The sequence below is a fragment of the Arachis ipaensis genome, chromosome B7 (genome assembly GCF_059453495.1).
Source record: "Arachis ipaensis isolate K30076 ecotype BB chromosome B7, ASM5945349v1, whole genome shotgun sequence".
Taxonomy (NCBI): Eukaryota; Viridiplantae; Streptophyta; class Magnoliopsida; order Fabales; family Fabaceae; genus Arachis; species Arachis ipaensis.
In genome coordinates, this window is record NC_142442.1 from 3967162 (window position 1) to 4028109 (window position 60948).

At 30.6% G+C, this 60948-nt stretch overlaps 4 protein-coding genes across 7 annotated transcripts; 2 read left to right on the top strand and 2 right to left on the bottom strand.

The window, feature by feature from the left end:
- Positions 1 to 10292: 10292 nt before the first annotated feature.
- On the bottom strand, positions 10293 to 15773 carry LOC107609117 (mitogen-activated protein kinase 20). Of its 2 annotated transcripts, none has more exons than XM_016310954.3 (10): positions 15131 to 15773; positions 13627 to 14035; positions 13283 to 13410; positions 13082 to 13141; positions 12654 to 12803; positions 12401 to 12556; positions 12008 to 12219; positions 11797 to 11898; positions 11148 to 11260; positions 10293 to 10999 (listed from the first exon to the last, which is right to left on the bottom strand). In XM_016310954.3, the coding sequence occupies exons 1-10, from the start codon at positions 15152 to 15154 to the stop codon at positions 10533 to 10535; spliced, it is 1821 nt and encodes a 606-aa protein (XP_016166440.2). In that variant the 5' UTR covers positions 15155 to 15773; the 3' UTR covers positions 10293 to 10532. The 2 variants fall into 2 exon arrangements, with proteins under 2 accessions (XP_016166440.2, XP_020962682.1); XM_021107023.2 differs by lacking the exon at positions 15131 to 15773 and adding an exon at positions 14519 to 14735.
- A 27725-nt stretch (positions 15774 to 43498) lies between these two features.
- LOC107609341 (large ribosomal subunit protein uL4-like) lies at positions 43499 to 45353 on the top strand. Of its 2 annotated transcripts, none has more exons than XR_015892445.1 (2): positions 43499 to 44780; positions 44865 to 45187. XR_015892445.1 is itself a non-coding variant. In XM_016311267.3 (2 exons), exons 1-2 carry the CDS (start codon positions 43595 to 43597, stop codon positions 45061 to 45063), a joined length of 1224 nt encoding a protein of 407 aa, XP_016166753.1. In that variant the 5' UTR covers positions 43510 to 43594; the 3' UTR covers positions 45064 to 45353. The 2 variants fall into 2 exon arrangements, 1 of the variants encoding a protein (XP_016166753.1); XM_016311267.3 differs by having other exon boundaries at positions 43510 to 44704; positions 44950 to 45353.
- A 5463-nt stretch (positions 45354 to 50816) lies between these two features.
- Positions 50817 to 56618, top strand: LOC107609023 (protein MEI2-like 2). Of its 2 annotated transcripts, none has more exons than XM_016310841.3 (13): positions 50817 to 51183; positions 51815 to 51876; positions 51982 to 52125; positions 52220 to 52692; positions 52822 to 52980; positions 53061 to 53177; positions 53350 to 53501; positions 53628 to 53719; positions 53832 to 54780; positions 54892 to 54976; positions 55063 to 55131; positions 55565 to 55744; positions 55843 to 56618. In XM_016310841.3, exons 2-13 carry the CDS (start codon positions 51831 to 51833, stop codon positions 55945 to 55947), a joined length of 2571 nt encoding a protein of 856 aa, XP_016166327.1. In that variant the 5' UTR covers positions 50817 to 51183; positions 51815 to 51830; the 3' UTR covers positions 55948 to 56618. The 2 variants fall into 2 exon arrangements, with proteins under 2 accessions (XP_016166327.1, XP_088348777.1); XM_088492651.1 differs by having other exon boundaries at positions 50928 to 51183; positions 51819 to 51876.
- Positions 56619 to 57375: 757 nt separating this feature from the next.
- On the bottom strand, positions 57376 to 59786 carry LOC107609500 (ribose-phosphate pyrophosphokinase 4). Its single transcript, XM_016311492.3, has 7 exons — positions 59496 to 59786; positions 58906 to 59221; positions 58455 to 58550; positions 58251 to 58319; positions 58044 to 58172; positions 57790 to 57886; positions 57376 to 57699 (listed from the first exon to the last, which is right to left on the bottom strand). The coding sequence occupies exons 1-7, from the start codon at positions 59639 to 59641 to the stop codon at positions 57566 to 57568; spliced, it is 987 nt and encodes a 328-aa protein (XP_016166978.1). The 5' UTR covers positions 59642 to 59786; the 3' UTR covers positions 57376 to 57565.
- Positions 59787 to 60948: the final 1162 nt, after the last annotated feature.

Sequence of the window (60948 nt, forward strand, 5' to 3'; positions counted from 1 at the left end):
ACCTGTAAGACTGAGAAATATGGGAAATAACAAAAAATGATGATGATATGATACCACAAAAATGTTTAAAACAAGACTAAGAGAAATAAAACAAGTAAGAATAATTAATCAGTAGAACAAAACCTACTACAATAATAGCAGTTAATATTAGTAATAAAAATTCAGTACACAAATAAAGAAAGTAGGGATGAGGATTTTAATTTGAAGCAGTTTAATTAATCTCTTAATTAATGATGAGCACATGAACTCACTCAGACTTTAATCTGTGAGGTCCCGCTGTCTGCAGTTTGCAGCAATGGTGCTTCCATTGCATATGAAGTAAATGCCAAAATGTATCCACATTCAAATAACTCTTTCATTTTTATTTTATTTTATTTTTAATTTATTTTGTTTGACATTCTTTAATCTGTTTTCTGCTGAAAAAAGGGTATGTATAGTTTTCAAAAATCAATGCAAATAAAATTTTCATATAATTGTGAAGGGTCTGTCTAGTGTACAGATGTTGATGTACAGATTTTTTATTTTTTGTGGTTGTTAAAAGCGTATCACTAAAAGTGTTGCTTAAGGAGAAAGTGTTACCCTTAATCGTTAACTTGGCTCTGATACCAATTTTTAAAATCGTCTTTTCTTTTAATTTCTTTTTTCGAAATTTCTATTAACTTTTCGAATAAATTTATATTTTGTATAGATTTGATTGGTGGTGCTTTATTTAAATGATTTGCCAAATCATAAACAAAAGTTTTGACAATTTCTACTATTACTAGTATTTATAATTCTGATTTCATTTTTATAATTTTTTCAATCTTGTTTTTGTTTATAATATTCTTTTTTGCATGGATTATTGTATATAAAATCTTTTATCTGTTTGTCTTTTTCTTTAATATAATTTCTCAAATCTTCAAAAAACTCTTTTATTTCTACACTTTCTGTTGTTTCTAAATATCTTTTTAATTTTTCAACTTCATTCTCCATTTTTTCTTTTAACAGCTTTAATTCTTTTAAATCATAATATGATTTTTCAGGCATTTATAAATTTTTTAAGTTTAACTCTAACTTGTTTATATTTATTCTTATTTCTATCCTTTTTATTATAAGGTCATTAATTTCGATCTGAAGATTATTTAATTCCCTTTTATATTCCTTTATTTTGTTTTTTTAATTCTTTCGCCCTTTTTCTTTTTATTTTATTTTCTGGTCTTTCAATCTTTGTATGCCTCATTATTTATTTTAGAATTTCTGCAAATTCTATCATCGATTCATCACTATTTTCTAGAGATTCTATCATTTTTTTCTAGCTCTTCAACTTCTCTTTTCAACTTGTCATAGATTATTTTTAGTGCTTCAAATGCTCTTTGATTTATTTCAGAAAACTGTAAATAATTAAACCGATTTTCTCTTTCAAAGAGCTCTTGTTTCTTGTCTTGATAAGTTACATATATTTTTTCTTTATTTATTGTCATAATTTAGTGTTTAGGGTTTCGTTTAATTTTTCGACCTTTTTTGTTAATTCTTTTATTTCAGAATTTTCTTCTTTAATCTTTAACTTAGATAAACTTAAAGGGCTATTAATTTTAGATTCTCTTATTTGAAAATTCGATGAAACTAATTTTCCTGGTGGTTCTTTTAATAATAGAACTGGGTTTTCAATAGCTTTATATTTTGGTATTTCTGTTTTTACAATTTTCTAAAATAATTCATCGACATAAATTCTTTCTCTGTTTTTAAATATTATACTATGATGGCTATTTGTTAAAGCATAATTTATTGCATATGTAATTGAGAATGGTTCATCGTCTTGTTCCATTAGATTCTTTCTGTGAAATTTATAAGCCAAACTTATAGATCTTCCAAGATTTTCAGTTGATAAAGGTATAGCATAACCAAGATGGGCATTGAATTTAACATTTACGTTTGCCAAGTTTTCATGAACAATTCCAATTATTTGATCTATTGGGTCATCAGTAATTCTTTTGTCACAGATTGCTAAGCTTATTGGTGAATTAATTCCTTTCATATATGTAGATTTGATTAAGACTTGTATAGTACTAATATGAATCCATCCAATTTTAGATCTTTTTTGTTAATCCTTAATTTTCTCAATTTGTTTACTCAATTCTTCATCATTTATCAAAGTTATTTCAAGTTCTCCATTGGCGAATTTTATCTTTATAGGGGCTTCAAGTTGGATTTTTCCATAGTATATTATATTTTTTCTATTAAAAACTTCTTTTAAAAGATTTTGTTTATTAAAATTTTCATTTGATTTGAGATTTAATTCTGTTTTTAGAACAGCCTGTTTTTCATTATCTAATAAAGCAGTTAATCTATAATAATCAGATTCTTCTGTTAATTCTAAACTTTCTAAATAATTCATAATTGAAAAACTAGGATGAAGATGTACCTTTCTGAAGAAAAACTTCATTTATTTAGTATATTTTACATAAGGTGTTTTTATCTCCAGAGGGAAGATTGTAGATGCTAACTCCAGATGGGAGTTTAGAATTATTTTTCCCTAAGGGAATTCTTCCTCAGACTATAGAATCGCCTTGGCAGCTTCCTCCTTACTCTCCTAGCATATGAGTACTCTTAGCCTCCTGCTTTCTATTATCTGATGCTTCTACAATTGCCTAAGCAACCAATTTATAATAGTTGGGTTTGATGGACAATTCCCATCCTTACCCTTCTTATGACGTCATTGCTTACGTCATTGTTTGTTCTCTTGTACCAGCTACATTGTTGGTGCTCTATGACCTAAGTGCTTATGTCACTATGCAATAATATTGAGAGATGCTTCAGATGCACTGTCCTCCTCTTTTATCATGTGACCCTCAGATGCATTGTCCTCTTCCTTCATCATGTGAGTTGATTCCGTTTCATTATTGCTTTTTTCAGATATCTCTGAGGCACATAGCTGGCACTTGTGGTCTTCTCTGTCTTTTATCAAATAGCAGAGATTCCTCTTTATCCCTTCAGGGAGCTTTTCTAAAAGTCCAGATAAGTTGTAGAATGCTGATTCAAATTCCACCAAGAGTCTCATCTCTCTTTCTTCAATTTCATTTCTTTTACTGGATACAAGCAGAGTATTTCTACTTTTATAATTAATCCTTGTGTGAGATTCCTTCGTTATTTTTTGAGTTCTTTCAAAGACCCTTACTAATGTGCTGACTAGCCTTCCTTCATGACTGTAAATTGTTAAATCTTGAATCTGATCAATTGGTTGAAAGTTTTCTGGGAAGACGGACATGAATATTACTTGGTGTGCTGGAACCAAGCATTCTTCTTCTTCATTAAAAATAGGTTGACTGTTTGTAAATTTTAGAGATATATCCCTTGGATTTACATTGTCAATCATATTTTTAAATCTCTTTACTGCATCAACGAATCCTGCAGGAAACTCACTAATAATTTTTAGATCATTAAAAATTAAAATTGTATCAATTAATCCATACTGAAAAAACTGATAGGTGTCAGATGGGGAAGCATCTGAAAATATAACCAGCTTTGTTAACTGTTCTTTGGCAATAGGATAATATCCCAAAATTGCCCTTTTTTCTTCAGTCCAATTTAGGACTATGTTAAGGGTTTCTCTGAGATTAGATCTACAGACCCTTTTCTTTTCCTTGATTTCAGCCCTTGTAGGAATGTTTCTCATTATCCCTGTTCTCTGGGTTTGAATTGGAGCTTTATCTGCTCTTTTTAGGATTTGCTCTGGATGGAGAGCTTCATATTCCCTGAAGGATTCCTTTGCCTCTTCCAGTGTTAGAAACCCTCCTTTATGAATTATCCTTGATTGATGTGTGAATGGTGCTGCTTTTTCCCAGGTATCATATACTCCTTTCATGGGGCTATTATAAAGTACATAATATTTTTTTATCTTGGGTGGATTTTTTAATGATTTCAGCAATTGTTTTATTTTCTAAAATTTTTTTTCACCTGGTTTGTCCACCATGCTTAGCTGGCTGAACTCTGATGGTTTTGCTTGTTGTGTTGATTTCATTGCTTCAATGGCCTTCTTGAGGGATTGGATCTGTGTCCTTATTTGCTGACAATGCTTGCATTTTTCGAGTTCTTGCTCATGTTTTTGAATTTCTTGATCTAATGCGTTGTAGACGAACTCCATTCTCTTGTTAATGTATCTGCAATAACATTTTTGTCACCCTTAATATATTCAATTTTTATTGGATATTGTAACAAAAATAATTGCCATCTTACCAATCGTCCATGATTATAATCAACTTTTAAATTATATCGTATGAAACCTGTTAGGTAACTTGAATCTGTCCTTAATGTAAATTCTCTGGGTAGTAAATCAATTTTCCATTTCTTAAGAGATTTAATTGCTGCTAGAGTTTTCTTTTCATGAGTAGTATATCTCTGTTTTATTGGAGTAAAAGTCCCTGAAATATACCTGCAAAGTAATTTCTTTGGGGAATATTTAGAATCTAGTGATTCTTTTTCTTGTTCCAAACTTTTTATAGCTTTTTTAGCTTTTAGACATCCTGACCAGGTTATGTCTGAAGCATCTGTTTCTACTATTAAGTAGTCATTTTCTTCTGGAATATAAAGTTCTGGAAGTTTTTCACATAATTCTTTAATTCTTTGAATTTGCATACTATCTTTTTCATCCCATTTCCATTCTTTTTTAGTACTTATTTTTGGAAATAAGCTTTTAGTGTATTATGTTATATTCTTTAAAAATCCTTGATCAGAAATATAATTTATACATCCTAAAAATCTTTGTAATTGTTTTCTATCTTCTATTTTATTAGGAAATAAATTTACCTTTTCTAGAACATTTGGTTGAAGTTTTAGCTTTCCTTGAGCGGATAGAATTAATCCAAAAAACTCTATTTCTTGTTTTGCTATTCTTGCTTTCTTTTTGCTAAGAACTAATCCTTTTTCTTTACATCTTTCTAAAACTATTAATAATTTTTGAAGATGATCTTCTTTATCCTGTTTTGTAAAAATTAGTATATCATCAATGTATACTAAAATAAATTCATTTAACTCTTTTAAATTTTCTTCCATAAATCTTTGATAAATACCTGGGGCTTGTTTTAATCCGAATGGTAATACATTCCATTCATAGAGCAACACACTTGTTGATTCTTTTGTTGGGCAAGTAAAAGCAGTTAATTTCTTTGTTTCTTCGTCTAAACGAAGTTGCCAATATCTTGATTTTGCATCAAGAGATGAAAACCAAGTTGCTCCTTTGATTTTTTCTAAAATAGAATCTTTTCTTGGAAGTTTATGAGCATCACCAATAGTTGCTTCATTCATCTTCTTATAGTTAATAACCATTCTTCGTTTTCCCCTTTTAATTTCATTATTGTTTTCGACATAAAAGGCTGGAGCCGCATGAGGACTTTTACTTAATCTTATAATTCCTTTTTCCAAAAGATCTCTACATTCTAATGAGAACTCTTCTCTATCTCTTGCGGAATAAGAAATTTTATTTGGAACATTTATCTCTTTTGTAGGATCTTTTAATTTAATGCTTACTAATTCGTTATTTGTATTTTTAATATCTAAAGGATTTTCAGCACAAATTTCATCCAAAAGTTCTTCTATTTTTATTTCAAGATTATTTTTTGGAATGTTTATCTGAAAGTATAAATTTAAATAACATGTCTCTAATATAGAAAATATTTTAAATTTTAAGATCTTATCTATAGTAGTAGTTGGTATTTTTATACGTTTTAATTTTTGATTTATTGAAAAATCGTGTGGAGCTTTTAAAACTATATATGTTAATTCTTGAATGAATAGATGATATAGCTTTAAAAAGTTATTTCCTATGATAAAATCCATTCCAGAATCTAACATATATATAGATGGAACAATGAACCTATAATTTTGAATAAAAATTTCAGCCATCTCTGCTTTTTGGTCAATTTTATGTATTGATTTGTGAGCTATTCTAACTCTTAATGGTTTCTTTAATTTTTTCCAATCAAGTTTTATATTTGAATTAGCGAAGCATTGTGTTGCTCCAGAATCTATAAAAGCATTTATAAATTTTTCTGTTATTTTTATAGTAATAAATGTGGTATTATTACTCAGTCTCTGAGTCTGTTTCTGAGACATATTCAAAAATATAGTCTAAGTTATCATCAGATTCCTCTAAAGGTTCCATGAAACAAGACTTAGCAATTTCTATTTGTTTAGTAAGATCCTTTTTATCCTTCTTTTTCGGACATTCATTTGCATAGTGTCCTTCTTCTTGGCAATACCAACACTTACAATTTTCTTTTTTATTCGGGCAATAGTCACTTTTTTGTCTTTTGTTTTTATTGTTATTTCTTTTTCTAAAATACCTCTTTTTTCTCCAGTTTGGATAGTATTTTCTTTTTCTAAATTGGTATTTTCTTTTTCTTTGAAAATTTTTATTAAGCCCATATTTTTGGGGTATCTCTTCATTATCCTGACAGCAAATTCTAATTATATTTGCAAATCTTTTTTGAGTTGCTTCTTGCATACAACGTTCTTTTATTTCCTCTCTTATTGCAGAGGTTGCTCCACCAAAATTATTTTCAATTGTCCCTCTATTTATTTCTCTTATAAATCTTCCCATTATAAATTCATTAGCAGGATATGGAAGTTTTGTTATATACATACTAAGATAATAATTTTTATCTTCTTCTTTTAATTTGTAATAATGTATTCTATATTCACATATATAAGACTCCACATTACATAGATCATATATCTGAATATTAGCTAAATGGTTTTTTGCTTCTTGATATTCTTTATTATAAACTTCTTGTCTATGATCTATAATATTTTTTCCAAAAAATTCTTTATATAGAATCATCATTATATATAATATCTTATCATAAGCTGTTGTTTTTGTTGCTAATTCTTCTATTATTTGGTTTTCTATTGATGTCATATAATCTCTTATAGTTCCTTTAGTATGAAATCCTATGTAGTTTCAAATATCTCTTCCAGACAATTCACTAAGTTTTGGATTAGTAAAGGCTTCTAATAAAAAGGAATTCAACCAATTTTCGAAAATTTATTTTTCATTCTTTTTACAGTCTAAGTCAGGCATTCTTTCTCCTTCCATTTCCTGGATTTTAGGAACGTATTTTGATAGTATTTTTGTATATTTTGAATCTTTATTTATAAATCCTTTTTTAAAAGCATAATTATCAAAACCTGTTTCCATTTAAATTGAGATTGATTATCCTTAGATGTTCCAGCTTCATTTTTTACTTGTATTGGAATTACTGGTTCTTCGTCACTTGAATAATCTAGGATGTGTTCTTCATTTTCTATATTTTCAGAATTTACTAATTCTTCTTTTATTTTAAATCCATGTTCCATAATATTATTTTCTTGAGCCATTTTTAATTGTTTAAAAAGCATTGTAACTTCTTCTAATTTTTCTTCAATATTCATAGTTTTAATGGTGGTTTTACTTTTAAATCTGTTATGTTGATTATATTTTGACATTTTTCTTCTTTGAGATTCTCTTTTTTCTTATTTCTTTGAAATTTTATGGATACTAATATTTCTTCAAGCATATCTACTATAGAATTTAATTGTGGGTTAAAAGTATGATAAAGGTGTGGAGAATCATTTCCATGGTAACATTTTTTAGAAATTTCGTGTGAAAAATAAGTTTTTTCAGGTTTTTGAAGTCCTTCAATAAAACTTATAGTAAAATAAAGATTTTGAGAAAAATCATTTTGTATTGATTTTAAGAATTCGGTGTCATTACAATTAACATTGGTTAAAATCATTAATTTTTGATCTATTAATTTTGATAACTTAATTATTTCTTCTCTTAAATCTTCTAATTTACTTTTTTCCATAAGGTGACGCTTTTCTTTGTAAAGAGTTACGGTTTTAAGTGAAAAGTGTGGCTTTAGAATGTGTGGTTTGAGTTTTGCCACGTAAGCACATCTTTAAATTTTGCTCTGTACCCTATAATTCACCAATTGTGAATTATGATCAAATATCAGCTATGTATGCACTGAACAACGAGTTGAAACCTATTTTGGTCCCTGAAATTTTTGACCGGCCTTAATTTCGATCCCCAAATTTATAATTACCCAATTAACACCCTCAAATATTAGATTGTGTGCCAAGTTTGTCCCTGTGGCTATCTCTGTTAACGGAGATTTGATGTGGCACGTTAAGTTGACAAAGTGTGTATCTACGTGGCACTCAACTTGCTAGAATGGATGTGTGATGAGTGAATGACGTGGCAAAAGTTGAATGAACTCAATTTCTCTGGCAAAGTCTCGAACATATTGGGAAAAGAGGGTTTGCAAATTGAGTTTATTCAACTTTTGCCACATCATTCACTCATCACACATCCATTTTAGCGAGTTGGGTGCCACGTGGATACATGCTCTGTCAACTTAACGTGACATATCAGATCTCCGTTAACAGAAATAGCTACGAGGGCAAGCGTAGGGCACAATCCAATATTTGGAAGTATTAATTAAGTAACTATAAATTTGGGGATCGAAATTGAAGCCGGTAAAAAATTTTAGGAGCCAAAATGAGTTTCAACTCACTTAACAACTATAAGTAAAATAACATCGTTTATTATTATTATTATTATTATGTTTGGCCTTAAAAAATTAAATAAGGATCTATGAACAATTTACAATGTGACATTTTTTACTATAACTTTTTTTTTTTTTTATAAAAAATGAAGTCTTAAATTACGAATGAAAGAAAGAAGATGAATTTCTTACCCTTTTTAAAAAAATAAATAAATAATGCTCATGTTTTGCATATATTGATATATTGCTAGTGGATCTTATGAATGGGATGCTGTATAACTAGATAGATCTTCCAAAAGGACACCTCAGATCAGAAACTTCCTCCACACATATTTAATCAAAGGTTTAATTATTATGTGAATCTCTATCATTTTACTAAATCAGATTTTTTAATTAAATCTCTACCGTGATAAAAATGTTAGAATTTATAGAATATTTTGTTTAACTATACAGAATATTTAATTAAATATTAGTTGATTCATTTTATTTAATAGAATATTTTATTAATTTTAACATTTTTGTCATGTCAAAAACTTAATTACAAAATCTAATATAATTTAAGGACTCAATCGAAAAAAAAATATAAACATCTAATTAAAAATTCAATAAAACTATAAAAACCGACAAAATAATTAAACCTTAATCAAATTCTCATCAACAACGATGGAAGAGATGCAATGATGTCGTAGTCAAATGGTTGCATTATTATTTGAAGTTTTTTATTCAATTAAAATATTTATTTTATTACGAGCAACATAGTTAATAAATATTATTATTTTTGACCAACAATAATTTGTATTTATATTTATAGACATTTTGCATATAAAAAATATATAATTTATATTTATATTTATCAAAATTTTACACACATTAATCAATACAATTTACACCCATATTTTTTAAAATTTACACATATAAATTAATAAAATTTATTTATTAAAAATAATTTAGTGTTTATACTGATCAAATAATAAAAAAAATACTAAAAATTACTGTCCTAAAAAATTTCTCTTTTATATTATTATTATTATTATTATTATTATTATTAAAGGCAGTGTTGCATAAGCATATACCAAACCAGTTTCAAGGATAAATATATTTATAGGTAAGTGAGAAAATTTTGTATAATTTGAGCCATTTTAAAAAATAATAATAGTAAATTAAAATTCATTTATTATTAGAGATTTTGTTTTGAAATGTACATGGTTTATTGGTTTTAGTAGGCATCTACTTTGTTTTAATAATGTTATTCAATTTCTATTTAGTTTTATTAGAAAAATGGTACATTTTTCAACTCATTTGGAGATAGCTGACTTTTCTTATCAGCCACAAGATCCAAATATCCCAACAAAAACAAAACATGTCAAGTCTAGGCAACAAAAAAAAAAAGTGTATCAAGAATTTTCCTTATGCCATGATGAAAAGAATAAATTTTCCTGTGTTGACTTCACACTCAAGCTTATTTTGTCCATTTTTCTAAGAAAAAACTAACACTTCCAGAATCATTCACAATCACCATTTTTAATATATAATAAAAATTTAATTTTGATGCACTAACAGTATAAAACGCTTTACACAGTCGTACAATTACAACCGTCTTTTTGGATGACCATTCACATGGTCAATATGAAAAATAATTATTTTTGCTAATATGACGTTTTGTGATTGGATGCAAGTGTAAAACAATTTTACACTGACAGTGCATCAAAATTAAATTCTATATAATAATACTTCAAAAATACACATAAGAAACAAATTAGGTCATTAATATTCCCAAAGAACACATTAGATGTTTATTCATATTGTTGTAACCAAAGTTTACATCATTTTTTGGGAAGAAAAAAAGCTTTGCTTTCTAGGGAAGGCACTAACTCATGTCATTTTTTACACAGAAAGAAAGAAGCAAGAAAGGAAAAAACACCACCAAATATTATAGTTACTACATTAACAAGAAACCTTCTTCTTTTCTCTACACAAAGAGCCACAATATTCACAACACAAACCTTTCTTTTAGAACATCCTTGTCATGCCATACTGAACAGGTCCAACCTTTCTATGAGCAGTGGCACCGGTTGTGGCCGTGGCCGCAGCACCAATGCCGCCATATTGATGAGCTTTTGATTGAAGCAAGTTTGTGTCAATGGCTATTCTATGGTTATTATTATTATCATCTTGTTCTATCTTGTTCACTCCTATTGCCCTTGTCATGAAAAAAGGGTTAGTATCAATGTTGATGGCTATGTCTGGTGCTATTTTCGCATTCACTCCACATTGCTGAGGGCCATGTTTTGGTTTCAAAGGCACCCCCTTTTCGGCGTCTTGGTGTCCGGTGGTTGATCTTTGGTAATAGTACGTGGCAGGAACGGTTTGAGAAGGAACAAAAGAACCTCTGATGAATGTCCTCGGATCGAAAGAGTCCTTGACGATACTACCATACTCATACGGGACAACGGGACCAACTACTTTCCCGGGTTTTGCTGAAGATAAAAGCGTCGAGAATAGTGATTATATTACTGATGGTTTCGCCGTCACTTTTGGTATATCCTCGGATCAATGTATCTCTGGATATATATATAGTGAGAGGGACGGAGAAAGTTATAAACTATGATGATAGCAATCACATACCTGGTGGAATTCTTTGATTGTTATTATATTCCTCGGCCGGTTGCCGGTTTTTGCTCGAAGCATTGTTTGATTGCTCTTTTTGGGCTACCATATTCGAATGAACAACCGTTGACCTATCAATGGTAAAATCAAATGAAGTCACCTAAGTATGAACAAGTAACTATCAAATTATGATCCTTATGAATTGAATGAGAACAGTTATCATGAGACGGCATTAAGAGAATGAGGGATAATTTAGGTCCTCCTATGAATGATATTGTCCGTCCATACCATGTATAAAACCTAGCTTCTTAAACAAACATTGGCAGACAGGGAACATGCACAACTATCGCATGTCACAACTCGCTCGCTCACCAAGGTTGTCATTTTGTATTTACTTAATCTTAGAAAAGTGCATCAACATCTACATAGAAAAAATAGCAATGTCCCATAAGGTATAAACAATACTATGACACTATGTATTGCTATGTAACAGCATCCGGATTCGATTGAATTAGAGCTAAATTGCATAGTTAGAATGAGATGCTCTAGACTGGTTTCCTGTTGCATATGCACAAGAATTTAATCTGTCATCTTAAAATTTATCACAGTAGATACTGCTCAACTAAAGTAACCTTGTGTTGACAATTAATTGTTGCAAACAAATCACCTTGGAAGCGATACATGTTTTCGTTCAAGTGGCATAACTGGACTACTTTTGCCACCATTTTCCTCAAGATGAGCAAACTGCTTTTTGAATTGATCAACAGCACTGTAGGATATATTATACCAAATGAAGGTTAACGAGAAAATATTCGGGAAGGAAGTATCAAATATGAATACCAAATTACCAATGAAAAATGGTAACATAACAAACTAACCTTGGATAAAGGAAATTAGCCCTCTCCGTTCCATTTATGTAGTCTTTCAAAAGTTGGGGATGGTACTCTAAAATCTCACGAAAAATTAGCTCTCGGATTTCTTCCTTTGTGACTCTTCGCCTTTCAAATTCAAACTCCATTTTCGTGATAGGATGACAGGATGGTTCCCTCTCCACCTTTGCTAATCCCTTGAAGTAAGGATCAGCTAATGCCTGAAAAAACCAAAAAACTTTAAATATCTTAAGCAAGCAAGTCAACATAATTCTATGAATGTGGATGCTCTACATCACTCTTATAACTTCTAGAGTTTCAAAAGAAAATCATGAAGCAGTCGATTATCAAACTAAATTCGTTTTCAACATACACAAAGAAATGGAGCACAATATAACAAACCTCTTGAGCAGTAGGCCTGTCTTTCGGGTCAAAGGCAAGTAATCTTTCAAGTAGTCGTAATGCTAAAGGATCTGCATTAGGAAACTTCTGTGCAAATGGCACAGGCTGCTTCTTCCGCATACTAGTTAGGTATCTCCTAGCCTTATCATTGCGTACCTACATCCAACAGAATCACGAGCAGAACAATAGTTAGTGGAAACAAATAAGCAATACGATTAGAAATTCAGAGGTCCGTTTATGGAGGGAGAATTACTCGGGATATAGTATCCAGCGAAGGAGTTCCAAGCAGATCGGTCATCAGATCCAACTGATGGACAACATTTTTTCCAGGGAAAAGTGGCTTTCCTAATAATACTTCTGCGAAGATGCAACCTATACTCCATATGTCGATTGCTGGAGTATACTGCACGCAATATGTTAGCTCATTATGCGATAGAAAACTAACAGAAACAGATAGAGCTAGTAGATTATCCATTAATAATAGATTGATCTCAGGGCTTACATTTAGCTAATGATGGAAAAGAAGACAACAGAAAGCATGAATCATGGGTTGATAAGCAATTGCAATTTCTACACACAAAGCTAATGAGTATGAATGCCGGCATAACGAAACAAGACTACACATATGTACTTTCTCTCCGACTTATACACAATCAAAAAGGATCTTTGAGAAAGTCATACCTTTGAGTAAAACGATCCACAAAGCTCCGGTGCTCTATACCACCTTGTCGCAACGTAATCCTATAGATGTGAATTAAGTTAGAAAATATCATCCATACTTCCCCAGGATTTTTATATGGAAAATGAAAAAAATTTCTCCAACAAGGTATAGGTACAAAGAAAGGTAGAAAGTGAACAGAGATCATGTGGAAAGTGCAATACCGTCCAAAATACTGTTGTTGGTGTGTCGGTGAAAGCGACTCTTGCTAACCCAAAATCACAGATTTTAAGTTTACAGTTTGCATTGGCCAGTATATTCTTTGGCTTCAAGTCTCGATGATAGACATTTGCTGCATTGAGTAGACAAGTGTTAGATGAGCAATTTTGACATCAGGCAGAAACTTGTAGAAAAAGCAAAGCATCATCAACCACAGATAGAAACCATATTTTGCACATTCCTAACATCTTTCTTAAGACAAGTGCCTGAGCAATGATACATTAACAACACGATGTGCATTTAGATAAGATCAGTCATGAAGAAGTAACTATTAGATATTAAAATATACCGGTGTGAATATACTTCAATGCTCGAAGTAACTGGTAAAGGAAAAATTGATAGTGCTCCTTTGTCAAGTCATCATTGGCTTTAATGACTTGATGTAGATCCGACTCCATGAGCTCGAAAACAACATAAATGTCCTTAAATTCCCTCCTAGAAGGAGGCATCATGACATGTTTGATTTCAACAATATCAGGATGTCGAAGAAGTCTAAGCAACTTTATCTCCCGGAGAATGCGTGCAGCATCGGATATATGCTCAAATATATCATGAATCTTTTTTATTGCAACTTTTTCACCGGTATGAGTGTCAATAGCTGAACATACAACACCATAACTTCCTTTCCCGATGACTTCTTGAATTTTGTACCGGCTGGCATCCCCATAATCAGAGAAAAACTCCATCTCCATTGAACTCTGTAGCAAAGATAATCAAGTTCTTCCACAAATCAAAATCAGGCAAATCCAAAATTGATTCCAATCAAGCTAAGGCCACAAAGCGATTGCAAATTTTCATAAGTGATGAATAGAAATTAAAACCAAAACTGCAAGTATTCTTGGCTGTGTAGAAAATTTATATGGGAGATATCTCAGGACTCACCATTAAAGTTAATAGACATAATACAAATATGTACGTTTGTTAAAATTTACATAAAGGAACTTCCACAGCATTACATAATCATAGACAGAAAAAGAGGATAGATTACATATGCAGGAACATGATCATGTCAAGCATAGAATGATAGAATTGAATAACTTAAACAAACTAATAAACATAGAGAGAAAAATTGTCTCAATACAACAACTCACTCCAATGTACTATATTAACATAACAACCCATAGAAGAAGCAAAAACTTTAGCATATAGAATATTAGAACCACTAAATATATATCACAAACCAATCTTTAACTTCAAAAAGCCAAAAGCTTTTTCTCTTTCTACAATCAACCGGTTCTTCTCATTTCACTCATTCTACAATCTGATTTTTGGAGAGTCAACCATGTATGATGAATTGATGATGATGATGATAATGCAGCTCAAGCGTGTACAGCACATAAGTGCATAACACAAGACGTAGAAAAAAAGAAAAGCAAAAGGGGTAGATAGATTGAAGTTGAAAGAACAACCTCCTATGAACACCACATATAGATGGTAATTTCTAACAAAAATAACGATGGTGAAATATAAGATTTGCCAAACATGCCGTTATCCTACTACAGTAACAAACACTTTGGGGACAGAAAAATTACATCACGTGTTGTATGTACTTAAACTTAATATCAGAAAAAAAGAGATAACATGGCCCCTACATTGAACCAGCTCAGCATATATAGAAACATGTTCCTAAACCTCAACCACATACTTCAGAGTACTTAAAATTCACATCAAACACAATCACAAACAAATAATTCATCATCCTCTAAATAATTCAACTAATCAAAACAATAAAAAGCTGTCTTCATTGTTCATCATTCACTCAAATATGTAATAAAAACTTGTAAAAAACCCACCTTTTTTCTTTGATCTTGCTGCATTCTTATATGGCAAGTGGCAACACCTACAAAAGCTTCCAATTCCAAAAAAAGGATGACCCTATTGAACGAAAAACACAAAGCTTCTGAAAAAAATTGTTGTTTCCTCAGAGAGAATTCAGCCACATTTGCCCCACCTACCCCTACTTCGAATCACAAGACCACAATCCGAACTCACTATTCTCTTCCCCAAATCCCTCAACGAACATAGAACCCAAATGAGACCCCACATGCACTCCAATTCCGGCACAAAGCTCACAAAATAGCGGAACGAATAGCCACCACAACAACCCTTGATCATGAAGCAATGAAGCTCCAACCTTGCAACAAAAAAGCTCTCATTTTTGGAAAACTTTCACACACCCCAGAAAAGGATCGAAGCTCTGGAACACCAAAACCACAACAAGAACACGTTTTGAGGTTGTTGAGAGGTGAAAGAGGGAAACTTGAGACACAGTACTAAGAGAGGATTATAATATAAGCGTGCGTTGATCCTGCACACCGACACAGAGAGAAAGGTGAAAATTTTGGAGAGGTTTTTGAAGGTTAAAGCGAGCTTAAAGCTAAAGGGGTTGGTGCTTGGCTTGTGTTTGTTGTGTTGCGTTGTTTCCTTATCCAAAAACGTACGAGATACGGAGCATAATGTACTAAGTGGCGTATAAGTGTAATTTTCAGAGGGTATTGAGGGTATTATTGTAATTTCATTTTGTGGGAGACAAGTGTCAGATACTAGTACTGTTACTCTGTAACATGTTGTATTGTACTCTTCACTGTGTTGGCAGGTTATGTTTCTGACACGTGGCAAGGTTGGCAGGTTATTTTCTTTTTCTAAAAAAAGAAGGAAGGAAATAATGGACTAAAAACTTTTATTATGAAAGATAAATGTGTGTAATTTAATTTTGTTGGTGGTGCACTGGTGTATGTATTTTTATTTTGATATGGGAATCAGTAATTGATAGGTTCAATTACTTTGTAAGTTAATTTTTAAAATTTTTTTAATATCAAATCCCTCCGATTTGTTTGTTACGATTTTAAAAAAAAAATAATTCATAAAAAGGAAGGTCCAATTTTGGTTCTTAACAAATTAGATGGTCTGATTTTTTTCTGATTTTCACATTTTAAATAAAAAAGTTTTACATTTAAAAATAATACCTTTATAATCCATAATCCTAAAAAATATAATTTTCACCCCAATATCAAAAATAATTTGTGGAAATAATGTCATTAATTTTGATATTTTTTTAAATATAATTTAATTTTGATACATTAAAATTATAAAATAATTTTATACATATATCTAATTATATAATGTCACATCAATAAAAATAATTATTTTTTATATTAATTATATAAATAATCATAAAAAATAAATATGATTATATGATTATATAAAATTTATTTTATACTGTTAGTGCATCAAAATTAAATTCTTTTAAACAGACATAAAAATTTAAGCAAAGTTGACATGTGACATATTTGATAAGTAAAAAATCGATTTTTCTTTTCTAAAAAAAGGTAGTAAATTATTCCATTGCTGAATATATAAAGTAAGTGTAATATAAACTAAAATTTATTTTTTATATGATATGAATTTCTTCTACTCGTGTAATTTTCTACTATTTTTATTTTTAAGATATTGTTTTTTCTTTTATTTTATTTTTGTTTTGGAATATATATTATAAAACAGAGAGAATATATATATTTTTGTATGCATTTTCTTCTAATAGAATTTGATTTGAATTATGTAAACTAGTGCATTATAGGAATTAATACGTTATTAATTTATTTTTTATAAATTAAATATGAATAATAATAAATTTAATATTAGTTAAGATGATAAATATGTTATATTAAAACTAAAATATTATGAATTTTTACTAATGAAATTAGAAAAATAATTTTTTTTACAAGGGTATTTTTAAAAAATGACTGTACACTAATTTTGTTTATATTCTCAAGTGGGTATAGCGATAACAAAACACAATATATAGGTAGGAATGAATAATGTAAAAAGTTTCATATAATTATTTAATTATATTTTTTGTTTTTATTTTTATTAACATAACATTACATCATTAAATACAAATATAAAATTATAGAGTAAATAATATTTTTTATTATTGAAATTTGGTAAAAATTTTAAAAATATTCTTAAGTTTTATTTTGTATTAATTTTGTTCGAAAAATTTTTGATTTGCATCAAATATATTCATATGGCTAATTTTTTAAAAAATTTAAGACCAATTTAACAACAATAATTTTATAATAACAATTCTCAACACAAACAAATAAAACATAATTTTCATATATTATTGTTAGATTAATCTTAAATTTTTTAAAAATTTAACTGTCAAAAATATATTTAATACAAATAAAAATCTTTAGAACAAAATTAAAATAAAATAAAATAAAATTTAAAAATATTTTTAACATTTTTGATAATTTCAAAAACAAAAAAATATACTACTCATAACTATATTTATAGTTTTTATACTGACATTGACTTAGAAAGCTTTTTTTCAATAACTAGCTATATGCATGTAAACATATAATTTACTAGATATATGTGCCTCATATTTCACTTTCAATTTTAAATTCTCTGACCACATACTCCATAATGGTGCCATTTTCAGTCATTTTAATGAATCAATGAAAAAGTTTATATGATGTTGAAGAAAACTTGTAGGTTACCACAATCGTGGCCATCAAAATATGAAAAGAACAATAAATTAATAAATGGGGAGTTTTAGGAAAAGAAATGTCCATATATATATAATCTGAATGCAAATAATAATCTCTTCATAATATTGTAATTTTTTTAATTGTGAAATTTAAATTAAAATGAGTATTCGAACACTTCTTATAATTCAATCAATTAATTCATCAGAGAAAACTTTATTTAAAAGCCTTCTATTCTCCATTAGAGTTTAGTTAACATATTTCTGTAAGACACATAATAAATTTATTATTAATAAAACATTTTAATTTTTTAATAAATACAGAATAAATATATTATAAATTTAATTTTTTATATTTTTAATATAAGCTTTTTAATTTATAAATTTAGAGCATAAAATAGATAAATTTTATCTATTATCTATTATATGTTATTAAAATTAGATTTTTTTTCAATTAATAATATAGTTAACGTAGTATATTTTTAAAAGTATTTCTTGATTTATTTTATTTGATTCATTTAAATATATTTTAATTAATTGATTGATTGATTGATTTAATTGAGATAAGTACTAAATTATTGAATATTTTGTTTGATTTCAATAACTAAACTATAAAACTGTGTTTAGAAGAGAAATTAGAAGACAGAAATTAAAACACAGAGACTAAACTAAATCTTTGTATTGTATCTAGTATAAAGTATATAGAATTGAATTGTGTCTCAATATCTTATTGAAAAAAGAAAAGTAGAATTAGATTTAGAATTTGAAAAATTGAATGTAGTTAATTTTGAAAATAAATATTACTAAAGATTCACTTTCTATCTCTAAAAATTTCAGTTGCATGTATTCTCATTTTTTAGAAGTAGTGAAGGGATTGAAATTTTGTATCCTGAGATTAAAATTTTAGTTATTATCTCTAACTAACAAACACAATATTGAGTTATAATCCCCAATTTCTGTTTCCAAACGTTACCTAATTAATTAATTATTTGATTTGACTAAAATAAATAAATTAATTTTGTTTTTAATTTACATTAATTTTTTTATCTTATGTATTTTAATTAATGATTTTTAAAAGTGTAATAAATAATTATTTATTTGATTTATTTGAAATAAATATTAAATTATTTAATATTTTATTTGACTATATTAACCATAACTAATTAATTATATTAATTATTTAATTTAACTGAAATAAATAAATAAATTTTATTTTAATTATATTATTTTTTTGTTTTATGTATTTTAATTAATATTTTTTAAAAGTGTTATAATTTTTACTATTTATAAGATATGTTTTATTTATTTAATTTATTTTATTGAGCCAAATAATTATATTTAATTTGTAAAAATGTTATTTATACATTAAAATTAGCCATTAAAATCAGTCACTATGTATGTATACATAAATACATATGTTGTTTAATAAATTTTTAATGTGTATTTTATATTTCAACATGTATTTTAAATTAGTGACTGATTCTGATTGTGACTGTGTTAACCAATAGAGTGACACTGATGATGAGGATTATGTTAAAAGATGAAAGAACAAGAAAAAGAAGTTATTTTTTACCCCTTACTCTTTTAAAAGACCTGAGCCTCTTGATGATGATAGAGCAGCTCCAATGGCCAAAAAGAGACCCATGCTCAAGAAAACAAGATTGTCCAGAAAAAAGCTCTATTGTTTATTTATTATATCAATTATTTAATTTAATTCATTCAAAAATATATTATTTGATTTAATTTAATTTATTGTCACATTAATGTTTGGGTAAAAAATTTCTCTTCATTTTTTCTTGATTTTAAATATTTTTATTTTAAATTTTAAATTTTTATTCATTGTTTATTCTTTTATATCAAATATAATATTTTGATTAATATTTTTTTATAATTTATTGTCTAATAATTATATGTCTACCATCAATTATATGATTATAAATATTTTTTAATTTATAAAAAATATAATTTCATTCCTTCATTTTCTGTTTTACCTATCTTTGTATTTCATAACTTATTTACTGTAAAAAATTATACATGTTAAAAAAGAATCTTATTTTTTTACCAATTATTCGTCTATTCGATAATATTTTCAATTCTTCTCTTGTATTATGCATTATTTCTACTCATTGATTTTAATTTTTTTAAGTTTAATTAATCTGTTGGTCGCTATAATTTTACCAAATTTATAATTAGGTATATATATATATATATATATATATATATATATATATATATTTCAATTGGAGAAACCTGGCGAAAGCTAGTGCACTCTAGGCAAAGTAGGGAGTGCAGCACTCTTTAAAAGTTAACCTGCTATCAAAAGTAATTAGGTAAATTAAATTTATTTATTATTATTTTTTTTGTCATGGGCTGAACAAACAAACAGCCACTAACAAAAAAAAACTAATTCGCTCGTTTAACACAGAACTATCTTTATACCAGAAGAGTACTCAGAAAAATTTGATCGATTTCCTCGGTTATTCTGTTATTGTTGATGTGATGTCTTCAAGCATTTTCATGGTTTTGTTTGCTAGCAGGTGCTTCCACTATTGTTCTGTCTAGCCACATATTTTGACGCTCTTGAATCCACCCCATTCCACATCTACCATAAATGGACATTCAAAGCCCGAAAAATTGCTGCCATAGAAAAGGAAGAAGCTGTCTGTCGCCGCTGCTGGTTGGCTAACTCCAAACGTAAAACTGATTCTGTAGAAGAACCGGTCTCCATAAAGGCACCATAATTCTCAGATGACAACGCAATCAAAGCACAAAATACATGACAGTTACAACAAGTCCATTATCTTTTATTTCAAATTATCCTCAACGTATACGTAATAGAATGAAAAATTAAAATACAATTATATTTAAACAATTATTTGTATTATTTGTATTAATTTATTCAAAAAATAACTAAATTTTGAAGCTAATTGGTATAAAATATTACGTATATAAAACTAAGAAAAATTTTTATTTGTATAAGAATGAGCCTAATAAATAATTATTTTATTTAATATATAATTAAGAGTATTTCTTTCTTTGCCAACGAGTTATAGTTCAAATGACATAGTCTCTATATTCACCTAAGAGTTAGTAAAAAAAAAATACTTTTTTTTATTAACTTTTTTAAATATTAATTATTTATTTTACATACAATATAAAAATAAATGAATATAATATTTATTGAGTAGACGCAGTTACGTAAAAAAAATTTATTGTCATAGTATTTGAACCAAAGAAAAAAAATATTATTTTAAGAAAAGCTAATAATATATTTTTAATAATATTCTTAATACAAAATAATAAATTTTAAATATTTTTTTAAATAATATATATTAACTAAAATAATATAATTATCCCAAATAATATATTATAAATATAGTAAAATGACATATTTCAATAAAAAAATTATTAATAAAAACTTATATGAATTTTTGTTTCGCACAAAATAAAATTATTATATGTTTGTTTGCTTTTTACGTTGTATATATATATTTTTAATTAAATTAGTATAATACAAAATCTTTTATCATTCTTTTCATATTTAATTTTTTAATTTTGTTTCTCACAAAATAAAATTATATATATATAACACAAAATTTTTTATCATTATGTTTATATTTAATATTATATATATATATATATATATATATATATATATATATATATATATATATATAACACAAAATTTTTTAGCATTGTGTTTATATTTAATATTATAATTTTATTTCACACAAAATAAAATTTATTTAAATTTTAATATTATATACATAATATATATTTAATATTATTTTTTTTAAGATTTTAATATATCTTTTTTTCTAGATTTAGTACATGAATTTTCAACTTATTTTTTATGTATTATTTATTTTAATTCTAAAGTCCAATAATTTTTTTTACAGACATGTTGTTTTTAATATTTATATACTATTTTTTTTATTTTGAACTTCAGCCCAATACCTGACACTTACAAAAAAAATCTAAAACTTATCAAAAATGATTAACCTGATTAACAGGTTACCTTTTTAAATCCAGACCATTCAAATAAAATATAATAAATGAAGAGTTCAGATTTACGAATTCACAAGGTGTGCAGCACTCCATACTTAGCAAGGAGCGTTTAAGGATGAGCCGGAAACCTATCATTTAATGGACAAATTACATAAATAAATAAGGTGTTGACCAAAACTACCCTATTACAATATTTTTAAAATGGTTATATTTCGATCATGTACTTATTCTATATAAATCATTACAGGATGTAGAGGATTTAAATTTTATATATAAACCTCTATAGGGTATGTAGAGGTTTATGTGAAAATTAACTAAGGTCGTAGTCACTAAAAACAATAGCAGATTATGAAAAAAACAACTTTAACACATAAAACACCATATGTTATAACGGTTTACGAAAATATTTAAATTTTATATCCAAATCTACTAAATACATACATAAATTAAATAAATAATTTAAAGTATTAAAATATAAATATTATAAAAATCTATTTAAATTTTAAAAATATAACATTTTAAATCAAAATGTAAACAATACCTAATTTTATTTATTATCAAATTTTATTTAATTGATTGATACTGGCTTACAAAAAATTGTAATCTTTCTTATTTCACTCTAAACTAATTGAACTTTAATTAATTACACTTTAATTTAAAATTTTATATTTTAAAAATATTTTTACATTTTTCTAATTTTGAGATTTTAATTATTTTGTATAAAATTAGGGTTATAATATAACTCCTTGCAAATCTATAAACTCTTAAAATATATCAATAAATAGTTCTTTAAGTTTGTAAGAATTATAAGGAGTTATATTATTGTCAAATTTGTATTCTAAAAAAAATTATAATTAATGTTTATCAATGACACTATAAATATATAATACTATATTCATATACACAAAAAATAAGATTCCCCTAATCACTTCACCATGCATGTCAATTTGCACAAAACGTTATATAATTTTTTCAAGATTAATATAATTTTAGATAAAAATAAAATTTAATATTTTAAACATTCTGAAAGTTACATATATATAATTGTTTATTTTTTAACCGAATAATAATATTTATTTCTTAAATTTTTGTAAATTTTTGTACATAAATCACATATATAATTTTTTTTAAGTCAATGTTAATCAATTGAATAAAGTGAGATAAGAAAAAAAAATATTAGATATTATTACACTTTAATTTAAAGATTACATTTTTAAAATTTAAATAGATTTTTTTTAATATGTATTTAGATTTTAATATTTAACATTATTTATCAAATTTATATATACATTTAGTAGATTTGGATATAAAATTTAAATATTTTCGTAAATTATTATAACCCGGCAGGATTTATGTATTGAACTTATTTTTTCATAAATCGTTACGCCTTCTAACGATTTATAACCTTAGTCAATTTTTATATAAATATCTACATTCTATAACGGTAGTTTATGTATAAATTTAAAATTCGTACATTTTGTAGTTATTTATATAGAATAAGTATAAAATCAAAATGTTAATTATTTTAGTAATGTTATAATTAAGTAATTTTGACTTATACTTTATTTATTTATTTATATAATTTGTCATAATTTAACAGTTGATAACAATTAGCAGTGAAATGCGTTGTAGTCCATATAGTAATTGTATTGCATCCCTACTTTCAAGTTTCAAATATTTAAATAATATTTATATTTTAGTAATTTTAGTTATTAATTTTAATTATATATTATATATAAAGTTTATGGTTGAAATTAATGACTAAAATTATTAAGATATTCCATATTTTTGAAATACCTAAAAACTTTTCTATACTTTACTGTAACAAAGAATTAAAGGCATATGGGAGGAGTATGAGGTAGGAGTAGTGTACTTTGCACTCAAAGCACAAACTTACGCGACATGCCACGTGCATCATAAATTCATAATAATTAATTATATTCATATTCAAACCGTGTTTCACGTTTACGTTTTCTCACACCTCCCCTTGCATTTTTACAAGCTTTCACACTATTAAGCATTAACTACTTTGAGGGTCTATCCTTTTCCGGTGTTTTATTTTTGGAAAAGTAGAGGTAAATTAAACAATGTAAATAATAGATATATCGGATGTTCATTTTATTAATGTACGGATAGTTATTTTAATATAAAATTTAGAGGATTAATTTGAAAGTGTAATGTATTTTTATTTGATTGGTAGTTATTCATATTGTTCAACAAAATCATTGTCCCCCTAGCATTCTTCTTTGTTTTTCTTTCTTTAGGATTGATTTAGGTCAAAAATATTATTTATACATTAAAATTAGTCATTAAAATCAATTATTAATATATTTATATATATTAATATATTTATAATTTAATTTATTTTTAATATATATATTTTATATTGATTATTAACTTTAATAACTATTTTAAAGTACACAGTATAATCAGATTTAGATATAGTGATACAGATTTATCAAATTTAAAATAAAGATATATTAAGGTTTGTTTCTTTTGTCATGGAAATATTTTCACATTATTAGAGAAGGGGATAGATTTAAGTGGGGAGGAAAAATGGATATAATAGTTTTTGCGTAGATTTAGAACGAAATTGGTGAATATTATCCGATCCTCTTTAAATTAGAGGGTAAGTTAATTATTCTTTGTAATATATTTTTTTATTATTAAGTGAAATAAAATTAACTGACTTATTATAATTAACTTTAATGTTAATCTAACTTAAATTTTGTTAATTTAATTAATTAATAATGATGTAACTTTTTTTGCAAATAATAACAATTATTCAAAATTTTAACTTTTTTTTTCAATTTATACACTTATTAATCAATTTCAATGGCAAAAATAAAAAATAAAAAAACAAAGAACAAATAAAAAAATTCAAGAGGCACAAAAAAATTAATTTTTTTAAAATTTTATCTCTCTTGATTTCTTAAATTTTTTGAAAAAAATAATAAAATATAAAATAGAACTTCTATAATAATTTTATAATTTGTAAAAAGTTATATCATAGTTAATTGATTAGGTTAACAAAATTTAGGTTAGATTAAGAAGAGTTATATCATAGTTAAAAATTATTAGAAAAAAATTATTTATATTTTATTATTATTTTTTTAAATTAAGAAAAACAAAAGAGAGAACATTTTAAAAATTTTAAATTTTGTGTGCCTCTTGAATTTATTTATTTATTTTTTTCTTTCGAAATTTTTTATATTTTGTGATTGAAATTGATTAATTATATATATAATTTGAGAAAAAAATTATAAAATTAAACTTTTTTAAATAATTTTTATAGTTTGCAAAAAAAGTTATATCATGATGAATTAATTAAATTAACAATATTTAGGTTAGATTAAAAGTTAAAATTAACAATGATAAGTTAATTTATTTTATTTCATTTAATAATAAAAAAGGGTAAATGACATATATAAACCAATGAGAAACAAAAAATTCACCAATCAGCCAAAACGAAAAATGGTTCATGAATCAACCAGAGACACTTTTTTATGAAGTTCGAATTAGAGCAATTCGAATTACTAACACACGCACACAAGCACTAATTCGAATCAACCTGCTTCGAATTACACAAACACTAATTCGAATCAGGGTGATTCGAATTACACACACACGTTATCCATAGTAATTCGAATTGACCAGTTTCGAATTACTCATTTTTCGTTCTCATAGTAATTCGAATTGGGATGTTTCGAATTACTCATTGTTTGGCTATAAAAGGAGTTCAAACCAACCTCATTCGAACCACTGTTCCAAAAGCATACCCCACCAAATCCTAGAGAAAACGACTCAAAAACGACTCCAAGAAAGGGTTGAGCAGAGTATTTAGCCGATGGAGAATAATCCGGACAGACTTTATCGGTTGGATGGAGTAGCCCATATAGCTGGTGTCATCAACGAATAGGTAAGTACGAACTCCTTTTTTTAAAAGTAGGATTGAGTAACTTATTTGTTTGTTTTTTATGTTATTTTAGTGGTTTTGATAGTGAATGACGTTGGTGACATTGTATGTGAATGAGTTTATAGTTTTTGTTAGTGATTTTGTATGTGGTTTGGTAAGCGGTTTTGCTAGCGATTTTGTAATCGGTTTTGGTAGTGGTTATGTTAGTCATTTTGCTGGTGGTTTTATTACTGGTTTAGTTATTGGTTGTGCTAGTGGTTTGTCTAGTGACTTTTTTAGTGGTTTCGTTAGCGGTTTTTTTATTAGTGGTTTTGTTACTAGTTTTGGTGGTGGTATTGTTAGTGGTTTTGTTGGTGGTTTTGTTAGTGATTTTGTTAGTGGTTTTGTAGTGGTTTTGCTAGTGGTTTTGTTAGTGGATTTCCTGAGTGGTTTTGTTGGTTGTTTTGGTGGTGGTTTTGTTGGTGGTTTTGTTAGTGGTTTTTGTGGTGGTTTTGTTAGTGGTTTAGGGTGTTGTATTGTTAACGGTTTTGTTAGTCGTTTTTCCTGGTGGTTTTGTTGGTGGCTTTGTTAGTGATTTTGTTGGTGATTTTGGTGGTGGTTTTGTTAGTGGTCTTCTTAGTGAATCAGCATTTATAGTGAATGATTAAATTTGTTTTTAATCATCTGGTACATTATATGTGCAGCCCCAGCGATGCATCTTGAGCATGTGACGGCAGCAGGGCATGTGTAAACCCCGGTTAAATTAGTAGATAATTAGTTAATAAATTAGTTTTTAATAAGTAGGATTAGAAATGTGAATATTATATTAAATTAGGGTAGAGCTCATTGAAACGAAAATTTTGACACTAATTTCGAAGAAAAGGGTCCAAAATTTGACCAAAAGAATCGAACCAGTTGAACTGGACCCGAACCGGGCTATCGGTCCAACCGGACCAGCCCTTTTAAATGAGCCCGAAAGCCCTTTCTTCCTCATTTCACCAGCAATCAGCGTGAAATGCTTCCAGGGAGGAGAAAACGTTCCTAACCCTTACGCCACTTTTCAAAATCCCGTAACTCCTCCTTTCGAGCTCCGATCGCCATATCGTTTGCGGCCACGCGTTCACCGCGTTGAGCTCTACATTTCTATCGGAACAATTTCATAGGTAACTTGCTATTTCACTTCAGCCTCTTATTTCCCACAATTTTCAAAATTTTAATGGGAATGTTGAATTTCTTTGATTTATGATGTTTTAGGATCCAATTAGCTTGGGAAAAACGTTCACTCTTACTTATGTGAAGCTTGGGTAAGGTGAGGATATGATAATTCTATTTTATTTTCATTGAATTTGAGCTTTGAGTATTAAATTGGATATATATGTGTTATGAATGTGTATTGGGTTGTGAATAAATAATTGGAGTTTGAAATTGTGAATACTGGAACTTGGAGGAAGCGGATTAGTTGAGGTTTTGAAGGCTGTGTTCTTTTAGGAAAATTGTCTTGGAATAATACTTGGGAATCGGCTAAGGTATGGTTTAGGTTTCTTGCATTTAATATATAATGTTCTGTGAAAACTTAGGCTAGATGACCATAGGATAAGTTGGAATGCACGTGTATGTTTAATGTTTAGTAATTTGTCGATGAATATATTTGGTTGAAGTTTATTGGATAATTAGTTATTAATTTTGGATGGTGAATGTTGTTATGTTAATTTGGAGAGAATTATGGTTGAATGTTATTATTGATGAACATGGTTGGTTTGATGCTTGTTGATTAACTAATGATTTGGTGAATTATTGATTTGAAGTATTTTGTGTTAGAAGCCTGGGATTAGTGAACTATGATCCTTAGTTGAATTTTGGTTGTTGGATTTAAATATTGTATGGGAATAATTGTTGATCTGAAGTAGATTTATTGTGGTGATTGTTATGATGATGAGGAAGGGTATGTTGAATTGAAAAGAAAGCAGGTTTGGACCCGAAAAAGGGTGGCAAAGTCCGAGTTTTAGAGGAGATGCTGCCGAAATTTTATAAAAATTAGAGATTTTATTTATATGATTATTTAAAAAGATTTAGATTCAAAGGTTATATAGTTTGATTTTGAGTTATTAAGAAAATGAGCATGTTTTAAGTTTGATTCATTTAGAAAAGAATGAATTATGTTTTGAATTGGAACTATTGATGGACGGAATGGGAGGTGTAATAATGAAGGATAAGGATTGAATATGATTGATGTATGATGATGAATGAAATGCGATTGAGAATGATGTGGATGTTGATGAATTATAATTGAATTATTTAAATGGCTTATGAATTTGAATAATCTGAGATACGAGATTCCCTGGATTAAGTGCCGTGGCTTGCCACCACGTGTACCAGGTTGAAAACTCGATACTCTGTTGACCCTACGACGTAAGTGTGACCGGGCACTATATAAATTCCCGGGAATGTTACCCCCATTGAGCAATATTGACTATATGAAAAAAAAAAAAAAAGCTATGCATTGACTCTTGGGGATGCACGTCGGGGGACCGTCTAAGGACAATTCATACTTGTCGGGTTGGCTGGATAACCGACAGATGAGCCTCATCAGCCATAGAACAGGCATACATCATATGCATATTACTTGAATTACTTGCTTGTGCTTTAATTGGGTGTGCCTATCTGTATTTGCCATGCTAAATGTGTATTTGTTACCTGCAGTAGTTGTAACCTTCTTGTGTTTGCCTTATCTGTCTATTTGTCTGTGAAAATGCATGAAGGGGTTGGAGGTATGGAGGAATGGCAGTATGGGATTTAGACTTAAGGTTAAGTTAAGTTAGGATTAAATATTTTTAGAGAACCACCTTTTATGGCTTCTGTTTAATACTTTAAGCTCTACAATCTGAGTGTCGGCGTTCTAGGATTGCCTCTGGTATTCCCAGGACCTTATATATTATGTGTGTGGCACCTTTACCATACTGAGAACCTCCGGTTCTCATTCCATACTATGTTGTTGTTTTTCAGATGCAAGTCGAGAGGCATCTCGTTAGGCGTCTGGACTCTTGAAGCGAAGTGGTTACATGATTATTTTGTTATGCTATGATGTATATATATATATATATATGTGTACTTGGTTTTCTCTCCGCATAACTTGTTATTTTGAGCCTCTTAGAGGTTTATGGAGAGGTAGGATTGTGTATATGTACTTTTGGGTTTTGGATATGTATGTATCTTTGGCACTCTATTCCTACTTCTGTCATCTTATGTTTAGTAGTTATGGTTTTTTTAGCACGCAAGTCAACTCGTTCCTTGAGCGTTGCGTTTTTATTTTGCGATTTTTATTCCCTCTATTCTTCAAGGCTCCTAGCATATTATAATTCTTCTGCTATTATATGTACTCATTTTATTTTAGAGGTCGTAATACCACATCACCTCTGTTTTATGGCTTAAGCGTAAAGCTTAGTGTGGTAGGGTGTTACAGCATGCGTCTAGATGAGAGGTATGTTCCATACTTGCAGATGGCCGGCTTATACCATCTTGCGAGGATGAACGAGAGATGGTTCATATTGGATGAGCCACTGGTTAGTGCTTTCGTTGAGCGGTGGCGTCCGGAGATGCACACATTTTATATGTCGTTCGGGGAGTGCACTATCACACTGCAGGACGTGGCGTACCAGTTAGGACTGTCGGTCGATAGACGTTATGTTAGTGGTTACCTGACAGATTTCCAGACGTACATCCAGGGTGGCCGCCCAGCTTGGGTGTGGTTCCAGGAGTTGCTTGGTGTGTTACCTCCTGCGAACAGGACTCGTCCTCAGCACTTCAACACTACCAGGCATCGTCAACTGATCCTAAGACCCACCGCGATAGCTCGTTGTATCACTCATCCCAATCACCATAGATATGGGCGACGGCCTTCTGCTTCGCCAACCAAACCCTCCTATAAGTCGGCCTAAACCCAAAGTGTGCCGCCGTCGCATTCAGCAGTACCTTGATGCTAACGGATGCATCAGCTCTAACCATTGGCATGATGAAGGCCGAGATCACATGATAGTCCAGACTCCTGTGGTCGCTCGAGATGGACGTCGCGAGACATGTATGAGGTCCGTTGTACCGTTTTACCTCCCAAACACCCTTGCGCTGCCGGAGACTTAGCCTAATCAACCATGTGCACCCATTTCCAAACTCAGAACACTTCCCTACATACCGGCGATAGTCGGACTCCACCACTTTGTACTGTACCCCGCGACGGATGCTATAAGTCTTCACACTTAACACAGCCTCATCTTTATCCTGAAACTGCTGACCAACCTGAAACTCTGTAAGACCACCAGTCTCTTGGGCATCTCTAGCACCAAATCCAGTAGGCTCCCCAGGAACCCCTTCATGTCTCATGGCATCCAAGTCCAAAGATGAAAAGTGCGGAGGGTACTGCTGTGGGTATTCACATTCGAACCCCCCGAGCTAGATACCACATCAACCAACTTCGCCAATAGCTCAGGTGTCCTAATCTCGGGAAACTGCCGACGACAATGAAACAGGACCTGCAAATCCTCATCACTCCCTATGCTGAAACAATCATACTTCACGGTTTCTTGTAGCACTGAGATCGGAATGCGATAGAATAATTTTTGAACCCGTTTCACGCCTAGCAGACCATGTTTCTAAAGTATAGAATTCACAAAGTCATCATATCTCGTCGTTGGCCTGATAAAAATACTTAGAGGATCCTTATCGGTGAACTTCACACCAGATCGTGTTTTTCTCTTAATTGATCCTCTGTGATTCACCAATACTACAAAACTCTCCTCACTAGTCATTTTGTCACTCTAATGAGATCAATTCACGTTCACACTATATTTATACACGTCTGGCCCTTTATAATTCCAAGCAGCATCATTCGAATTAAACTATTACTAATTCGAAGCTGGCCAATTCGAATTACTATTGATTGCGTGTGTGTATAGTTCGAATCAGGTTGATTCGAATTAGTGCTTGTGTGTGTGTAATTCGAATCAGTATGTGCCTAATTCGAATTACATGAAAATGTGTCTCTAGTTGATTCATGTATCGATTTTCAATTTGGCTGATTTGTGAAATTTTGGTTTGGCTTTGGCTTATTAACGCGCCATAAAAAAATATACCACAAAAAATAATTTACCTAAGAAGATTGAGTAGAATTCACTTTAGAAACGATAGAAATTCAGGTTTGGTTGTCTGTCTTTACTTATTAAAATTTTTTAAAATTGAATATTAGACTTATTCTTAATTTATAGTTTAATATATAAAATATTAGAAATTTAAGTGTTGTATGACTACTAATTATATGGATAAAATGTTTTCTTACGTAAAAAACAAAAACTACTTTGCGGGTATCCTTCTTAACAAAAAATATATCATGAAAACATATTAAATGAGTTATATTATCAATTTTATTAAATATAAAGAAAATGATTCTAATAATTGTATATCAAACAAACTCAAAAGATCGATAAGGATCAGATTAATAAATTTATGGATAAGAAATAATATATTTAAATTTAAATTCTAATATTGATATTTTAATTTTTATTTTTCAATAATTAAAAAAAACTCTATTAAATATATTTTATTTTTTTACTTCATTATTTTATCATCAATAACCGGACGAAAACCAAAACAATAACCAAACTAACAATCTATACAATGAAAAACTATTAATATATATACGTTTGATAGGTTTATCATTATTTCATTTGGTATTGATGATAGTTTTTCCAAGATTTTGTCGCTCTTAATAATGTTTTGGCTTTGTTTTTAATTGTATTTTTTTATATACCTTCTCGTGTAGTCACGTGAAAAGCCTATAAAGTATGAGCATTATATCATGAACAATGCTATATATAAGATCATCAGTACAATTTATTATTTTTACTAAAAATATAATATTATACTATTAAGCTAAATATATTAAGCTGTTAACTAAAAATACTAAAGTTTTAAAATTTGGATCGATCATTGAATCACTTTAATTATTAGTTTAATAATTTATTTAATAAAAAAAATTTAGAATAAAATAATAAATAAATTATAAATAAATATAATAAAATATAATTATAATCTAATATAAATTTTAAAATATTTTTTTAAATTTTAAACACTACATGAAATGTCATTATGATCTTATTAAAACACAAATTCAAAAATTAAATAATAAAAAAGACAAGAAAATATTCTGAAATCAAAAAATTATAATAATTTTAATAAAGAGATAATTGAAAAATGGTAAACAAATTCATGTGAATGATGATTATTTTATAATAATAAATTAAATACATTGCACATTATTCTAACAACAAAATTCTAGTTTTAATAAGACATATTAAATTGTATGTGCAGTTCAATACAAAACTTATTTATTTATAAAAACTACTTAAGAATCGACAAAACTATGTATATGTATGCGTTTGTTGTTGTTATTGTTGCATGAAAGGTTACTCATAACCTCTAACATAGACATTTTATCCTTCTATATTATACAATAAACTTCAAACTGTTGGTGTCTCAGCATCCACTCTCTCTCCCTTACTGATGTCTTCTTCTCATTCTAGATTCAACTATATATACATTATATCATTAATATTATTGTTAATGCCTATATATATATATATATATATATATATATATATATAGTTAATTCAATCTTTCTATATAGTTGGAGCCTTGGAGGCCGGTTATGTGACCTAGCAACGGCAAGGAATGCTTTGAGGCTAATTTTTTTTATATGAAAAAAATTTGTGTGTAATTCATCATTATGAATAATTGGTGTGTTTTTTTTGAATATGAATTAATTTTTTTTTTAATTTTAAGTAATAAATTGGACCCTCAGATTTGGAAAAGTAGAGAAATCTGAGGGTCAGATTTCATAGCACTACAAATCTGAGGATCAGATTTGTGTATTCGAAAAAATTTAAAATAAAAAATTTAATTTTGACCCTCAAATTTGCATTTAAAAAAAAATTAAAACCACAAATTTGACCTTCAGAATCAAATTTGTGGTTATCAACAACAAAAAAAATAAAATACCACAAATCTAACCTTTAAATTTGTGATATCCATATAAATAAAAAACACACCAATTTTTTACTTTATTTAAAAATACCACCTTCTACCCCATATTAAAAATACAAAGCGGCTTTTAGACTATGCTTTGATATATTAAATCATTATAGAATAATATATAATATATTAAGAAATTTAATGGCTGAAGTAGCATGAGTGAACTTAGTTTTTTGGTTATTTTTTTTAAATAAAATAAAGTTGCACGTTAATTACTAACCAATTTGAATGTTGGTAAGAATAATAATCTCATTTATCTATTTAAATAAGAGAAAATTTCACTTTTTTTTACTGTGAAATGTTAAAATAATAATTTCCTTTCCTCTATTTTATAAATATACATTCTCCTATTTTCTAACTTTTAAAAAACCTCCTCTTTAATCCATTTAAATTTTTTTATGTTAACTAATGTTAATTTTATCCATTTTTTAAGAAAAAATAAATTATTTTTTGAAAAAATATCCATTAACAAAAATTTTATTTTTTATCTTTAAATTTTGCTTACCAAAATACCCTTTAATAAATTATTCTTTTATTGATTAAATTATATTTTTACCAAAATATTTTTTAAAAAATTAATAATTAAATTATTTTTTTTTTAAGATACCTAGCCTTCAATAATTTTTTAATTATTAAATTGTGATTTTACTAAAATTTTTGTTAATAATAATTTTTATATTTACTATTAATTTTTTTATATCAATATATATTATTTTAACATTAAATAAAGTTTAAAATGGATTAAAGATGAGATTTTTTAAAAGTTAAAAGGGAGAGAAATGTACATTTATAAAATAGAAGAGAGAAAAATATTATTTTAACATCTCGCAGGAAAGGAGAGTGAAATTTTCTCTTTAAATAAATAATAAAAATTATTTAAACATAATAAATTATTTAATTATTTTTAATTATTAATTATTTTACGTAAAAATATTATATATAAATTTTAATTTTATTTAAATTTTTTTATATATATAATAATTATTGATCAAAAATAAATTTTTAAATAGAATTTAAATTTAAGTTAATATTTCAACAACGGAATAAATTGAACATGATTTGTATATGTTTGACAATATATAATGGATAGTAATTAGTTTAATTACTAATTATTATGCATTATGCGTAATACGTGACGTGTTCCTATTTAGTAGAGATGTATATGGTCCGTCCAGTTTGAAGATTCGGTCCGATTCTAAAAGGTTTTAGAAATTAATTTGGTGTAATTTTATTGAATTTAAAATTAAGTAAAAATTTTAAAAATAGATTCAGTCATTATTTTAGATTAGATTCGAATTAATATAAACTCAATTTTATCTGACCTATGTGCATTCTAAAAAAAATTAAAAAATATATATATTTTAAATTAATTTTAATATAACCAATTTGGGTTATCTACTGTGTTTAGTTAAAAAGTTAAACACGAAACTACACTACACTACTATTCATCAATATATTCAGTTTTGTTATTCACGAAATAGGATTGCGTGCTTTCGAATGATAGACTTTAGAGCCATTATAAATAATAAAATAAATATCAACATCATCTACAAAGGAAATTCCATTCCTCTTTCTTCATCTTAATAATATTTATTTATTACATTCATGTTTGTCGATGTATATAAATAAATTTAACCATATATCGATCCTTACATTACAATTTACTGATAATATAATTTCCTTTGTACCAAAAAAAAAAAAAATTAATGAGCCATTGAGGTTGACACACTCCACAATCATAAGCGGCCAAAATGCTGAATTTAATATAACCGAGTCTTTTTGTAATTCTTTAATTATTAATTAATAATGTCACGTTTTTATTATATGTTATTTTAAAATTAGATTTAATAAAAAATTTAATGAAAGGTAAAACAATGAAAATAAAGAATAAATTTATCCAATTGAATATGGTGAACTATAATTGGAAAGGAATATGAAACCTCAATTGGAATATCCAAGTATTTCATTGTATTCTATTTGATTGTACCACTTAGGATATCAATTCAAACATGGTATATATATGTCCACATAACATAAGGATATTTTTTTATTTTTATATTTTATTTATATAAAAAATATCTTTAATTTTAAAACATGAAAAAAGTAAGCCCTTTATTAATCAGAGGGAAACTTCTATATGTTAGATACAGTTAGACCCTACATGAAAAGCATAGGGCATAGAAAGGATAAATGCATGTACGATTGATATAAATTGAAAAAAGAAAAATGGTTAGATGTAGAAAAAGAGAGAAAATAAGCATATGCTTAGGTTAACAACTTAACATCATGTAGCAGAGGAGAATATACGGTGCTGCCGCATGAACCGACGGAGAATGTGGGACCCTTCCTCCATTGTCGGTTGCACTTGCACCTACCAATAATATCTTAACATTGTGAATAAAAAAATCGGATTTGGATTCTCTTTTGAATTTCACTTTTAGAGAATAAAATTTAATTTTTTATTATTTATTTTATAGGTAAGATTAAGGCAGATTCGAGTCTCCTATCTTTCTAAATTTGCCAATGAGTAATAGCTCAAATGGCATAGACTCTCAATACTCAATTAAGAGGTTGCGGGTTCGAGTCCTATCTTTTCAAATTTATACTCAATTAAGAGGTTGCGGGTTCGAGTCTCCTATCTTTGGTAAAAAAAAAGATTAAGTAAAAATATGAGAGAGAAATCATTCAAGAGTGAAAGATTAAACTTTATTTTCTAAAATAAAATTCAAGATTTAGAGGATCTAAATCCAAAAGAATCAAACTTAGTCAACTCACTCATTTATTTAATTAAATGTTAATAATTCAAATCATATATATTTTGTATATGTAATAATTTATGAGTCAGGAATAGATTTTTAAATAAAGCTTAAATTCATGATGAAATAATCTTTAATTTATCGAGTTAAAAGATATGACAGACACTAAAAAACAATTATCTATAAAGATCATTAGAGTTAAAATTAAATTTTATAAATTTTAAATAAAATATTTTAAATTCTTCATTTTTTAAAAAATAATATATGTATATACTTACATTTGTATCTATTTAAAAATTAAAAAGATAATTAAGAAGTGAATGAAAATTCTCAATTGTTACCCTCCCTCATATATTGTTTTGTTGTTTTGTTTTATGTAGGTTAATTATCTATTTGTTTGTTTAAGAAGTTTAATACACTTTGTTTAAGAGTTAATTATTCTGTTAATTTTTAGTTATAGTTTAAAAAAATTATAATTAAATTTTTATTGGTTGAATTTTTTTGAAAATATACAATAATGTTAGAATATTTAATTTTAAAATATTTTATATTCATCCAACATCTATTAAATAAAAAAATGAGTATTTAAACAAATTTTCTGAAATAGTTGTCTAATTAATTAAAATTTTTTATTTGATATAAAAATTTAATACTAAACTTTTAAATCATAAAAAATTAAATTAAAAAATTAGTAAAATTAGATTTAGACAGTAATTAAACCTTTAGTGTGTATACAGTGTCCATTTGTTATATATATGTAATTGAGTTTATATGAAAATCCTACTAATTAATAATTGACATGAATTTGTAAGAACCCTATGACTAAATGCTCACTAACAACTTGGGAAATATATGTCGTTATTATTATTATTGTTATTGTTGTCGTTAAATATTTTTTCCTTAAAATTTCACATGTACACACAATGAGAAATTTTAAGAGCCTAACAAGTTTTATAATTTATAGTTATTATTGATATTTTTAATGGTGTAAGATTTTATTTAATAGACTAATAATATGAAATTATTCATTTTTTTTTTACTGATTAAGTATTAGCTAAATTTTAATAAAAATGCTGTGTCCTAAATTTTTTCTATACACAATAACACATTATTATTGTATGTCATTGTAGAACGAAATTTTCTACTCATCAAAAATTAATATCATAATAACATGTTGAATCAATAACAATAATCTTAAATAGTACATAAGATCTCTAAAACTTCAAATACAGCCTTATGTTTTAAAAAAGAGACATACTGCTAGATTAAATTAAAAAAAAAATGATTTCATGATATAATATTAATTTCATAATATGTTATTAGAATTTCTATAGTCTAAAAATTTAGAGTTCAATCATTATTAAGTCCAAAAAATAAAAATTTATACTATAAAAAAAATATTGCTTTAGATAAAAACTCAACTAACATTCACTTAGCTTGCACATGAGTCAAATCCATGATTACCATAAGAATAATATGAAATATATCGATAAATTATAACTTATAAATCTTAAATTTTAAATATCTTATTATTAAGATGGTTAATTGAATATCAAGATCAAGCACACTGTATCAGTTAGTTATATAAATAAAAGTCAATTGTCGAAGGAGAAGAAAGCAAAAAATGATAGGATTTGAACTTCATCCGAATTTTATCTTCACAATTTCATATGTTTTTAAAATTTAAATCGACTCACACCCAACTTTTCTATCAATCTATATGCCAATTTTAGCTGCTCGCCTTATCTGCATATTTTTTAGATGAGTCCCGCTAGGGAGTCAATAAAATATTTATACAATGGCTACAATGGATTAAGTTGTTAGGCCCAATATGAATTAAACATAAAAATTAACTCCTTTTTACCCTAATTAACTTAAATGCCTGTTCAATTTTGTTTTAACCCTTATTTTCAACTTTTTTCTAATTCCCCTATTTTAAACGGAAGCTGCGCTACCACCCAAAATTTTCCATTGTCACAGCTGAACATCCCGTCCCCAACCGCCGCGTGAACTGCAAACTGCGTCTTTGCTGCATAGGACTTCACGGACCAACCTCCCTCGCAACTGTCCTCCTTTGATTGCAGCAATTGCTTCGCATTGTGACAGCTGCGCATCCCGTCCGAGTTGCCACCTGACACGGGGACTCCATCGCGCGCCACCACCCTCGCTTGAAGCAACCCGTGAGCAATGTTGCGGCTGAACATCCGGTGCGACCTGCATCACCCAACGTCGTTCACGCTCGTTATTCTGCGTCAGCCGGCAGCCTGGGTCCTCCTCCTTCGTGACCGTTGGATGGTTGAGGCTCTCCTTGGACAATTGTTTTCCATTGACAAGCACCTATTCTCTTAATTGGTTATATTTTTTTCAGGAATTTTGTATTTTATTTTCTTTTTCTGTTTAGCAATTTATCTTAGTATTTGTGTAGTGAGTACTATTGTATTTATATTGCTTAGGTATTGGATTTATCACAGTAAAAACCTCACTTGCGGCATGATTATTGTGTCAGAATTTGTGGAATAAAAATGTTATGCGGATGGTTGCTTTTTGATTTAATTTTTGCTTTTTTATTTAATTTTTGTGCGAGAAGAATTGCAAAAGTTTGGTATAAATATTTTCGTTTTTATTTTCCCTCGCTGTGTGAAACATTGTTGATATACTGTGTAGATGGTTACTTTAGCAAGTTATTAAACGGTTGTTTTCCATCAGCAAGCACCTATTTTTTTAACTGGTTATTATTTTTTTGCAGGGCTTAGTTTTTTATTTTCTTTTTTTGTTTAGCAATTTATCTTACTATTTGAGTATTATTGAATTTATATTTCAAAACCTCACTTGCGATTATTGTGTTCGAAGCTTGGTTGAAATATGTCCGTTTATTTCTACCCCGCTATATGGACCATTGTTGATATCTAGTTGACATTTTGTAGATGGTTACTTTAGCATGTTATTAGATGGTTGTTTTCCATCGACAAGCACCTATTTTCCAAACTGGTTATTATTTTTTTTAGGGATTTTGTTTTTTATGTTTTTTTCTGTTTAGCAATTAATATTAGCACTTTGAGTGAGTTGAACATCCACTTAAGAATAAAAATAATCATCCGCATACCAAGTAAAATGAACATCCGATATATTTAATTTAAAAATATGATTTGGAATTGACCATTTCACTAGTGATTAATGATCATGTACTCCAGTTAGCAATAGCAAGATAACTATTTTATGACAAAACTAACTTATTATTTTTATTTAATGCATTTTGTATTTTATTATTCTATTATTTCTTTGTGTTCTAAAGGGTAAAATTTAACTACTTAACCCTTCATTTTCTCATTATGGTTACCTTTCAAGCATTGATGACACGAATATATTATACTTTAAAAGAGATTATAATCATTTGAATGATGCAAATGCATGAACCACATACATAGATGCAGGTTAACAAAATTAATTTCCTTAATGATATAAGAAAATTTTACTTTTTATATATTCACATAAGGTACATAATAATTAATTAATACAAAAAATCATACATCCACCTAAAAATGAAAATAACCATTCACATACTTATTAGACTAAACATCCAGTATAATTTAATTGTATCTACTTGAATCTAATACTATCAACCAAACATCCACTTAACAATAAAAATAACCATCCGTATACCTAGTAAAATGAACATCTAACATAATTTAATTGTATTTACTTAAATTTAATCCAACCAACTAAAAACTTAATAATTATATTCCAAATCTCTGACATTCTTCAAATTCGTCACATGGCACAGTCTCACATTTTGGATATGCTTTCAATGCTGCGTCCTCACTATATGCTCTTAGAAGATCTTGTGTCAAGCAATTAACAGGTTAACAAATTTAATGTTGCCGTGAACATTTTACTTGAAAATAAGCTATATTATACTTGATAGGCCACTCGCACCTTTGATCCATCTCTTAGAGAAGAAACATCAATTACTGTTAATGGTCCTGCAATAAAGAAAGTCATATAACTATGCTGAAAGTAAGAGTAATACAGGAAAGAAGATTTTACTAATAGGATAAAAACATTAGTTGCATCCATTATACTATGAAGTTATGTTTATATGTGCATGCATATGCATGTAACCATGAGTGCATGCTTTAAAGTGCTTCTTAACGGATATACAATGTTATAGTTAAAAGCATCAAATTTAAGCTTAATTACTTTACTGCAGAAAGCAAGATCAAAGTTATACTTAATTATTTATTATATATCATATGAAAAATATTTATTCTTCATATCATTATTGCTGAGTCAACATGTTAGATTGTCAGCATAAATCCTCTATTACTCATCAAAATGACACTAGATGAAATGATCATGGTTAACCATTAAGAAACTTTGGAATTCTATGACACACTTAATTTATCCCTTTTATACCTGATGTTCAATCACAAATGTTAAAGTTTGCACCAAAACACCATGTGTTTAAAGGGAAGAGAGCATCAAAAACAAAAATGCAGCTGAGAGAGATGCCTTTGGGGCACAAAGTAAACTGAAAAGTTCATAATATGGCATGTCATCTCTTATCCAATTACCCCTCTATCTAACATACCTCTTAACCTCTCTACAAATTTTAAGAAAGAATAATTCAATAGCATATGAATATCATTCAACTACGAGTAGCATAGTAGGAAATTACAATAAGCTCTTCAAGAAACACCAAATCCATTAACAGAAATAAAAGACATTACAACAATTATGTGCAACTGTGCATCCAACATAAATTGGGGGTCTCACGTATATTGAAATAAAATATTGGAGCCTAATTTGTGATCATAATAAACATAAAATAGAAAACTTTGCTCAATACTAGTATCATGTGGTTAATAAGCAAGACAATTCTATGAGAAACAATTAACTCTTTCAAGCCATTACCCCAAATTAAGACATAGCAGCCAATAATCACAATTTGATTACTCAATGATGGTAGAACAAAAGAATTATATTAAAAGACAGAAAGACAAACTTGATAAAGAGGGAGACAAAAATTTAAAAACTTGAAACTCACTAGGAAAGAGGTTTACATCCTTGTGAAAGGCCTTAGAGTCTTTGTAGTGAGAAGCATCAGCAGCAAGAGATGAGTCAACCAAGAAGACGCGGTGAACGTTGACCGGGGACGAAGAGAAGCGTCGCGATCAAGCAGAGGGAATGGTGGCATTGGATTCGTTGACGGCTGACCACAAGCGGCGCAAAGAAGACCCGGCGTTTAGAGATGAGTATGGTGCGACACAGGGCCACGCGGCGTGCGGCTGTCCGGCGGCCAGGTTGTGGCGGTCTCCTGCGTCAATGGCGGTGGCTGTCGCGGTCTGCAATGAAGACGGGGGTGGCGTGGTGACGGCGCGAAGAAACGAAACGTATGGTTGTTAGAAGTAGAGTAGGGCAGCACGGCGTTGAAATTTTGGAAGAGAGGATTTAGGGTTTGAGTGAAAAGCCAGAACATATTTCTTTTGGGTTTTTCTATTTTTAAATATTTTTAAAAAATTTAAAATTTGAAATTAATTAACTTAATTTGATATTAATTCCAATTTGATCCTTATTGTACACATTGTAGACTAAAGTCATTGGCTCCTCATACTTTTCCTTTCAACCAACATCATATATTAACCTTAACATAATTATAAATCTTCACAAATACACAATAGTTATGAAAAGAAAAAAAAATAAAGAAAGATTACATAGAAAAAAAAAAAAAAAACTACGTAGTGACTAGTGAGATTTTTTTTTTTGTCAGAGAGATTAAAAATTTTGTAACATCATAGGTAAATAGATAGCATTTTCAGAGTGTGGTTCAAATATCCTAAAATTAAACACTGGTTTTTTTTTGGGTTTGGCCGAGGTTGGAACAGAAACCAACTCACAACACTAATTTTTTCAAAGGGCAAGTTAAGTATATAAATTGTTTGAAAATCAAATTTATCACAATTTTTTAATAGAGCAAACGAGATTGTAATTTTTTTATATTTATAGTAACTGCTAAAGGATGTAGTAGTTTTTAATTAAGTGTAATTAGTTATAGGTTGTTCAAGGCTCGACCTAGCTCAAACTTTATGAAGTACGGATATTTTGCTAAGTTGTCGTGTTTGTGTGTCAGATACATTTCGGACACACACTCGTCCAACACATATGTCTGCTATGTCTAAAAGTGTCTTAATAAAAATAAGAAAATCTTCTCCAGACATGCTTGAACAGACCTAAATAGGGGTGTTCAAAACCGATCCAATTCGAACAAAATCGATCAACCGAACCGAAAAAACTGAAAATCGAACAAACCAAAAAAACCGAAAAATAGTATTTTGTAGTTTTTTTGCGGTTCGGTTCGGTTTTTAGTTCTTTCAGTGAAAACCCTAACCGAACCGAACCGAACTGGTTCTCTTAAAAACCCTAATATATAAAGCCCCCCTCCCCCAAGCAGATAACCTAGCTAGCCTCCATTTTCTCCACTCGACCACTCCACAGCGCCAAAACTCCTCCTCCCACCCTCCTCTCTGCATCTGACTCGCTGGACAGCACTGTCACAGCGGCCCTTCCGCATCACGCTCTCTCTTCTCGGCGCGGTCCTTTCTCTCCCTCCCTTCCTCGTCGCGGTCCTTTCTCTCCCTCCCTTCCTCGTCGTGCTTCCTTCTCATCGTCGCACACTAACCCTCAGTCAGAGAGCGAGCCCAGACCCCAGAGCCCCCCTCCCTTTCCCCTACACAGCACCGTCTCTGATATTGCAGCGGTGTCTTCGACATCACAGGTTGCTGATTGCAGCGTCATAATCGTCCTCCACTACTCTGCCATACGTCTCAGTCCAGTCCAGGAGTGTCGTCGTCCTTCTCAGTCTAGTCTCGTCCCCTCCGTAGCAGCCGCCGACCCACCGTGTCTCACTGTCCAGCATCTCCGTCTTCTGTAGTAGGATTTTTTTAATTCTGATGATTTTGGGTTTCAACTTATGTTTATGATTCTGAATTTTTATTTCTATTTTGATGATTCTATCATTCAAATTCTGTGTTTAGGGTTATGATTTTTTATTGTACTTTTTATTGTATTTTTATTGTGTTAGTGTGTCAATCCTTATCATTAACATGTATTTTTGAAATAAATTTAAAAATAGTATATATTATTATTATCTATTAAAACAAAAATATTTTAAATACTTTATAATTAAAACAAGACATTAAAAATAATTAAAAATTAATTTATATTTTAATATCAATAAAATAACAAAATATTATTACGTTTATCTAAAAAACATTTTATATTATATATATATGTGTTCCTATATCCTATAAGATTTTAAAATTTGTGTCGACGTGTCCCATATTTGTGTCGGTGTCCGTGCATCATAATCTGAATCTAAAGCATATTTTGCTGGGTTGGGTTTGCCAATTTTATCCAATATTATTTTCGAGTCAGATTCGAATTATGTTTTGTACGGTCTAGTTTGGCCCCAAATTTTTTTTATGATAAAAATGTATGTATTTTAGATTAAAACTAATAATGTCATATTATATTTTTATGCATAAATTAATATTTTTATATTATTCGGTATTGTTTTGTTTTAAAATAATTTATTATGATATAAATATGATATAGTTTTTATTAAATTTAATTTTTAAAAATAAATTTTTATTACTTTAGTATATAAAATTTATATATACTAATTTTATATAAGATCAACCGATTTGTTCCGGATCACTTTGGGATTAGATCAAAATAGACCCTAGCCTTTATAGGGCCGGCCCGGCCCCGACCCATGAAACACCCTACTTTCTATGATAAATTCAGATATCCCGTGTAGGTGATTTCGGCCCATAGGCTAACATTCGTCATAATCTTTTCTAGTATTGCTAATGTTAGGAGCTTTAAATCTTAAGAACATGGATGGACCTAAAGAAAGCCCAATTGAGAAGAGGCCCACGGAAAAGGAACCTATACAAGCACCTCACGAACCCTAAAACTCTTATCCTGCCACAGGCCCACAGCCAAAAAGCCTAGTTTCAGTGTTTGTCCAATGGCGGCAGCAGCAGCTCGTCCCATCGTCACCGTTCAAGCCCTTGAGGGCGACATGGCCACCGGCTCCGCCCCAACCGTACCACTTCCTGACGTCATGAAGGCCTCCATCCGCCCCGATATCGTAACCTTCGTCCACGACAACATCTCTAAGAACTCTCGCCAGCCCTACGCCGTCTCCCGTCGTGCCGGTCACCAGACCTCGGCCGAGTCCTGGGGAACTGGCCGTGCAGTCTCCCGTATCCCTCGTGTTCCCGGAGGTGGTACTCACCGTGCCGGCCAGGGAGCCTTCGGAAACATGTGCCGTGGCGGCCGCATGTTCGCACCTACCAAGATCTGGCGCCGCTGGCACCGCAAGATCAACGTGAACCAGAAGAGGTTCGCCGTCGTGTCCGCCATCTCCGCCTCCGCGGTTCCCTCCCTGGTCCTTGCCCGCGGTCACCGGATCGAGTCCGTACCTGAGCTCCCTCTCGTCGTCAGCGACACCGTTGAAGGCGTCGAGAAATCGAAGGAGGCCGTCAAGGTTTTGAAGCAGATCGGAGCGTTTCCCGACGCGGAGAAAGCCAAGGACAGCCACGGTATCCGCCCTGGGAAGGGGAAGATGAGGAACCGCCGCTACATTTCCCGCAAGGGACCTCTGATCGTGTACGGAACCGAAGGCGCGAAGGCCGTTAAGGCTTTCAGGAACATTACCGGCGTGGAGGTCGCAAATGTGGAGAGGCTGAACCTTCTGAAGCTCGCTCCCGGTGGCCACATCGGGAGGTTCGTGATTTGGACCAAGTCAGCGTTCGAGAAACTCGATTCGATCTATGGAACCTTCGAGAAGGCATCGGAGAAGAAGAAGGGTTACGTTCTTCCAAGGTCAAAGATGGTGAATGCTGACCTGGCTAGGATTATTAACTCTGATGAGGTTCAGTCTGTTGTGAGGCCCATTAAGAAGGAGGTTAAGAGGGCCACTCTCAAGAAGAACCCTCTCAAGAACTTGAATGTGATGCTGAGGTTGAATCCTTATGCTAAGGCTGCTAAGAGAATGGCCCTTCTCGCTGAGGCACAGCGTGTTAAGGCTAAGAAGGAGAAGCTCGACAAGAAGCGAAGCACTGTTTCCTCCAAGGTATGATTCTCTGTCTTATTCTTTATTCATATCCATATTGCCATAGTAATAGCTTTGTTTTCAACTACTTTAATGAGTTGATAAGTTATTCTGTGTTCTTTAAATTTGTGCTGCATTGTTTTTTGAAACCTTGAATCGATATCTTGATGGTAGGATCTAGGATGTGTGATTGATAGGTTGATAATTTAAGAGTTGGCAATTGTTTGAACTGATACTTACTATGAATGTTTATTGTTCCTCGGCAGGAGGATGCATCTGCTATCAGAGCTGCTGGAAAGGCTTGGTACCAAACCATGGTTTCTGACTCTGATTATGCCGAATTTGACAACTTCTCCAAGTGGTTGGGAGTTTCACAGTGAACTTCATCGAGTCCTATTTAGATTTTTCATTTTAGGATTGTATTTCTTTGCAGTTTTGATAAATCAATTATATTGTTGGAGAACTTGCAGACTTTTAGCTGTATTAAAAAATTGTAATTTGGTAGATTTGGTTTCCTAACAATTTATATACTTAACTTGCCCTTTTTTTTTTTTTTTGGTCAAGAACTTGCCCTTTTTCAAATGTACTCAGAAACCCTCGTGTTTTTGTTGTTGTTGGAAAACATTTTAATTTGAGAGGATTGGACTTTTTGTTCAATCCAATTCTCTTATCTTCTCTCCCTCATTTCGGTGGATTTTTTTTCCTTATGTAGTTCCGAAAGTAAAGAATTGTGTTGTGTTTTGGGCCTTAGCCCTGTTATACTGTTATTGGACCTTATCTGTCCGTAAAGGTTTATTGGGCCCAGGTTGTTGGTTCAGATCTGACCAAAAAGCGTGAGAAACTAATACCAAAAAAATATGAGAACAATCAATTTGAATTCGTCTGTTTAAACAAGTTTTGGGAATTCCCTGTCCAAAAAAAAAAAAAAAAAAGTTTTCGGAATTTAAATTCCTTTTGCTACGTTCAATAATCCATTATGAAGAATTAATCTTTTACCTACTAGGATAATGAGTGCTGAAAAAAATTCTAATGGAATATGCTTATGTTGACCGAAATTATTAAAGCATATGCTCAAGTCTTTAATATGAATACGCACCTGTGTTACCACGCAAAAGGTATATGAATACCGGAGATAGACGCAAACCTTAGAGAAACATTGTAAAGAGTCTCATCAAAATATTGGATTTTAAAACATTATGTAACATTTAACCTTATATCGTGCTCTAACTTTGCCAAAATACGATACAAATAGGATATATATTAAATTATAAAATATAAATAAAATATATATTAAAATAAATTAAATTATAAATATATTTATATATAAATATATGATACCTAATTTAGTAATTAATCTTTTATGTATATGTAACGTTATTTTTTTTTCCAAAAGTGTAGAAGTTTTTATTATTTACAAGGGTGAGTAGTCTGTTTTTCTACTATCAAGAAAAATAATATATTTTTAATTTTTAACAAATAAAGAGTAAATATTCAACTCAATTTTATGTGTATTTTTTGGTTTATGTTTGATCTAATATGATCTAGTTTAGCCTGATAAAAAATAAGTTCAAATTCAAACTATTTTAAGATTTAAATTTTTTAATAGGTCATGTTTAACTCTGTAAAATAGTTTGTTTGTCCCGTTAAATCGATATAGACCTGTTAAAATATATAAATACATAATTTTAATATATTAAAAAATATAATAGTGAGAATTTAAATTGGTATCATTTATTTTATTTAAAAACTTTATTTATTAGACAATTTTTTCTTATATATATATATATTACTTGATTATTATTTTATTATTTTTAATTATCAGGTTTTTAAAAAATTTTAGGTGATCCTATGTCACTCTATCTTTTTGTGTTGTGTATGAAGAAATTGTCATGCTTTATTAGTCATCAGGTTGATTTGGATTTGTGGGAGCCAGTTACTGTTTCTAAAAGGAGATCAAGAATATCTCACTAAATATTTGCGGATGACTTGCTTTTATTCTATAAAGGTACAAAGAGACAAGTGCAAGATGTGATGTTGGTTTTAGAGATTTTTTACAAAGTATCTGGGATGAAAATTAATGTGGATAAGTCTAAAGCACTTTGTTCCAAGAATGTCTCTGCAACAAGGAAAGAGCTTTTCACTGGAGTGTCCTCTATCAGATTTGTCCAGGATTTTGGTAAGTATCTTGGGTTACCCTTAGCCATTCTAGAGTGACCCATTCAGCTTTTAATGGTGTCCTGAATAAGATTCGGAATAGACTAGTAAGCTGGAAATGGAGTTTACTCAATTGGGCAGGTAGACTCTTCTTGGTTAATTCCGTTGCAGCCACTATTCCCACGTACCAGATGCAGGTCTCTATTTTTTCTAAAGAGATCATTAGTAAACTGGAGTCTATGATGAAGAATTTTCTTTGGAAAAGATAAGTTGATGGAAGAGAATTAAATTTTGTTAGTTGAAAAGTACTAATTACTCCAAAAAAATATTGAGGTTTGGGGATTAGAGATCCTTATTGTGTGAATATTGCTCTTCTTGAGAAGCTAGTTTGGACTTCTTTTTTTTTTCCATCAGCCAGACAAGTTATGGGTCCAATTGTTGGATGCCAAATATCGATCATCTCTATATAACTGTTTTGATTATTCTAAGAATAAGGGCTCTCCCATTTGCAGGAGTCTTTGCAAGGCTTGGGAAGTGTTGAAGGATGGGTTTGCTTGGTATATTGGAAATTTGAACCATAATTTTTGGTTTTCTAGTTGGAGGAGAGAAGGACAGTTATCTAATGAGATAGATTATGTTCACATTTCTGATTCAAACATCCGGATATAGGATATCTGGTCGATTGGTAGGTGGCATTTGGATACTCTTTATTCTCTTTTATCTCAAAATCTGAAAGATTACAAGCAAGTTCGGAAGTGGGTTGGTATTGGTATGGGTCTGTCAAAGTCTAATGACTCATGCAACAGTTACTTGTAGTTGTGTAAGTAGCTGTTTGGTTGGGAGGAGCGGGAGAATTGGCTTTGGTTTTGGCACCAACTTGTTCCGGAAAAGCACAAGTGTTCGGCTTAGCTATGTCTTAAGGAAGCTCTTCCTACTGCAAGTTTTTGCTTTAGAAGAGGGACGTCATCATCAGATAGGTGCCTAAGATGCCTTTCTAGCTAGGAATCAGTTTTACATTGTATTCGAGATTGTCCAAAAGCTCAGCTTGTATGGCATATGTTGAATATTTCTTGTCATCCTTTGAATTTGAAAAACTGGTTCTTAAATCATAGCAGTGAGCATCCGTTCAGGTTCTTTTTGGGACTTTGAAGGATATGGCAAGTAAGGAATAATGACATCTTTAATCTTCATGAGACTTGACCTCTAGAAAAAGTAATTTGTCTAGCTTTAGCTTTAGAAAAGGAGTTTAAGAGTATTTTTGAATTACAACGTATGTCCTTCCCCTCTATTCTAAGTGTAAGTGGTTATTGAAATCCCCTATCCATTGGTACCTTGAAGATTAATTGTGATGTTAGTTATCATGGTTCTGATAATAGTGTTAGTTTTGCTTGCATTATTAGAGATTGTAATGGGAGTTAGCAAATGGGGTGTTTGGGAATGATTGGGAGTAATAGTATTCTTCAAGGAGAATTGTTTGCTATTTGGAGATAATATCTCTTAGCCTATGATGTGGGCCAACGAGATGTTATTTGTGAGACGGATTGTGTGGAAATGTTTAATCTTGTTACTAATCACCAAGATGGTTTTGCATTTATTGATTCGTTGGTGCTCAAAATAAGGGATATCATGCATTGGAATTGGTGTGTTAACTTTCATTTAATTATGAGATATGCAAATATGGTGGCAGACACCATGACAAAGATGACAATGAGGTTACAACTTCATCAAGTGGATGTTTCTTTTTCTTGAAAGAAGTTGAAAAGTAATCTTAAACGAAGTTGTCCCTCTATTTAAGTAGTTTTTTTGTTTTTCTTATTTTTTTTGGAGTAAATTACTATTTCTACCCACGAAAGTTGAAAACGCTGACATATCTACTCATAAAAGAAGGAAATTACCATTTGTACTCATGTGATATGGGTCTGCACAACAAAATTATCCAAACACTAAAAAATCACCTAAAATCTCTAAATTACTCTTATCTTCACCACCACTTTTCTAATCTCAAATCTCACCATCACCCAAACTCTTATTTACCACCACTCTCATCCCCAACTACCACCACCATCACTGCCGCCATCCAAAATCCGCAAGCTTCCTAGACGACCTCCCTCCACGCAATCTCCGCTCTCAGAGGCAGCTTCACTCACCATAATCACCTCCTTCATCCTCCGTCGCACGCCACTCTCAAATGGCTCAGCCACCTCTAGTGATCTCCAACTCCCCTAGATCGTCGCTGCCAGCTTAGTCCCTGCCAGATCTACTCCTTCTCGCCATAAACTCAATACATTTTCTAATTCAGAATTTCTACTACTCAACATCCATTTAAAATATTCAGAAACAAAAACTCTAGATTTACAATCAAAGCTTCTGGATCTAGTACCAACCTCCCTGGATGTAGAATCAAGCTCTCTGGATGAAGGCGGTTGTGCATGGCGCGCAATAGACTCGACTGAAGAAGCCGACGATAGAACCCTTTGAACACCCGTGTCGCACGACAAACGGCCAGCAACAATGCCGTCGTGAAGCAGAAGCTGAGCAAATAAGGAAAATAGTTCTATTTACCTTGATGGAGCAATAATGGGAAAAGGCGAAGATCTCGGATCTATGGGTTCCGACGCGAACTTCTGATCGTGGCTATGCTACCACCACTCAACGGTGGTCTTCTCTTGGGACCGGAAAGATGAGACGCGAGGCCACGGATGACGACGAGGCCACCAGAAAGAACAATAGCACATAATAGAGAGAGAGAAGAGAAAAGGGGGAGGATGACTCTCTGGAACAGAATTTGGTCTGAGAAGGAGTGAAAAGGAAGAGGGAGGAAGACGATGGTAGTAGTGGTAGAGACTGGAGAGAAGGGTAGTTTAGGAATTTCATTTAATTTTTTAGGGTTTGGATAATTTTACTTGCAAAAGCCATTTTTTATGGGTACAAATGATAATTTTTATCTTCGATGGGTAGATATGTTAGTGTCTTTAACTTTCGTAAGTAAAAATAGTAGTTTACTCTTTTTTTTAACTTATTTAATTAAAAAAAATTGTTAATATACCGAATTTAATACTCAATAAATAGTATATAATAGGTTACAAACCAAGTTTAAGTCAATAAATTTTATTGTTTACCTGATCTATTAAAAATGAAACTTAATTCGGTTGATTTTTTTGGTTATGGAAAAGGTGAAGGTGTTGTGCTGGGTTATGGATGATGGAGGTGCTACACCAATTTGTGGGACAACTTTTTACTCAGATTTAGTGTTAAGAAATCAGATCCTCCGAGTTCTTTGTTTTTAAGTTTTTGGAAGCAAATCGGAGGATCCATTTTGCATGGAGGAAAGATCTAAAATTCACATAAAATAAATCGGACCCTGCAATTTTTCTATAATCAAAATTTTTTTTTTACGATTTACATGAAATCGGATGATCCGTTTTCTCTGTTAATTTACTTTTTGAATTAAGTTTAAAAAATCGTTGGGTCCAAATTGTGCCTGACACCACACCAATGTTAAACACCACTCCTCCCTATATCTAAGTCCAGCACCAGCTTTGCCTCTATAATCAAATTAAAAAGCAACTTAATTCCATCTGTAGTCATTATTCACACATAAACCTAAAATGTAATTCGATCATAATTTATTAAATACTTTGGATTTATGCTCCATCCCTTTAACCAATGATCAATGATTTACATTTTCAAAAAATTCTCTAAGGAAGTCACTATTATCTTACTCAAATCTCAATTAAAAAAGTAATAAAATTTTAAATAATAAGAAGAAGTATTACTATTATTCTTTTTTATAAATATGAAATATCAATCTATTTTACCAGAAGAAGGCATGGTTGAATGTGGAGCTCAGAATAGCACTCGTGTCAACGGACCCCAAATCAAATTCTAATCTCTCAAAATTTCATAATACAGACAAAATTTATTTTAAAAAATATAAAAAAGAAGAAGAAGAAGAAAAAGAAAACAGAAAAAGAAAAACAGAAATATCGCACTTTTGTGGGCTCATCTCTTTCAATATTTTTTTTTGAAAAAAAATAATAATCATAAAAAATTTATATTCATAATTTCTCAATAAATATTTTCCTTTTCCCCTGTAACTTGTACTTGTTCCCTCCAATCATTTTCCTCCGTTTTCTCTTTTCTTTTCTTTTCTTTTCTTTTTTCCGGGAAAATCACTGTCACCTCTTTGCTTGCTCTGCTTCTCCGGCGGCACAAGAAGAGGGAGGAAGTTCAGCTTCGAAAGGAAATAAAAAAACAAGAAACATTTAATCTCTGCTTTTACGAAAGCTCTTCACTTTCCATTCAAATTTCCTCTGATCATCACTCTTCTCCATGAATTGTTGAAGGTAACTCTTCTGATATACTTCCTCTCTGTTTTTGTACTTATCAAGCTAATCAGTTGATTCAAAAGTTTTAATCTTTTGTTTAGATTTTAGTATTTTCATGCATGATCGGTTTATCTAGCATGTGGGTCTTCACTAATTTCTCCAAATAATTAGCTTGAGCTGTCGGTGAGGAAAAAGTTATATATATATTTTTAATTTATTGGTCTAATTCAATCTAAAAGGTTGTATAATTATGCATGTGGTGCCTTGTGTATATTAGATTTTAACTAGATTGGTGTAGGAACTTGGTTTGTGTAGTTTAAGAAGTGGTGGTGGGTGGGGAATTGAATAATTAGGTCTGGGGCCAGGTGGTGTTGGTAGTTGTTATGATTAATCTAAGTCTATAACTATAGCTTGGTTGAGCTAAGTTGGTTTCGTTTTCTGGGTTGTATTTGGTTTTGACCTCTATGTTGACTTTGCAGTTTCACCCTTTTTGTGAAATGTTGAATGTAACGAAGTGTGAAAGTGGTGTTGATAAATGTGGGTTGTGCCTATAGAGATACAAAATGATTAATAATTGTGGCACTTTTCAGAATCTTTTTGTTGACTTTGAGTGATTTATGTAATGATGTCTTACTTACTATTTAATTAGGAAGTGATTGGATTGGATGGACAAACATTCTGGGGATTCTGCGCCAGCTCATGGTGCCACAGGTGCTTCCTCTTACTCCATGTTTAATGCATGTGTGTGTAGTTGCAAGGACATAGAGATTTGTCTTTAAACTAGAAAAAGAAATAAAATTTCAGCTGATTTTATAGGTTCATCTGGGATTTCCTCACTTAGTGTTGGTAGAAAGGTGGGAAGCAGTGCATGGGGAATACCACGCGGCACTGCTGCATTTCATGCATCAAGTGACACTAGCTTGTTCTCCAGTTCGCTTCCTGTTCTTGGGCATGAAAAGTGTAAGCTTGAGACACTTTTAGTGATATCATAGACTGGAATCACCCAGAATGATTGTTTGACCTTTTGTGTTTTCTTTTTATTCCCAATATACAGTAAATTTGACTGGTTCGGGACATTATGATCGATCTGCTGATGATAACTGGCCAAGATTAGGGAAAGTTCATAAAGATGATGTGGGGCAAGATGCACTTGAAGATATGGAAACAAAAGCAGTTGGAAAGATGCTTCCTGATGATGAAGATGAATTGTTAGCTGGGATAATGGAAGATTTTGACCTTACCAGGTTGCCGAGTCAGCTAGAGGATCTGGATGAGAATGATCTTTTTGGAAGTGTAGGAGGCTTTGAAATGGATTTTGAATCCCAAGAGAGCCTTGGTATTGGTATATCAAAGATGAGCTTATCCGATGGAGTTCCTTCAACGGCTATCGGTCAATATGCTGCACTGCCAAATGGCGTTGGAGCAGTGGCCGGGGAGCATCCTTATGGAGAGCATCCATCAAGGACCTTGTTTGTGAGGAACATCAACAGTAATGTGGAGGATTCTGAATTAAGATTGCTATTTGAGGTTTTTAATTCTAACTCAATCCATCCACTTTATCTATTTCATAAATTTTATCTTTTTAATTAGACAATCATACATTGTTTTTTTTGGTTTGTTTACAACTTTCAAAGCTCTTTTCATTTTTTCTTATAGCAATATGGGGATATCAGAACATTGTACACTGCTTGCAAGCATAGGGGTTTTGTAATGATATCTTACTATGACATTCGAGCTGCTCGCACAGCAATGCGTGCTTTGCAGAACAAGCCTTTGAGAAGAAGAAAACTTGATATTCATTTTTCAATTCCTAAGGTTTGATTCACATACTCTACCTTAGGTTTGACTAATTATTCATTGACATTATCTTTCATCTCTTTTTCTTCTGGTTTCAGGATAACCCTTCTGAAAAGGATATCAACCAAGGAACACTTGTAGTATTCAATTTGGATCCATCAGTATCAAATGATGATCTTCGCCAAATATTTGGGGCTTATGGAGAAGTCAAGGAGGTAAAACTTGAATTGTGTGTATGTTTTAACTTTCATTGAATTGTTTTTATTTAGAACTGAACCTAAATTGTATCTAATTTTTCTTCTCTATATCTTAATGATATTCTTCTTTTATTAAAAAAGAAAAGGTCTAGCACTTAAGAGTACTTGTAATTTGATCTTGAAATTGCAGATTAGGGAAACACCACATAAAAGACACCATAAATTTATCGAGTTTTATGATGTTAGAGCAGCAGAGGCTGCTCTTAAAGCATTGAATAGAAGTGATATTGCTGGAAAACGTATCAAACTTGAACCCAGCCGTCCCGGTGGAGCACGTCGAAAGTAAGTTAGTCCACAATTTTAGTTATCTTTTTTTAGTTAGTTTTGGGTTGGGGTGCTGATATTGTGTAATGAATGTTTATTGTAAATTGCAATGTCTCATAGTTGGTTGTATATTATCTCTTTTAGCTTGATGCAACAATTGAGTCAAGAGCTAGAGCAAGATGATGCTCGAACTTTCAGACATCATGGGGGTTCACCTGTAGCTAGTTCACCTCCCGGTAAAATATGTTATCTTGAAATTCAATTCTCTTTCTGGTGCTACTATCTAATTTTATAATTTTGAAAGTTATGTTCAAATTAGAAGCTAAGCTAGTTGGTACTTTTGCTCAGGTAACTGGGCACAATTTGGTAGCCCGGTTGAACATAGTCCATTACATTCTTTTAGCAAAACCCCAGGTTTGAATATTGGCAGCCCAATGAATACCAACCAGATGTCTGGATTGGCTGCAATTCTTTCGCCACATGCATCAACCTCTTCAAAAATTGCACCAATTGGAAAAGACCCTGGAAGAACTAATAATCCAAATCCGATATTCGGAAGCTCTGGACCAATACAAGGAGCTGGCTTTCAGCATTCTATGTCCTTCCCTGATCAAAAAGTAACCGCAAGTCCTAGGCCTATATCTACTGTTGGCGAATCAAGTTCGAGTTCTTCGAGTATTGGAATGTTGTCTGGTCCTCAATTTTTGTGGGGAAGTCCAACTACCTACTCGGAACGTTCAAACACATCTGCTTGGTCTTCATCATCTCAGGGGCTTCCATTTAATTCTAGTGGACAAAGGCAGGGTTTCCCTTATACTAGTCGGCACAATTCTTTTCTTGGTTCTCACCTCCATCACCATGTTGGTTCTGCTCCATCTGGTCTTACTTTCGATAGGCAGTTTAGCTACTTTCCCGAGTCACATGAAACTTCAATCAAGAGCTCAAATGCATTTGGGAGTTTAAATCACGGTGATGGGAATTTCTTGATGAACATGGGTCCTCATGCATCTCTAGGAGCTGGTGTTGGCCTTTCAGGAAATGCAACCGAAATTGGTTCGCCTAATTTCAGAATGATGTCACCACTGCCTAGACATGGTTCATTGTTCCTTGGAAATGGTTCATATTCTGGACTAGGAGCAGCTAACTCTGAGTTGTTAACTGAACGTGGTAGAACTAGGCGACCTGATAATAATGGGAACCAAATTGATGGCAAGAAGCAGTACCAGCTTGATCTGGACAAAATTATGAGCGGGGAAGACACAAGGACTACATTAATGATTAAAAACATTCCTAATAAGTAAGAACTGAAAAAGTATCATAGCAAAGAGATCACTATACTAGCAACCTGAGTATTGTGGTAACAGTAAGTGATATATTTAGTAATGTTTTTTTACCTATTGTGATTAAGGTACACTTCAAAGATGCTCCTTGCTGCAATTGATGAGGATCACATGGGAAGCTATGACTTTTTGTATTTGCCGATTGACTTTAAGGTATACATATCCTATATATATATGTGTGCTTGATGAAGAAAATCGTTATGCGACATATTTATTAAAGTCAGTTCTCTCTATTGCAGAACAAGTGTAATGTGGGCTATGCTTTCATCAATATGGTGTCTCCTTCACACATCATCCCCTTCTATAAGGTCTGAGTTCTATCCAAGTTCTATCTATTTGGAAATTTGAGGCCATATGATTATCTCTATATATATTTGTGTGATATTGGTTTGTGATGTAATTATATTTGTAATTTTCTCTGCTTTACTAAAATTTTGAGACATCAGCCCCTTCTACAAGTTTTAAACCCTAATTTTCAACATCAAAAGGTCACATTTTTTGGCAACTATATTCAACTAAACTTATACTTGTACGGGATTAAGATGGATATGTATTTTGAAAAAAAAAAAAAACTATTTAGTATATAATAATTTGAGAAATATTAGGTGACCAACATTTTTTCGTTTTATTAACATTACATTTGAACTAACAGTAGCTAACTCTCATTGTTAGATGAAAAAAATATTTCTCTAAAAAATTGATGAAACCTGTGCTGCTCTTAAGAAGTTTGCATGATTGCAGGCATTTAATGGGAAGAAGTGGGAAAAGTTCAACAGCGAAAAAGTTGCTTCACTTGCTTATGCGCGAATCCAAGGAAAGGGTGCACTTGTGACACATTTTCAGAATTCAAGCCTAATGAATGAGGATAAACGGTGTCGGCCAATTCTCTTCCATTCAGAGGGCCAAGAGATTGGTGACCAGGTTCTGTTATAAAACGTTACATTCGATGATCAATCATTTCTTCTGTCCATATATCGTTTAAAAGTGTTTATCTGACAACTTTTCCGCATTCTATCCAGGAACATTTCCTCTCAAGCAATTTGAATATATGTATTCGTCAACCGGATGGGTCTTACTCAGGTGATTTGTTGGAGAGCCCGAAGGGCAATTCGGATGAAAACTAGAGAAATATTAACTAAGATATTATGTTCCTAGCCAATAATAAATGTGGTTCTAGGAGTGCTAACTAGTGCATAGCTAATCATCATAAGGTGTACAAAGCTAATTCGTCGAAATAGGTGGAAAGAAGTGTTTACAAGACTAAGGGTTTGTTCGCGAGTTTGAGTTTTGGAGGGAAAGGGAGGGAATGGGTGGAAGGTTTTCAAGAATAAAATAGAGTTGTCTTTATACTTTAAACACACCCCTTCCTTCCTTTCCTCTCTAAAACTTGAGCTCGCAAACATACCCTAAGAAAAGGAATTCTAATATGTTAATTGTTCGTAACGATGATCGAAAGCGAAGAAGAAGAAGAAGAAGAGAAGTTTGTTAATGTGTAGATAGGAATTGTCATTTAACCGGCGGAAGAGAATAACCATGCATGCCAGATTGTGCAGGATGACTACTCAGTTTGGGATTTGTTATTTGTTTTCTTTTTTGGCCATCCTTTTGCTGTGGTATGCAAAATGTGATTAATGTTCATATGGGTTGGGAGGGAAGATTTTCAGATGAAAAAGATAAGTTGTGTATAGAAGGGATGTAATTAACTATTCTGTGTCCACTGTTGTCATGTAACAAAAACTGTTGAATAATGACTTGTATATATAATTGTATTTATTTTAGAAATTGTTACCAAAAATTTATATGCTTTATACCGTTCTTTGTTGTTTAAAATAATGTTATTTCTGTTTATGTTATAGATGAACAATGATTGTTCTTTTTCAAATTTTAGGTTATAATGAAATAATTATCAGCATGTTTTCCCAAAACTAACTAGTAACAAACTCAGAACATATTATAATCATCAAATTAAAATTCAAATTATAGCTTCTTTGATTTTATTGTTTTAGGAAACTACATGCCTTAAACTTAAACTGTAACAATAAACGGCAGTCCGGTGCACAAATGGTATAGGAAAGTTTTCAAGTATATCGCTACACTGGTGTTTTAATAAATTTTAACCGTTAACCTTAATTATATATATTATATATATTTTTTATAATTAAAATCAACGGTTAAAAATTATTGAAACAGCATTGTACCAATACACTTGGAAATTTTCCAATGGTATAACGTAGATAGCCTTAATAATTGCATAGATTCCGCCACTTAAAACCAACGAACATGGAGACAACTCAACTGATGCTTTGAGATTTCTCTTCCTATCAATAACGAAGAAAAATATGATTGAGCCAAAGTTAGATATTTGTGTCATACACATTGAACCATGGACTCCCAAATTGTTGACCATAGATGTGTGCTTAAACATTAAGATACCATAGTTCAACATAGAACTTATCCATTTTCTGACTCAGTTTTAAATCTGATGTGTTTTCTGTCATTTGTAAGTGTCGCTCAGCTACTTTCTTAAATGAAAGTTTTTCTTCTATAAAAAAAAAAAAAAGAAAAGACGGATATGATTGCATTGATTGATGGGGTCTTATGTTAAGAGTTGACAACCACAACTTAGTTCAGATTACATCCAAAGCAAGAGGAAATTCACACTTTTCACTGAGTTGAGAGCTAAGATAGGATATTAAACTCAAGTGAATGGAACATTATTAGTTTTTAAGGTAATGTTTGCCTTCAAATTTGTAGAGCATTAGCAATGGAGCCAGCTAAACTCAACACTTCAAAAGGAGCTTTGTTTCCTATAGCTTTCACAGTAAGGGGGCAAGAATCTGTGATCCAGAAGTGGGTAAAGGCTTTCTCCAAGCTTTCTGTATGTTGAGTCAAATGGCAACAACATTCAAATATATGTACATGATTTTGAGAAAGTATAACGTGTGTTACATGATGCCATGACTAACCGTTTTTATGGAGGAACCGGTCCCACGATTGGTTAGGAAATACGCCATGGGTGACATAGGCACTCACCTTTGCTGCACCATGAGCTGCTAAAACTTTCTAAGGGATATCAACAAGAAAAAAGAAAGTAAGAAATGACAAGTTGCAGAATACAGACATCCATTGCTAATGCTATCTAGCATTCTCACATGGAGCTTTTGCTTTCCTCAAATTCCAATTATTAAAACCCGGGGATGGCGATTACTTAACCATTTACCTGACATTCAATCAGAGTGCTGCCGGATTGGACCAAATCATCAACAATGACAACATGATGACCAGTTGCATTGCCTTCCTTGACCCGAACTATCCTCTTGTCGCCCTCACGAACCTTGTTACATACCACCTACCACTTCGAAAGAATCAGACACTCATAAAAGATGAATTATAACTTAAACAGCTAGATTTTCCACAGAAGACACACCACTGAAAAATTATCGAACTGCTTGTGGAATCGCTTCCAAGCACCATCATCTGGAAATGCTATAACAACCTAGAAACAACAAGTTCAAATTCAGTATATTAGAAACAACAAGTGAATCACAAGCAGGGCAATGTACCGCACATATAATACAACAAATACTGCAAAGATTCAGGATAAAATGCAACAACTCTCAGGAGTACTCACATTATTAGCATCCGGAAGCTGACTCAGTCGTTGCTTTAAGAGAGGAATACCAGTCTCAAACAAGGGCAGAACCTCATCCCCAAAATAAAACCTCTCCTGCATGAATTTTAAATAAATAGTACAAAATAATAGAGTGAACAGATGCAGCATATAGAAATGAAAGCAAAGAAACTATACATATGTTGATATGCAATGTTCAAAAAGCCACAAGCTGCCATTAACAGTAATAAGTATCAACCCTAAAGATATCAAAATTCTAAGAAACATATAATATCCAAGAGTTCATCCTGTACTTAACAGATAGAAGTTTATTTACTGTATGGCACCAAAAATCCAAAAGGCAATGTAACCATGCATCCAACCAAATAAGTATATCAGCAAAAAACTTAATAATTATTCATAAAGACCTTAACTAAAGCAATTTTAGGTTTAATTCATTAGCAATACAAACCTGCAAAGCATGAATATCATATATGACCAAACTGGTTGGGCCACCTCTCGAAATTGGGATGTTTGACAACATCCTTGCAAGGGTGAAGGCAGTTGCCACATCACCTTCTTCCTCCATGCGCTCGAAGGAACCGGTTGGAAAGAACGGCAACACCAATGTGAAGGAAGCAACAAACAGACGAGGGAGCGCATATATGACAGAAAGCTGCTCAAAGACATGTGCAGGAGAGCTGAAAGATGCCAAGAAAGCAACATGCTGACCTCTGAGCTCTTCTGCATTGTTTATATATATGTTTGGAAATCCATCCGCAAAAGACCTGAAAAAAAGCATAAATCTCATCACTTTTTCTTCAGTTTTAGTTCTTAAAACAAAACAAAAGTCCATTTTTTTTTCCTATCATTTATGCATAGAAACATAGTAATCGTTGGTGATCATCAACCACTGATCAGAAACACTAAGAATCATGATAATAAGGCAAAAACAAAGAAACCCAAAATAAGAAATGGATAAAAAAGCAAAGAAAAAGTGCTTTTCAGAATGAAATAGATTAAAAAAAGAAGCTGAGATTGTGGGAACAGAGAGAAAGAGACCTCCATTTGATATTCTGGAGAATGATGTGATCACAGCGAGCAGCAACCTTGAGAGCAAGGTCTTCACAGTCAAGTGAGTAGAAGAGATTGACAGGCTTCTTTGAGTTTGGAATGGGTGTGGGAACTTTCCCTTTCTCTATTGCCATTCCTTAATTTTATCAAACACAAGGTGGGCACTCGCACAAAGATTTTGTTTCAGACTCGCTGACTCAAGTAAACTCCTTACGAGTCTATTACTAAAAGCCGAAGGGCTTCACCAACAAATTAATATGGTTCCATCATTTTCTTTCTCTTAACAAAATAAAAATTGGATTTTTTTTTGTCAGGGAAAATGGGTTTATTTTTATGAAGGCCCTAATGTCTCGCCTGAACTGGGCTATGTCCATTCAAACCCAAATCTATCCAAGACAAAAAATAATACCAAATCTACTTCAAAAGGACATTAATCTGCCCCAAAAAAATGACAATAAAATTGTTCAAATCTTCAATACAACATAAAATAGATACTCATTATTCCGCATAAACAAGTATCAACAGTCTAATATCGCCTTATATATGCAGTAATTTATTGACCATCAATAACTTAAATTGAACTCTGATCCGTATAGAAAACCAAAAATAAAATAAAATAGTGAATGTTCCAATAAAAATTTTATAATTATTTTTTATTAGATAATAAATTAAAATTTGATGTTGATATGTTATAAAAATATTATTTTTATCTAAAAATATTGTTATTCTCTTTAAGCCGTTATTTTCTTTCATAAGTCATATTTTTAAAGTGTGGTTAGACAAATATCTTTAGGTAAAATATTTTTAGTATCTTTATTAGAATAAGTACCTAATTAAATTAGTCCATATAATCAACTTTGTATAGTTGAGTGGTTGTTTACTTATCTGATTAAATAAAGGTGACTACCCTAACAAAGATTTTATGATTGTCATTATGTGAAGATATTTTATTTTAATTATTAGATGATAAATTGTAAGGCTTAATTTTTATATGTTATAAAAGTATTATCTTTATTTTAAATGTGGCTAAACAAATAAGTCACACTTCTTAAACAAAGTCATCATAAAAAAAATATTTTTAGCATCTTCATTAGAATAGTTACCATAAACAAATATTAAAAATTTTAATTTTCTTTGTCTACATAGTTATCTAATTAATTTATTCATCTTATTTTATACTTTTAAAATTTCATCAAATTAATCTAATCTATCTTTACCATGAGTTTTAAGTGAACATAAAAAATGAATTACAATATATTTCTTAAATTCATATGTTTTTTTTTTTGTCGGTGGATTGGACAACTCCCAATCCTAGGTACACAATACACATCCACACACTCTTCACATACTTATCAATTTTTTTTTTCAGTTGTAACTGATAGGACTCGAATTCAAAACCTTTGAAATGGGAGGGGACAGAATATCGTGTGGGTTATGGCTC

What these genes read in the sequence shown, in the direction of transcription:
- LOC107609341 (XM_016311267.3), top strand. Translation starts at nt 43,595, where the DNA reads ATGGCGGCAGCAGCAGCTCGTCCCATCGTCACCGTTCAAGCCCTTGAG. An exon ending in GAAGCACTGTTTCCTCCAAG is followed by an intron (nt 44,705 to 44,949) that starts GTATGATTCTCT and finishes GTTCCTCGGCAG; the next exon opens with GAGGATGCATCTGCTATCAG.
- LOC107609023 (XM_016310841.3), top strand. Translation starts at nt 51,831, where the DNA reads ATGGACAAACATTCTGGGGATTCTGCGCCAGCTCATGGTGCCACAG. An exon ending in AATTAAGATTGCTATTTGAG is followed by an intron (nt 52,693 to 52,821) that starts GTTTTTAATTCT and finishes TTTTTCTTATAG; the next exon opens with CAATATGGGGATATCAGAAC. An exon ending in TTCATTTTTCAATTCCTAAG is followed by an intron (nt 52,981 to 53,060) that starts GTTTGATTCACA and finishes TTCTGGTTTCAG; the next exon opens with GATAACCCTTCTGAAAAGGA.
- LOC107609117 (XM_016310954.3), bottom strand. Translation starts at nt 15,154, where the DNA reads ATGCAGCAAGATCAAAGAAAAAAG. An exon ending in GTGGATCGTTTTACTCAAAG is followed by an intron (nt 12,804 to 13,081) that starts GTATGACTTTCT and finishes TATTGCGTGCAG; the next exon opens with TATACTCCAGCAATCGACAT. An exon ending in AAACATGTATCGCTTCCAAG is followed by an intron (nt 11,261 to 11,796) that starts GTGATTTGTTTG and finishes TACCATTGATAG; the next exon opens with GTCAACGGTTGTTCATTCGA.
- LOC107609500 (XM_016311492.3), bottom strand. Translation starts at nt 59,641, where the DNA reads ATGGCAATAGAGAAAGGGAAAGTTCCCACACCCATTCCAAACTCAAAG. An exon ending in CTCCAGAATATCAAATGGAG is followed by an intron (nt 59,222 to 59,495) that starts GTCTCTTTCTCT and finishes GCTTTTTTTCAG; the next exon opens with GTCTTTTGCGGATGGATTTC. An exon ending in CCGGTTCCTCCATAAAAACG is followed by an intron (nt 57,700 to 57,789) that starts GTTAGTCATGGC and finishes CTCAACATACAG; the next exon opens with AAAGCTTGGAGAAAGCCTTT.